This window comes from Neomonachus schauinslandi, chromosome 1, assembly GCF_002201575.2.
Source record: "Neomonachus schauinslandi chromosome 1, ASM220157v2, whole genome shotgun sequence".
Lineage (NCBI taxonomy): Eukaryota > Metazoa > Chordata > Mammalia > Carnivora > Phocidae > Neomonachus > Neomonachus schauinslandi.
In genome coordinates this window covers 110,101,263-110,173,351 of record NC_058403.1, presented here as the reverse complement: position 1 = coordinate 110,173,351, position 72,089 = coordinate 110,101,263, and the positions used below count along the sequence as shown (strand labels likewise).

General features: G+C 44.4%; 1 protein-coding gene and 1 long non-coding RNA gene across 2 annotated transcripts; one reads left to right on the top strand and one right to left on the bottom strand.

The window, feature by feature from the left end:
• Nucleotides 1-34,417: 34,417 nt before the first annotated feature.
• Nucleotides 34,418-54,098, bottom strand: SIAH2 (siah E3 ubiquitin protein ligase 2). Its single transcript, XM_021685971.1, has 2 exons — nucleotides 53,595-54,098; nucleotides 34,418-35,974 (listed from the first exon to the last, which is right to left on the bottom strand). Exons 1-2 carry the CDS (start codon nucleotides 54,009-54,011, stop codon nucleotides 35,417-35,419), a joined length of 975 nt encoding a protein of 324 aa, XP_021541646.1. The 5' UTR covers nucleotides 54,012-54,098; the 3' UTR covers nucleotides 34,418-35,416.
• A 643-nt stretch (nucleotides 54,099-54,741) lies between these two features.
• Nucleotides 54,742-58,843, top strand: LOC110576770. The gene is made up of 3 exons (XR_002480077.1): nucleotides 54,742-54,797; nucleotides 58,032-58,207; nucleotides 58,517-58,843. It is a non-coding gene; the product is annotated as an uncharacterized LOC110576770 (long non-coding RNA).
• The last annotated feature ends 13,246 nt before the right edge of the window (nucleotides 58,844-72,089 follow it).

Genomic DNA, 72,089 nt, shown 5'->3' with positions numbered 1-72,089 from the left:
TGGGGGGAAGTGCCCAGGGGCTTGTTCCATCAACCCATTTGCTGACTCAGAAGCTCCTTCCACTGGATGACTCAGTGGGAAAGTTGTGGGAGTTTAGGTTTTGAATGCAGAACAGTGGAGAGCAGATGGGGTCTGGGATTTCCAGAAACAAAAAAACCAAAAATCAGGGGCCATGCAGGAAAAAAACCCTGGCTGAGCATAGAGGATAATGTAGGTCCCTAAAGTTCTTTACTAAGGATGGGTTTAATTTGGAAACTTTCTGAAAGTTGACATTCCCCTTGTTTAATTTTATTAGCTATCCACTCTCTGTCCCTGTCATTATAAATCCCTCTGGTGGGTAGTGATTGTTCTTGGTGGCCCAGCATTCCTTCTCTCTACTCACCTTTCTTGTGGAGAGCCCAGTTCATGGGATTTAAATGAGGATGATCTCAAAATCTCTCTCCATGAACAGGATTCAGCCCACAGTTTCCTAATTCTAGGAAATTCCTAATTCTATTTGGAAATTCTAGAATTCTAGAAATTCTAGAAAAAAATAGACTCTGTTCTGTCCTTTTTAATATTTTCAGATCCCCTGTTGAAATTCAGTCTTGTCTTTGGTCTCTTTTAACCTTGTGAGCATAGTCATTTTTAAGCCTATGTCCGGTAGCTCCAATATCCAGAACCCTCCAGGTATGTTTCTGTTGTTTCTTTTTCTGATCATTTTGTAGTTGTTATTATTATTCATGTAGTCTTGTCTCTAAATACATGGGTTTTTTTTTCTTTTGATTTTTTTTTTATATAGTTCACACATGTTACATTAGTTTCAGGTGTACAACATAGTGATTCAACATACTTTATGTTATGCTCTGTTCACCACAAGTGTATCTGTCACCATGACACCTGGTTATTTTTTTTTTTAATCTTGTGCCAGACATTGTTATTTGAAAAAATTGTAGAAGTGATTTGAGGTTTATAAAATATTATCTTTCTCTGGAGAGGAATTACATTTGCTTTAAGAAGGGACCTAGAAAGGCTCGTAATCCAGGATTACCTTAATCCAATTTCGGGTGATTACCATGATTCAAAGCTAGATTGCATCCTACGAGGATTATTCTACTTACACTTCATCCTATGCTGGAATGCAGTCTTCAGTGTCCCCGTCTCAAGTGTGGGGGTTAGCAGCACCTCTCTCCCATAGTTGGTGGACTCTGATTCTCTTTCTTTAAAAATTTCCTTAGCCCATTCAAGGCTGTCAGAAATCTTGCTCAGCTTCTCAGTCACCTCTTCCAGAATTGTCAAATGCCTGGGTAAAAAGCAAGCCCAAATGTACCATTTTGGATTTCCCTCTTCTCCATTATCTCAGCTTAGTTATCTAAACTGCCTTGTTACCTCTTCAGTGACTTTAAGTAGATGTGTCTGGCTTTTGTAGAGGTCCTCAGTGGGAAAGTTGGTCCAAATTACCAAACCCAGGTATGACTAGAAGTCCTTTATGTAAAGTGCCAACTGTCTTGGATGGGAATATATATAAAAGGTGGATTTATGGGAATGAAGCATGAAATCTCAGCCTTAGGAAAGGAAATAGGATTGAAGCTCTAGGAAGGAAGCTCTGCCCACTAAAGAAATAGGCTAGGTTGTAACAGAGAGAGAGATAGCAGTAAAATCACAGTGTATTTATTTCTCTCTCGCTTAACAGTCCAGAAGAATGTAGTTGAGGTTCTTGGGGCAGCTCTGATCTAGGAGCGTCCCAGGACCCAGGTGTCCTCTATCTTGGAGCTCTATTAGAGCAATGTGGTCCTCACCCTCAGGGCCAAATAACCATATTAGCATTCCGGTTGGGGAGAGGGGAGGGAGAGAAGGAGGGAGGCCAACCAGGTTGTTTGGGATTTTTAAAAAGATATAATCTGGAAGTTGAATGCATCACTTCCATTCATGTGTTCTTGATCTAATTATTTGCATAGTCATCTCTAGAGGTAAGAGAGGATTGGATATGTAATTTCTTGCTGGAAAGCCCTGTGACCTGTTAAAAGTTGTGGTGGAATGGGGTGGGTGATGATTGTAATAGTAAAAGGGATAAGGAATGAATGGATCCTGAGGATAGCAGTCTCTATCATGGCCCTGTTAAGAGAGGTAGAGAATGAAGTCTCATACCCAGGTGGGCTAATGGGACACGGAGGAGAGACACCAGTATGACTTCACACAAAAGTAGGGGCACCTGGTGTTTCTGTGTGCTAGGGGAAGATGAATTCGAGTCAAACTTGAGTATGCATCAGAATTACCTAGAAGGCTTGTCAAAATATAAATTGGTGGGCATCACTCCCTGGGGTTTTGATTCTGTGGGTCCGAGGTGGTTCTGAGAATTTTTTGTTTCTAACAATTTGCTGGATGATGCTGATATTACTGGTCTGGGGATCAAACATTGAGAGCACTCTGTGCCAACATGTTTGGATTGGTTTTGTAAGAATTAACAAAGATGGGTGTGTATACCAATAATAATATAATGGAGCCCTACATTTTCAGTTGTGAAGTTCTGGAATCCTTCACCATTATATTATTGAGGAGATGATTGCAGTTTAGACTAGATCAACTGCTCATCATAAAGGAGCACAACCACTCTTTTTTTGATTTCCTAATACTCTGTTTCTCTCTCCAGGCTAATTCCAATAGAATATCTTGCAAAGCCATTTAAACCTCTTCACTTGAAGCATCTCTGATAAGCAGATTTCACTGTGTGTTTACTTCACAAAGATATGTGCAGTGGGTTATTTTTATAGCTGTTTATTCATATTTTAATGAGAACTTTATGAATATAGACCTTGGTTCTTCAGGACAAAATGGAACCTGATTTATTTAGTTGCTTCCTCCCTTCTTGAATTGGCTAAGTGAGATAGTTGAAGTTCCAAATACTAATTTATGGAATGAAGTCAAAAACAAAGGCAGATCAATTTGAAAATAATTATGTTGGGGCGCCTGGGTGACTCAGTCAGTTAGGCATCCAACTGTTCATTTCGGCTCAGTTCATGATCTCAGGGTCATGAGACTGAGCCCTGCATGGGGCTCTTCTCTCTCTCCTTCGGTCCCTGCCCACATGCTCTCTCCCCATTTCTCTAAAAAAAAAAAAAAAAAAAAAAAAAAAAGAAAAAAGAGTTATGTTTCCTGAGGAAATTACCAAAAACTGGAAGGAATCTATTTATAGGCTTCATTTTTGATGATTGATATCTACAACTTAGCTGAGTCTGGATGGTTTTATTTCCAATTCCAAATTGGCACTAAGCAGGCAGGTGGGGGAAAGAGAAAGGGGAAGTTTTTAACCCTGTAGTATCACAGTTGGCCCCAAGCAGGACATTAGGGGTCACACCTGGGCAAATGGGAAGGAGCCCAAATATGAAGAGAACAAGAAATAAGGGACAAGTAGGAACAGAAGCAAGGCCTAGGGAAGAGGCCATCACTCAGGTCAAGTTCCAAGCAGCATGTGACTTATCCAGTGCAGTTCTTATTTTCTCAAATCATAGGGAATCCAATATGGTGGAAACGAGCTGAAGGTATAGTTTCAGAGAAAATTTGGTAAAGGTTTGATACTAATTTCAGAGCTAGGTCACTCCAATCATTCTGTCAGAAGTCCGGGCAAAAGCTCTGAATGAAGAGAAAAATAAGGTCAAGAGACTCAGGCAGGAGAAGGTCAGGGTAGGGCCACGGCTGCAACTCAGCTTTGTCTCAGAAACATACAGGGATTTCGATGTCGGATGAGAAGTAACTGTCAGTCAAAACTCCTAGTTTCTGGGCAAGCATGTCCTAGAGAGAACGTCAGCAGTTAGATGCTGGTTCAAACACATGGGTGAGACTGCCTGGCCGGACATACTGACTCTCCCTGAGGCTCAGTCAGGAAGGTGCTTCCTTTAAAGCTACCCATCTGGAATGTTCTGAGAAAAGAAAGACCTCAAATCCTAAGAAGACATGAGAGGTTTTTTGTTTTGTTTTGTTTTTGTTTTTCTCCCCTCTGTAAAGTGGTGCCTCTTAAACACCTTTTATAGAGTCTGGGGTCATTGCCTTTGTGGGAACAATGCAAAAACTTGTGTCGCTTTGCATTTCAGAATGGATGTATTTTTTTCACCAACCCGATAAAGAAACTTGAATTTGAAAGATGGCTATAGAGCATTATCAAGCAGTAAGTTTTCCAAATATGTCCTTTATTTAATGTTTTTTAAAAAGTATTATTATCATTAGCAACCCCCTAGGAAACTCCCTTTTGTCCAAACCTCCCCCACTTCTAGTCACTACCCACCCCCAAGGGAAATCCCTGTCCTGTTATCTAACAGTGACGATGAATTTTGTCTCTTTTTGTCCTTTATATAAATAGAACCATACAACATACACTTGTTTGCATCTGGCTTCTTTCATGTTTTGCTGTGTGTGGTTGTAAATTGTGTGTTCTTGTGGCCATACGGTATTCATTGTCTGAATATACCAGTGTATTGATTGATTATTCTGTTGATGGGTATTTGAATAGCTTCCAACTTGAGGCTATTGTGAATCATGCTGCTCTGAACTTTCTAGTCTATGACTTCTGGTGAGCCTACGTTCACATTTTGTTGGCGCTTTATTTTTAATTGTAGAAATAGTTTACCATCACCCCCTTTGAATCAGAAACTGATTTGTTGCTGTCAGAATTTAAAGGGGGAGCAATCTGAGATTGAGAGCAAAGCTCCAGAGACTGGTGAGGATGATCAGTGTGGTTCTGGAATTCTGCATTGGCAAAGTGATTCTATCCAAATCTCATCCCTTTCCATATGTTCTCTTATTTAACCCTTCCAACAGTAGTCCCATTTCCCCCCCTCCATTTTATTTTCTTTTTTAAAAAAGATTTATTTATTTATTTGAGAGAGAGAGCACACGCGTGAGCTGAGGGTGGGGGCAGAGGGAGAGAATCTCAATCAGACTCCCTACTGAGCGCGGAGTCCAATGCGGGGCTCGATCCCATGGTTTCATGACCTGAGCCAAAACTGAGAGTCGGATGCTCAACCAACTGAGCCACGCAGGTGCCCCTTTTTCCTCCATTTTAGAGATGAGAAAACTGAGGCACAGAAAGGCCAAACATCCCACTGAAAGCCACACAGGCAGCAGATAGAGGAGCCAGAATTGAACCCAAGTGGTCTAGCTCCAGAAGCTGAGATCTTTGTCACTCAGCTTTGTCACCTCTGTACCTCATCCTCTTGTCTCTATCAATAGGGTGAGTCCTTCTCCTCCATATTTAAATATGCCTCAGCTTGCCATCTTAAATGCAACCCTCCCATGACTGCACATCTCCTTCTAGCTGTTCCTCCTCTTCTGCCCTTTACCACCTTAGTTCTTAAAGGAGTTGCCTACTCGCCTCCCCTCGATTTCCTCACCTCACTCCAGCCTGACTTCAGCCCCTCCCACTCAACACATGAGATCCTGCTGAGGTCACCAGTGATCTCTCTGTCGCTAAATCCAGTGGTTGTCGTGTTGTTTCTAATATTGTTGATTACTGTCTCCTTGAAACTCTTATCTCTTGACTCAAGTAACTTTCCCGATTTTCATCTTACCTCTTTCAACTCTCCTTAGCCTCTTCTGCTGGTGAATTCTTTTCTATGTGACTTTAAATATTGCAGTGACTCAAGCTTCATCAATAGGCTCCTTCTCTTCTAATTCCACACCTTTTCCCTAAATCAGCTTATCTCCACCCAAGGCTCCACATTTACCATCTGCACCCTGAGCATCCCCTGAGTTCTAAACTTGTATATCAGACTGTCCCCTCCACCTCTCTGCTCGGTGTTCCTAGGCACCTAAATTTAGCTTCTCTGGAATGAACTCATGAGCTCCCTTATCCCCAACCTGCTCCTTCCACATTATCAAGTCTGTGGCACCATTATCTATCCAACTGCAGAGTCATCCTTGACATTTTCCACTTCCTAGCCCCTGAATCCAATCATTCACGAAGTTTCTTCAAAATTTCTCCTAGTTCCTTCTCAAATCTCTCTAGTGTCCCTAATTCTAGACTTAAGTTACCTTTGTCTCTGGTCTGGATTAGTTAACATCCCTTTCTGAAAGATCTGCTTACATTCCTTCTTATTTTTGCATTCTTCAAATTGCAGCCAGAGTGATCATTTAAAAGTGCAAAAATGAAATCTTGCCATTTGCAATGACATGGATGGAACTAGAGGGTATTATGCTAAGCAAAATAAGTCAATCAGAGAAACACAATTATCATATGATCTAACTGATATGAGGAATTTGAGAAACAAGACAGGGGACCATAGGGGAAGGGAGGGAAAAATGAAACAAGATGAAACCAGAGAGGGAGACAAACCATAAGAGACTCTTAATCTCAGGAAACAAACTGAGGATTGCTGGAGGGGAGCGGGCTGGGGTAACTGGATGATGGACATTGGGGAGGGTATGTGTTGTAATGAGCACTGGGTATTATATAAGACTGATGAATCACAGACCTGTACCCCTGAAATAAATAATATATGTTAATTAATTGAATTTAAATTAAAAAAATGAAAATGAAATAATTCATGTTTCTAAAAATAAAATAAAATAAAAGTGCAAATCCAATCCTATCATCCAGCTCCCCAACTTAAAACCCTCAAACAGTGGCTTCTTACTGCTTTTGGGAGAAAGGTCAAACCCTGAACACAAGTTGTAATACCTCCTGTGATCTGGCTTGTGACTCCAGCCTCCTTTCCTTGATGTCTGTACTGCGGCCACAGGCCACAGCGACCACCTTTTTGTCCCTCCCGCTTGCTCAGCTTCCCCCCCCCGCATGGCCCCCTCCACTTCAGCCTGTACCACCACCCCCTCTTCTGACCCTGAACTCATCCTGTAGATGTCCACTCAGATGTCACTTCCCTGAGCCCTTAGACGAGGTCAGGACCCTCTGCTATATCTCAGAGTCTCTGCTACTGCTCCTTCACAGAGCTGTTCATGAGTGTAATCACTTCCTTATGTACATAGTTGCTTGGTCAGTGTCCCCTGATGGAATGTGAAGCTCTACAAGGGCAGAAACTATTTCTGTGTGGCTGTCTGCCCTGTTTCCAGCACCCCACACAGTCTCTTCTCTCTAACAGGGGCTCAAATCAATGAATGAATTCATGACTTGCCATCTTTAGAATTTTCAACTCCATCTCTTCTGATTGTTCCTTACTCCTATTTTACCAATATGTTGAGACCCTTCATAAAAATCAGACTAGACTATGTGAATTTGGCCTGTGCGGCTACCATATTACTGGTATCAAAAGGAAATGGTTTGATACATTCAACATCATTAGCCATCATACAAAACAAAACCACCACGAGCCACTACCTCACACGCATTAAGATGGCTGTAGTCAAAAAGACACGTGTTGGGAGGAACGTGGAGAAATTGGAACTCGTATATACTGCTGGTGGGAATGCAAAATGGTGCTGTCACCTTGGAAAACAGTCTGGCGGGTCCTTGATGTGATGAACATGGAGTCACCATATGACCCAACAATTCCACTCCCAGAAATATGCCTAAGAGAACTGAGAACATGTCCACACAAAAGCTTGTACATGAATGTTCATATGAGCCTTATTCATGGAAGTAATCCAAATGTTTATAAACCGGTAAATTGATCATTAAAATGTATATCCGGGGCGCCTGGGTGGCTCGGTTAAGCGTCTGCCTTTGGCTCAGGTCATGATCCCAGGGTCCTGGGATGAAGTTCCACATCAGGTTTTCTGCTCAGCAGGGAGCCTGCTTCTCACCCTCTCTCTGCCTGCCGCTCCCCCTGCTTGTGTGCTCACTCTCTCTGTCTCTCCCTCTGTCAAATAAATAAATAAAATCTTAAAAAAAATAAAATGTGGTATATCTATACAACGGAATATTATTTGGCAGTAAAAGGAAATGAAGTACTTACCCATCTGTGACATGGCTAAACCTTGAAAATATGCTGAGTGAAAGAAGCCAGTCACAAAGGACCCTGTATTATGTGATTCTGTTGTTATAGAATATAGAATAGGCAAAATAGGCAAATTCATAGAGACAAAAAGTAGATTAGTGGTTGTCTAGGATCAGTGAGGTTTAGGGAAATGAGTGACTGCTAATGGATATGTGGGGTTTTTTTAGGGGTGATAAAAATGATCTATAATTGACTGTGGTGTCGCATATCTCTATGAACATACTAGAAGCCATTGAGTTGTCCCCTTTAAGTGGGTGAATTGTATGATAAGTGAATTATATCTCAGTAAAGCTGTTAAGAAAAGATGGTTTACTTTATTTAAATAAAGATTTTATTTATTTGAGAGAGAGCGAGCGAGCATGGTGGGGTGGGAATCAGAGGGAGAAGCAGAGAGGGGAGCCTGATACTGGGCTCGATCCCGGGACTCCGGGATCATGACCTGAGCCGAAGGCAGACGCTTAACCGACTGAGCCACGCAGGTGCCTCAAGATGGTTTACTTTTGAGGGTAGACTGAAAGCACATCATCCAGGCATCATCCACGACAGTGAATGTAACAAGATTATGGAACACAGCCCCTGCCATCTGCTTCTGGCTCTTCACTCCAGTACTCTCTCTGCAGATCATAGGCCCTTTGGCTTTGTTTGCTTTGTTTTGATGTGACATTTTATGTCTATCTCCTCCCTTGAATTGTGAGCTCCGAGCAACCAATAGGTCTCCCCTCTCAGGATTGTTGTGAGCATTAAGTGAGGTAACAAATGCAATGCACTTAATTTCGTGCCTGGCACCCGGTAAGTGTACACTAAATATTACCTCTTATTATTCCGACCAAAAACTAGAACATTTTATATTGTTACAGAAAAAATAGAGCCATGGCTTATATTTTACAGTTTAAGTGGCTATTATCTGTGTACTTTTGCAAGCCCTATCACATATCCACTACATTTATTTTTCCCCTTCTGGGAAGTCAAGGGCCCAGACCTCCCTCCACTTCTTCCACACACCTTACAACAGGGTGCAATAATACAGATGAACACGAGGGGGCAACATGCAACTGCAATTAAAAAAAAAAAGGCACACTTGAAACTCAGATCAGATCTAAAACATCTAGTATAAAGGAAAGTGGAATATCTTTCTTTAATATAGTGTCTTGTAGTATTGTTCTATAGGAGGGAATCTTAGGAGGGAAATATTACTATATCAGAAGGGTATTGCTGCTAGAAGGCTGACCACAGCATTACTCAAATTCTACCTACATATGGCTGCCAAAAAGAGGCTTATAACCATTTCCTCACATGGGGTACACTCTATATACTATATCTCATGAGAACACTTAGCTTTTCCTGCGAGCTGGTCCCTCTGATGGGAGGCTCTGATGGGAGGAGGAGTCTGGGAGCCTACGTTAGTACAGTGCTGCCTTTCAAAGCACTTTACTGTAGTATCTGATCTTGGGGGTTGGGGGGCGCAGTTGCGCTTCAAATCCTAGGCTCCCCTTAGGTGGCTGATGAGTTTCTGTTGAGGTATATGTGCTCCTACTTGACTGGAGTCCTTCAAGGCCAGGAACCATACCTCACCTTCACCATTGTGTCCCCCAAAATTTGCAGGGCTTGGCATGACCTAGTGAAGCTGGTTAAATATCTATTAGACTAAACTAGTCCATGAGCTGAGCCTGGAAAAAGAGGGAAATTCTGACCACCTTGTCCACGAGCAATGGGACTCCCCTGAGTAGGACTATTCTTTAATTATTCTTTCTATAGTACAAAAGCAGTTCATGCTCAGAATGGAAAAAATCAAGCAAAGAGAACATTTAACATGCTCCTAATCCCATCTACCCAAATCTGGGGAATACCACAGATTCTTTTCACTCTATGTCAGAGCATAATTTATAAACATGTCTGAGTGTGTATGTACACACACACACACAGTGTTTACATTGATGGCAGCAGGGAACACAATTCCACTGTGTGATGGTACTATCTTTAGCTAATCCCCCTCTTTGGGGGACTTACGTTGTTTCTAAATTTTCTTCTCAAGAGCAGTCTAGTGAATATCCTTGTGGCTAAATCTTACCCCACATTCTTTATTAGTTCCTTAGGATAAATTCCCAGAAGCAAAATTTCTGGGTGATGGGTAATTTACATTGTCACCACCAGTGACGGTGCCCTTGATCAGATGAAAAGTTTTAATTAAACATCACACCAGAACTCTGTAATCTTGTCTGCATAGTGTCATCACCACTCAAAACATTTGGTGAACTCTGTGGTTGGTGATCCAGGCGATGTCTCACACAAGAAAATACATCTTAATCTCTCCTCTTGCCTTTGATCTTGGACTGTTCAGGAAAATCCAGTTTATCTAGAAAGGACAAAGAAAGCTACTGTGGAGGAGATTCAGATGAATGTGCCACCAGAGTCCGGAGCTAAGATAGGGGAATGCATAGTGTTAGGTGCACCAAAGGCCAGCTCTCATTGTATAGGTCCTAACAGAGTTGTTTAAGAAGTTGAAAAATTAATGTCATGGCGTTTTCCAGGTGCATTCCTCTTGATTCTTCACCAATTTGAAGGGTTTTTTTTTTTCCTTCCCCCTTTCACCTATCATTTCTCTAAACCTTTTTGGAAATTAGTATGGAACTATTTCTTCAGCAGGTAACAATGCTGGTGGGTTGCAACCAGGAATCTCTCGTGACTGGCTTTTTTCTTAAAGGTTCCCAAGCTCCTCTTTCTTTAGATCTTTTTTTTTTTTTATAGATTTTTATTTATTTATTCATGAGAGAGAGAGAGAGAGAGGCAGAGGGAGAAGCAGGCTCCCAAGGAGCAGAGAGCCCGATGAGGGACTCGATCCCAGGACCCTGGGATCATGACCTGAGCCGAAGGCAGACGCTTAACCATCTGAGCCACCCAGGCGCCCTCTTTCTTTAGATCTTAAAGATGTACACAGAGAACTCAGTATTTAAAAATATAGGGATTTCCTCATGGGAGGGGGGAGGCAGCAGCTCCAACTGGGGCTTAGTATTTCTGTCTCCTGGAGGGGCTCAGGCAGGGCCATTAATTGATGGGAGTCAGGGTACAGCACTTGTACTGGTTTTCACTAAATTCTAGGTTTATTTGGAGAGGTCTGGGGAGAGGCCAGATTGGCCTAGGAGGGAGGGGACCACAACTGAGTCAAGCCACCCCTTGGTGCTGCCATTTATATTCTGCACTGCACAGAAATTCACAGCGGTTCTGGGAAGCCTACCCAGTTAAGCCTTAAGGACTGATTTTCAAGGCCCTCTGCAGTATAACCTTCACCAGGCCTTTCCAGCCTTAATATCTATGCCTTCCAGAGACCCGCATGGATGCTTTGCCTCCTTTTGGCCCAGCTGCTGCTCTAGCCACTGCTGTGGCAGACCGCTCTCTGCACCCGCGGCCCAACAGCTCTCACTTTAGCGGCGCCGAGAATCACTCACTTGCTGCCTGGTGTCTCCCCGACCCTGCAGTGTGGACACACTTGCTTCCTGGTTGCCTTCTGGATGTGTGAGGGACCCGCCATGCTGTGGGGCAAACTTCAATCAATGGGGGATGGGACTGAAGGGTGAAGATCCCCCCCCCATTCTGTCCATTAGGTGGGCAATTGTGAGGTCCTTCTGTGTGGCTCCTCAGAAGCTTCCAGCAAGATGAGGCCCCCGAGGCCCACATGGTGACCAGCTGATCTCGCACCCCTGCGCTGGCTTTCCCTCCTTGCCTGTTCCCCTCCTCCCCATCCCTCACCACTATTCCCTGCAGGGAAATAACAGTCACCCTCCTATTTGCTACTTTCTGGTTATGTTCCTGGCTCTTCATCTATTCATTTCTTTAATATCACTTACCTATCTTTCTTTATCACTTATTTATCTATATCACTTGGGGGCCATCTAGTATGTTCATGTTCTGGGGAGGGGCCCTAAAATATAGAAATGAATCAGACACTAGCCTTGTTCTTGAGGAGCTCGTGGTTTAAGAGAGGAGACAGGCAGCTAAAACCTGGCAGTGGGACATGGTGAGTGCTATCCCAAAGAACGAGGACGTGGGGGCACAGGCGATAGGACAATTGATCCAGTTTGGGGTATCTGGGGAGCTTTCTTGAAGAGAAAGTAATTTGGAGGAAGTAAAGTGGAGGAAGACCTTCGGGGCTGAGGGAATGGTTTGGGCAGACAGGAAATCATGAATGCTTTTTTTTAAAAATAAAGATTTCATTTATTTATTAGAGCGTGCGCACAAGTGGGGGAGGGGAACAGGGAGGGGCAGTGGGAGAGGGAGAAGCAGACACCCCGCTGAGCATGGGGCTTGATCCCAGGACCCGGAGATCATGACCTGAGCCAAAGGCAGACGCTTAACCGACTGAGCCACCCAGGCGCCCTGAGTCATGAATGCTTTATGTCTAGAACCTGTGGAAAGTTTGGGGAGACTGGAGTGGAGGGCGCATGAGGAATGTACCCAGAGGAATCTATCAGGATCTGGGTGCTTGCTACACCTGGAGAGGTCTGAGAAGGGGCCCGGAGTGGCTTCTTATGTGCGACCAGCCTGGTTTTGTCATTCGGTACTAGGTGACCCTCCCACTCTGGCCATACCCATCGACCAGGGTAGATGTCTACAGGGATGGACTTGGGACAGGCCTGAGGCCTAAATCTGCTGGGGTGCTCTGAGAAGCTGAGTCTTGCCTCACCTAGCTCGTGGTAATGTGCGAGGGTTATTTGGCATCAGTTTCTTGCTCTCAAGGAGAGCCAGCATGAAGCCAGGGCCTCCCGAGGAGTGGTGAGAAGGTCTATTCTTCCTCCCCCCTGAGAAGCCCGGATCTCTGCCCCGGCGCCAGCTGTGCAGACTCTAGCTTCTGTATGTTCCTGTGTTCTCTGCGTGCAGCAATCCCGCAGTGGGGGCTGTTGGTGGCTTTCCACAGGACCCCCATCCCCTTGTGGTAACCACGCAGCTTCTGACCCAGGGCCAGGCCAGTGACTTTCGGAGCGGAAAAGACTGACTGGTGACTGGCCCAATCAAGCAGACCCTCCCCTGAAGGTGTCAGCAGCAGTTGGTGGAGGGTAGAAATTAAAGGACACACAGAGACGGCCCTGGGCAGAAGCAGTGAGGACAAGAGATGGAAAGCAGAGGTGTGCCTGGGGGGCTCAGTGGATTGAGCACTGCCTCTTGGTTTCGGCTCAAGTAGTGATCTCAGGGTCCTGAGTTCGGGCCCTGCATCGGGCTCCACACAGTGGGGGCGGGGGTGGGGGGCCAGATTGAGATCCTCTCCCTCTGCCCCCCCCCCACGCACTTTCTCTCTCTCAGATAAATAAGTAAATAAAATCTTAAAAAAAGCAGAGAGCGGAGAGGAGCAGGGTGCTGGTGACAGGGTGGGCAGAGGCAATGTGGCTGAGTCACAGTGATGCGGCAGTCCTGGGGGCTGTGAGATAGGGAGGGCTCCGCAGAGTGGCCTGGAGGATCTTTCCGTTTCTGCACTCCGCCCCAGACTCCGGCGGCCTATGTGTCTGGCCGGCCCTGTGCTCTCAGGGCCAAAGACAGACACCTACGCTGCTATTCCCTTACACGTCCTGACCCCGAATGGCGTCAGGAGCTGCACTGCCTGGGTTTGGGTGCCAGCCCTGCCGCCTACTGCTGTGTGAACTCGGGCAGTTAATTGCCCTCTCTGTGCCTCAGTTTCCTCCTTTGTGAACCGGGCTAATATGGGTGTCCACCTCGTGGAATTGTTGTGACGACTGCATGAGTTAAAGGATAGAGGATGCAGAGAGAAGCCAGGTGCCCAGGGAGCAGTCTGGGTCTGGGCAGGATCCTCCGTTGGGTAACTGAGGAGAGTGGAATGGACCATTGACAAATGGTGTGGGTGAGGTGCAGGGACAGCAGCAAGGGATGGCGGAGCCCCCTGGGGCTAGCCCCTGCAGGAGCCCTTACCGTTCCTGGCTTGAGGGCGCGAGGAAGGGGCAGTTACCAGACACCCAGTCTCTAGAGAGGGAGGCGGGACAGGAACCATGGGCTCTGGACAAGCGTGCAGCTGGGCCAGTCGGCCGTCCAGGGAAGAAGTGGAGGGGGTACAGACCCCCAAGCCCTCTCCTCCCTCCCTCTCATCTCCTGCCCATGCCACCCAAAGACCAATCCAATTGGAGGCGAGAGCGCAAGGCAGGGAGGTGGGTGCACAATACAGAAGTCCGCCTGCCACGGCCCAGAGGGGGGGCGGGTAGGGTGAAGGGTGGGGAGACAATGGGGTCTACCTGGCACAAATGCCCACTAACGCGGCTGCTGCCGCCGTCGTGATGATGACAGTAAATGCCTGTCACCTCAGAACTCGACTGATGTCCCTTCCTTGCAAGCCAAACTGCCCAGCACAGAGAAGAGCCAGCAGAGAGCAAAAGGGGGAGACCGGGTCTGGCGGCAGTCAGACGGCACTGTGCTATCGACAGCTGGTCCCCTCCCTAGCTGGCCAAAACTCCGCGGGCGGGGATGGAGGCCATTGGGCACGCGTCCCCCAGGGCTCTGATGGGCCATCGCTGAAGGAACCCGGGAGAAGCATCAGGCCTTTTTATTTAAACCACGAGCAATGTCTCCCACCCTTAGAGCCCAGACAGAGGGATGAAATCTCTTACAACCAATGTTTAACTGTATTTATCTATTAAAGTTTACTTTACCTACTTGAAGAGTACCTAATCCCCCACCTAGGGAAGTTAAAAAAAAAAAAGATGAAAAAGCGGAACTCATAGAGTGCACTGGGGGGTAGTGGGAGTTTTCTTTTGTCCCGTGGGGGCAGCCGGCTGCCCGAGCAGCCCCGAACAGCCCCGAGCAGCAAGGCGGCTTTGGTCTGGGCATGCTGAGTCACGGCCAGAGGGCGCCGGCCGCTGTGTCCAGGCCATCACAGAATTACGGAGCAAAACTGCTGTGTGTGTGTGAATATGGACCTTACACAGCAGCTCGGGGAGCGGAGGTGGAAGGCGGTGCCTGGTGTGGGTCAGTGAGGAGGCCCCACCCAGCCCAGGCTCCTCCCCGGGGCCCCTCTGTAGTCCGCTGCACCGGTGCCAGGCCCTGGGCTTCCTGCCTCTCACCGACTCAGGTCCCTGTGGTCCAGGCCAGGACATGAAGGCTGTAAGTTCAAAAAGCCAGGGGTCATTAGGAATGCCTGAATAGGAGTCCCGGTGTAGCTCTTCACAGCCTCTGTTCTTCAGCACTGAGTGAGTGTTGCGCAAAGTGTGGTCAGCTGCAGGCCACCATATGAATTTTTGTCCCTTCTGTGTTTTACCTTTATCATTGACTGAATGTTTTCCTTTTGGAAATTGACCTTTTTTTCCCCTGGTACTTTAAACAGTTTTCATTTGAAAAGGAAACTGTATCACTACCATAAATGGAGAGCGAGACTCACCTACCGTAAATAAGGTAACCATCCCTAGAAATGCAAAGGAGTTTCTGGCCTCCAGCCTGGCAGACTGAATATCAGAGCAGAAGGATTTCAAAATAACTCCATCCCTTTCAGTTGATTGGTTGTCCTGAGAAGCCTCTCTTCCCTCTATCTGTTGGGCCCCTAAGATCTGTAATCACTGATCTGACATTGGATTGGAGCCAGAGCAGTGCTGGTAGCTGGTAAATGCTTAACAACCAGCTCTCCAAAAATAAATGTAAGCACACACACACACACACACACACACACTTAGTACACATCTTACTGATAGCAATGACCTGTAGCACACACGTTACAAAGAAAAATGTATAGTACTCTACTGTGAATTCGATATAGCCAATTGATTCCCTGGGAATTTTTTTTCTTCCCTTTTTTTTAAAGGATTTATTTATTTATTTATTTACTTACTTACTTACTTTACTTACTTACTTACTTACTTACAGAGAGACAGAGAGCAAGCACAAGCAGGGGGAGTGGGAGACAGAGGAAGAAGCAGGCTCCCTGCTGAGCAAGGAGCCCCATGTGGCACTCGATCCCAGGACCCTGGACTCATGAGCCGAGCTGAAGGTGGATGCTTAACCGACTGAGCCACCCAGGCATCCCAATATACAGTATTCTTTACTGTAAATTCTACATAGTCCGTTGATTCCCTCAGAATGTTTTCATTGCTATTTGCTGAGCTCACCTATCTGTACCAACCTGAGGTTGAAATTGACGAGCAAGTGTAGTTACAGCTTACGTATAGGTTGACACTAGTGAGGTCAGAGTGAAGAAACAAAGACACATGTCAGAATTTCACTAGTTTATCAGTGTCATCAATGATGTGAGTGACTTCTTTGCTAAATTATGTAATAGTTTTCAAAATACTGGGAAAGTATTTCCTCCCTATTTTGTTCTGTTTGCTATGTAATGATTCCTAATATGACATACTTTCTTGTTAAAGCTGTACTACTAGCATTTTTTCCCTCACTTTTTATTTTTATTTATTTTTTAAAAAAAATTTATTTATTTACTTATTTGAGACAGAGAGAATGAGAGACAGAGAGCATGAGAGGGAGGAGGGTCAGAGGGAGAAGCAGACTCCCTGCCGAGCAGGGAGCCCGATGCGGGACTCGATCCCGGGACTCCAGGATCATGACCTGAGCCGAAGGCAGTCGCTTAACCAACTGAGCCACCCAGGCGCCCTCCCTCACTTTTTAAAGTCTAGACAAAACAAAACAATAAATAAAACCACAATGTGGAGCGTTTGCTGATTTCTGTGGTATAAATACTCCTACCATGACCCATTTCAAGCGAGCTAATGCGCCATCACTGAGCGTGATGCAGAGTTGAGAGGGGAAGCACTACATAGCTCACCCTTTCTAGTATCTCCGCCATACAGATACGATGGACATGAATAACCTCAGCAGCCTAGATAATAGTTAAATGTAGCAAAATAATTGGGAAAGTGGGAGTACTTAATGCTTCTGTTTTTAACATAATTTATTTAATTGTGAATTTATTATAAATTTGATTTTTAATAATAGCTGTGTTTATCAACTGAATCTCCGGATTCCTCAAAAATTCACTCAAAACGTGTGTCAGTACACCAGTGATTGTAACTTTAGTGATTGCATATGCACCCCTCATGGGACCGGTGTCCAGAATAATCTCTGCTCTTCTTAGATGGACGTACTCTACCCAGCTCTACCTCAAAAGAATAGTAGAGGTTGTCTCTCTCCTTATTTCTCTAACTTCATAGTCTACTTTCCTTCTTACTGACTCTGCTCCCCAGATATTTCTCGAACATACTAGGCACGTCCACCCCAGGACCTTGGCACTTGCTATTTTCCTTGCCTAGAATGTTCTTCCTCTAGAAGTCTGCCGTGATTCACTCCCTCACCTCCTTCAAATCATTGCTCAAATGTCTCATCTTCTCAGTGAAGCCCTTCCTGACCACCCTATTTATAACTGCAACCCTTCCCCTCTGCTATTTCCCCACTGACCTTGCTTTACTTTTATGCCTTCCCTGCTTTATTTTCCTCCATAGCATCAGTTATTTTCTATGTATTACACTATATAAAATCCTCCTGTATATTTTGTTTATTGCCTGTTATTATCCATGAAAAGGCTCAGTTTTTTTGTATGTTTTGCTGAATCCTCTGTGTCTGAAACAGTGCCTGGCCCAGTGTAGGTAGTCAATATACATTTGTTGAATAAATGAATGATTCAATAGTGGATGCCTAGTAAATATGTATTGAATAAACAGATGAATGAATGAATATAGCTTCAAGTCCTGGAGGCACAAAGTCACCAGGGGGAGATGTAAAAAATGTATATATATGTATACATAGGTACATATATGTATATGCATATATACATATACATGTATGTATATACATATATATCAGCTTTATTGAGATATAATTCATATGCCATACAATTCCCCATTTGAAATATACAGTTCAATGGTTTTTAGTGTGTTCAGAGTTGTGCAACCATCACTAAGATCAATTTTACAACATTCTCATCACTCTGAAAAGAACCCCATGCCCATTAGCAGTCACTCTTCACTGGCTCCCTATATCCCCAGCACTAGGCAACCATTCATTTACTTTTTGTTTCTGTAGATTTGCCTATCCTGTACAGTTCATATAAATGGAATCATATAATATGTGACCTTTTATATCTGGCTCTTTCACTTAGCGTAACATTTTCAAGGTCCATCTGTGTTATAGCATGTATTCATGCTTTATTTCTTTATACTGATGAATAATAATCCAGTATATGAATATACCATAGTTTATTCATTCGTCAGTTGATGTACATTTGAGTTTTTCTACTTTTTGCCTGTAATGAATAATGCTGCTATGAACCTTCATATACAAGTTTTTGTGTGGGCATATGTTTTCATTTCTCTTGGATATATACCTAGGAGTAGAACTGCTGTGTCATATGATACTCTATGTTTAACGTTTTGGAGAACTGCCCACCAGCAATGTATGAGATTTCTAATTTCTCCACAGTCTTACCAATGATCATCAGTATCTGTCTTTTTTATTATGCCCTTCTTAGGAGGTGTGAAATGATTCCTCTTGTGACTTTGATTTGCATTTCTTTGATGGCTGATGATGTTGAGCATCTTTTCATGTGCTTATTGGCCATTTGTATATCTTCTTTGGAGAAATGTCTACTTAGATTCTTTGCCAATTTTTAAATTTGGGTTGTCTTTTTGTTAAGTTATAAGAATTATTTATATATATTAAAAAGAATTTATATATTTTGAATACTAGATCATTATTAGATGTAAGATTGTAAAAAAAATTTGTGAGCTGCGTTTCACTCTCTTGATGGTATCCTGTGAAGCACATTTTAAACTTTGATGATGTCCAGTTTGATGATGTCCAGAGTTTTATAGTTTTAGCTCTTACATTTAGGTCTCTGATCCATTTTGAGTTAATTTTAACATGTGGTGTGAGGTAGGGATCAAAAGTCATTCTTTGGCATGTAAATATCCAATCATCCCAGCACCATTTGTTAAAAAAGCTATTATATCCATATTGAATTGTCTTGGCATCATTGTCTAAAAACAGGGGAAGATTTTAAAATCAGATTTGTGTGATCTAATTTGCTTCTTTGTCATTTATTTTGGTGGAAGCATTGAAAATTCTAGTCAAAGTGTATTTGGCATAAAATCCATACAAACTGGTTCAAGAATAAAGGGATTGCTCCTATTGCCTAGATTGTGATGTTTTAAAAAACATTTTAGTTTTAAAAAATTATTATTGAGGTGGGGCACCTGGGTGGCTCAGTTGGTTAAGTGTTTGCCTTCAGTTCAGGACATGATCCTGGAGTCCCAGGATTGAGCCCTGCATCAGGCTCCCTGCTCAGCAGGGAGTCTGCTTCTCCCTCTGTCCCTCACCCAGCTCGTGTTCTCACTCTCTCTGTCTCTTTCTCAAATAAATAAAATCTTTAAAAAAATTATTATTGAGGTATAATTGACATATAACACTATATTTTAACTGCAAAGTATAATAATTCAATATTTGTATATATTGCAAAATGATCACCACTATGTTTAGTTAACAACTGTCACCATACGTAGTTACATATAACTATTTTTTCTTATGATGAGAACTTTTAGGATTTACTCTCTTAGTAGCTTTCAAATATGCAATACAGTAGTGTTAACTATAGTCACCATGCTGTACATTATATTCCCATGACTTGTTTATTTTATAACTGGAAATGCATACCTTTGACCCTTTTCACCCACTTTACCCCCACCTCTGGCAACCACTGATCTTTCCTCTGTATAAATGAGCTTTTTTTTTTTTTTTTTTAAGATTCTACATATAAGTGAGATCATCTAGTACTTGTTTTTCTCTGTATGACTTATTTTATTTAGCGTAATGCCTTCAAGTTCCATCCATGGTGTTGCAAATGATAAGATTTTATTCCTTTTTATGGCTGTATAAATATTCCGTTGTATATATATATACACCCCATTTCCTTTATCCATTAATCCATCGATGGACATTTAGGTTGTTTCCACGTCTTAGCTATTGTAAATATAGGCATACCTCATTTTATTGGCTTCATTTTATTGTGTTTTGAAGATATTGCCTTTTTTACAAATTGAAGGTTTGTGGTAACCCTGCATTGAGGAACTCTTTTGGTGACATTTTTCCAACAGCATTTGCTCATTCATGTCCCTGTGTTATGTTTGGTAATTCTTGCAATATTTAAAACTTTTTCATTATTATTATATTTGTTATGGTGATCTGTGATCAGTGATTACAACTTGCTGAAAGATCAGATAATGGTTAGCATTTTTTTAGCAATAAACTATTTTTTAATTAAGTTATGTACATTGTCTTTTTTTAAACATAACGCTATTGCATATTTAATAGACTACAGTATAGTGTAAACATTTATATGCACTGGGAGACCAAAAAATTCATTCTTCTCGCTTTAATGTGATACTCACTTCATTGTGGTGGTCTGGAATGGAACCTGCAATATCTCCGAGGTATGCTTGTAATGCTGCAGTGAACGTTAGGCTGTGGTCTTGAATTATTATTTCCCGTTAAAAGAATTGAAGGTTCCTCAGAGACATAGTTGATTCTAGGTTGAAGGCAGGAAAAGAATGAGATGAGCCTGGAACATTAAAGGCTACTATTTAGGTCATATGAAAAGGACCCAGGAATCAGGCTGAATAAGCATTCACTAGGCCAAGATGAAATGGTATGAACATCAATAAGGATAATAACTGCAATAGATTGAAATACATAAAAAATGCTTAAATCCATGATACATAATGGTATTTTAAAAAATGTTACTTCATTGGTTACTTTGGAGGATGCCAAGAAATCATCTCACTGTTTTGTAAACTCATGAAGGAAAATAAGCATTTATCTTACCTTTCCCTTGTAAAATGTACCTTCAAATGGTTGAAAAGGGGAAGTTTCTTACTATAGAAGTTTTCCAGCCAATAAAGACTGAGTGATGAATTTGGAATATCATTCTGTAATCCCTAATAAGTGGATGTGGGCTATCAGCAGCTGATAACATAACCAATAGAGATTGATTGATTGATTGATTGATTTTGTCCTTCCTATTATGGAAGGACACAATACCCCCACCACTTATGAAGCAGCCTCATTTAAAAAAGAAAAAGTCAAATCTGACGTCGATCAAGCCTCTTGTCTTGACCACAGATTTAAAAGAAATACAAGGTGCAGAAGATTATATTAAGTGATCGTCTGGAGATGCAATGAAACTACAGGAAAGTGCTATAGGAAATCTGGGTTCTTGAATAAAGAATTTCAGAGAAAGAAAAGAGATGGAGAGAGAATCTATAGATTAAAAGAGATGTAACCATTTCATCAGTAACGATGTAGGATCTCACATGGATTCCCATTCAAACAGAATACATCAACCAGAGAAATAGGAGATCTGACTGGGTATTTGATTATATTAAGGAGTTATTGATTTTAATAGGTGTGATAACAGTATTGTCATATAAAAGTTACAATCTTTAGATACTCTATACTGAAGTACACAGAGAGATGAAATAATATCAATGAAATGATATAAATACCTGGGATTTGATTTTAAAAATCCACACGTGGAGGGTGCCTGGGTGGCTCAGTCGGTTGAACGTCTGACTTGATTTCAGCTCAGGTCATGATCTCAGGGTCCTGGGATTGAGTCCTGCATGGGGCTTGGCACTCAGCAGGGAGTGAGTCTGCTCGAAGATTCTCTCTCTCCCTCTGCCCTTCTCCCCACTCTCTCTCTAAAATAAATAAATCTTTAAAAAAATCCACATGTGGATATAGGAGAGGGTATAGATGAAGCAAGATTGGCCAAGGGTGGATAATTGTTGGAGTTGGTGAAGGTACATCAAATTCATGACATTGTTCTCCCTTCCTTCTTTTGAAAATTTACACAATAAAAGGTTTTAAAAAACATTATAAATCTTGACAATAATAATCATAGAATGAAAATCAGAGAGAGAAAGCATGTGTTACTCGCTGTAACGGTGTGGGTGGGAGTCAATAAATACAGTCTAAAACTGAGAAAGGGAAAAAAGTAACTAGGGGAGTTCATTGGGAAGGCATAAGGGGCTATCTCCCAGATAGCTCAGAACAGGAAAAGGAGTGTTGCTGGGCCTTGTGGGGTGAGGAGTGAGGACTGGGACCTGGAAGGGTGAGCCATGTGGCTGCTCCCTCCACCTCTTGGTGCCCCTTGCTCCCATGTCTCTGCTTCTCTTGCTGGGCTCATCTTGGCACAGCCCCAACTTCCCAGGACTGTGTGGGTGCCGTGCCCACCATGGACGGTCTTCCTCTCTCTCTCTCTCTCTCGAGAGAGAGAGAGAGAGAGAGAGAATCGGGTTGGTTGCTGCTCAGCCAACGAATGGGCTGGCCTTGGGTTAGGTCATATCAACTGAGGCCAGCTTTGTGAGCTTGTGGGTGTGTGAGTTATTGGGCGTTCCCATAGAGTTTTCCAGAAACTAGGCAAGTTCTCTAGAGGGAGTAGGTTTAATTGTGGGCAGGGTTAGCCACGACATTTGGCTGGTACAGGGATGGATTAGATAAAGGAGAGACTAGTTAGGAGATCAGACAGGACACTGTTGAACTCAACAAATATTCACTGGACATCTGTGTGCATGACCTTGGGTTAGGTGCTGGGGATGTAGGGATAAAGGAAATATGAGAGATGGAAAACCCTGTAAAGGGGATGGTGAGGTGGACAAGGCTGGACTTAGGCACTGACTGCAACTGGGGAGCCATGTGGCTGCTCCTTTCTCTTTGTACATCTTCCCAGCTTCCTCAGCCCTGCAAAATCCTACCCAGCTCTCAAGGCCCATTGCACACACTGCCTCTTCCAAGAAGCATTTCTGATCTCCCTTTGAACTCCATAGCAATTTGCATGTCCTCTGACTGTCATTTGCTTGTAATGACACAGTTTATGTAGTTGCACCTTTTGTGATTGTAATTTGCCTTTTTGTCTTCTGCTTTCAGCCTTGAGCTAAACTGTTAGAGTCCCTAACCTCGCCACATGTGCAGGCAGGCAGGTCAGTGGGAAGGGCCACAGTCCTGGCCTTGAATCCCATTTTCACCACTTGTAAGCTGTGTGATTTTAAGCAAGTTCCTTAGCCTCTCTGAGCTTGACTTTCTTCATTTGTTAATGAAAATGATAATATTCACCTCAGCGTGTCTATGAGAATTAAATTATATCAAGGATGTAAGGAGCATAGAAGGAAGCACAGAACAATTGATGGGGGTGTATTGAATGAGGAGGACCAAGTTAGGCCTTGAAAGGTGAGGAACATTAGCATAGCTGGACAGATACGGGAGTCCATACCCAGAGGTATGCCCTCCAGCCCGTCAGGGGTGGGAGAGGGAGGGGGGAAGGGTGGGTTGTCTAGGGAGAAGGGTAGCAAGTGTGCCACACTCTGGATGGGACATCTCTTCTTGTCAGCACAAGCCTCTGTAACTCTAGGACTCAGGTAGCCCCACGCGCTCGTCTGGTGTAATGGAAACTCTGCCTTTGAGCTGCATTGTGCGTCTTATTTGATATCACTGTCCCAGGGTCTGGAGGCAGTAACTGGAGCAGTACTTAGGGCTTGTCTCTCAGGGAACTGGAGATGGACAGTCTTCTCAGCAATGTTCAATAGCCGACCCCTCTGTTCTACTTGAATGTGATATTTTCCTGGGGGGTTTGTGACACCAAATCCTCGAGGCTTTCCCCCACCTTGGCAGCCACTCTTAGAAGTCCCATTTCTGGGCTCTGGTTCTTCATGTGGCAGTTGTGCGATGCAGGCCTGAGTCTCACTCTCCGCTATCCAGATCATCTCGCCCAGTCTTCTCATCCCCTCACACCCCTCACAACTTAAACACCGTCCATGTGATGGTGGCCCCCGAAATGATACCTCCAGCCTGGTCTCCCCTCAGAACTCCAGACCCGAGCAACCGTCTGGGTCTGCCTTCACCCATGAGACTCGCTGGATTCTCTCTTAAACCAGCTCTTTCCCTCGTCTCAGTCATCTCAGCAACTGGAACTCACCTTGTTTCTCAGGGGAGTAACCTAGGAGTGATCACCTTTGGTTCTTCCCTTTTTCTTATTCCTATTAACTACTATTTCACTCCATTTCCCCATCTCCCCCATCCAGTCCTTTAGCACTTTTGCCAACTCTAACTTTAAAACTCAGCCCAAATCTGGGGCGCCTGTGTGGCTCAGTCAGTCTGTCTGACTCTTGGTTTTGGCTCCAGTCATGATCTCAGGGCTGTGGGATTGAGCCCCACATCGGGCTCTGTGCTCAGTGGGGAGTCTGCTTGGAATTGTCTCTCTCCTTCTGCCCCTCCCCACCCCCGTACATGCTCTCTCTCTCTTAAATAAATAAATAAATAAATAAAATTTTTAAAAAATACTAAAACTCAGCCCAAATCTGTCCACTTCTATTTAGCATTCCTCTGCCCATCCTTGTCCAAGCCATAATTATTTCTCACGTGGACTAATGCAATAACATCCCAAATGTGTGCATTCTTGCCCATTGCAACCATTTGTCTTTGCTGAGCAGCTAGAGCCAGTTTTAAAAATCTAAATCACATCATTTATGCTCCTTCTTAAAATTTTCCAATGGCTTCCCTTTGTACCTGGAAAGAAATCTAAATCCCTAGCTTTGGCCTCACAGGGCAAGGATCTAGCTCCTTACTGACCTGCCTTCAAACCGTCTCCCCTGTGACTACCATCCTCTGGCCACACTGGCTGGTTCTACTGCAGGCCTTCTGTACTTGCTGTTCTCTTCTTGCCTCTGTGCTTCCCTCCAGGTGCTTTTTTCTTGGCCTTCTGTGGCCACTCAGTCTAGCGTAGGCACCTGGTCATCTCTAGCACATCACCCCATTTATGTTGTCTGCAGAACACTTCTTACTGTTTTTTTTATTTTGTTATCTATTGTTCGTCCCCCCCCACTTGAATGTTCATTCCTCGAGAACAGGCATGGGCCTGTTTTTGTACACTGCTTTATCCCCAAGACCCAGTATAGGGCCTAGCACATACTAGGTGCTGTAGGGTCTGGAATTTGGTTTTACCCAATTTACAAGCTAGTAAGTTAGCCTTTTACTAGTCCCTGGATGCTGGAGGAGACGTGAGACTCCAGGGTCAGAAACACAGGACTTTATTAGTCCCAGGACAGCAAGCAGCATAGCGTCCGCATGCTTGCCTCAGTTCCTTTGCCCCCAGTTCTCATGGGAGACATGATGTGGGTCAGATGGAGACTGTGCAGTGAGTTTGTGTTGCAGGTGTGGAACGCTGAACTTGGGGAATTCATGTCTTTTATAGTAAGCAGTAAGCAAGCCTGCTCTCCATCCCTGGGGAAGGCATTACTTCATCCCTCAAGGTTGCTTGCTGACAACACAACCCTGAGAAACGGCCCAGGTGAAGAGTAGTCAGGCCTTGTATCCCTGGTATACTGAACAAGGTATGCAGGAGCATGAGAGTCCCATAGAGGAGTGTCTCCTCAAGAGGTATGTCACAAATATTTGTTGAATGAATGAATGAATGAATGAATGAATGAATGAATGATGAATGAAAGAAAGAAACCCAGTCTTTGCCTAGGTACCAGGTATTGATGCCTGCAGGTGGACTCACCTGAGGTCAACACCTGCCTGGATCCCTGCCTATCATTTACTCTTCGATTCCCTTCTACCACTGCTCTTCTCAGCCCTCATGACACCTCAGTCCTACCTCTACTGCCTGAGGCTGAATGATTGTTGAAATTGGTAGTTACTTCTGTTAATGCCTGAGCCAGATACCATCTGTGCTTGCTGGATGGGGCTTTCCCCCAGTGTTTGTGGCTGGGATCTGTCTCTTCAGAACCTGCCCTGGCCTACTAGCACATTGTACTGCTGTTAAATGGCCTAAGATTGGCCCTGTCTAGCCACATGACTTGAGGAATGTTAGCAATGGTGCTCATAATGGTGTTTTCTGGCACATATTGGATGTGTCAGACCAGAGATGTCTGTTGCAATCCTCCTGCCCCTCAGCCTAGAAAGTACTCCAAGGAATGGCATTCAGTTGACCTTTCCCATAAACCAGAGTCCAGACTTACGGATTTGGAAAGTTCAAACCCAAATCCTGGGTTGACAGAATTTAGTGATGCCGACTGATGAACAGAGCTCTCAGAGAATGAAGAAATATTTGAAAACCAATTAATTTAATTGGCAGAAAGGTTTAATTGTCAAGTAGTTGGAAAATTTATAATAATCTACCCAGAACATTCTCACCCTGTAAGCAAATTACATGAGAAGTTAAATTGTATTTAGAAAGCTGTCTGGCAGGCACAGAATTAGACCAAAACTACTGCACTACTAGGTGATAGGGAGGTTTAATGACATCCTGCTTTGAAAGCCTGATGCGTCTGTCTTTATGTTAGAAACATACCTATCAGCTTGAGCCTTATTGTTTACCCTAAAGAGTTCTTGGTTCTGAGCCAATCTTTGCCTCTTGGGCTCTTCTTTTTCAATGTTTCTAGGTTGACAGGTCTCCCTTGTTGATCAATACATTCTTTTTTTTCCCCTCTGGATCTTACTTCCAGTTATTTTCTATTCATTTACTGCACAACTCATTTGCGAATACATCTATTGTAAAAGATTCAAGCAACATACACATCTACAGAGAAAAAAATACATGGAAGTTCCATCCCTCCCTGTCACATCCTTTTGCCATCCCCCTCTCCTGTCCCGCACTCAACGGGACATCAGGGAAGTAAATGTACTGGTGTACGCAAAGAATTGGACAGGAAGACCTCAATATGGATCAGTGATTAGTGGAGGAGTTTGTTAGTGATTTTTATTTTTTCTTTACATTTTTTGGTATCAAAAAGTATTTTTTTAAGATAATAACTCATAAAAAGATTACTTATTTGACAGAGAGAGAGAGAGAGCCCACAAGCAGGGGGAGCAACAGAGGGAGAGGGAGAAGCAGGTTCCCCGCAGAGCAGGGAGCCTGATGTGGGACTTGATCCCCGGACCCTGGGACATGACCTGAGCCGAAGGCAGATGCTTAACCAACTGAGCCACCCAGGTGTCCAATAAAAAAATATTTCTTTAAAAAAGAAGGAAAAAAGAGCATGGCCTTTGGAGTCCTGCAGGTACGAGTATGAATGCTGGCCACAGTCCTTTCTACGTGGCTGTGTACCTGCTGATCTGCCTCCTTGAGCCTCAGTTACCTAATCTGTAAAAAATGAGTGTAACACCCCCTCCCTCCCTTATAGGTTGTTATGAATAAAGTATGTGAAAGCACCTGGCACATGATTGTCACTCACCAAATAAATTTTCTTCCAATGAGAAGAAAAGGCATGTTGCCCTGGGACCCCTCTTCAGATCATTTCTAATTATATATGCGAAACGTTCCAAAGCCACAAAATCATGAAGATAGTGCGTATGCATATGTGTAGGTGTGTGCAAGAAGAAAACGAAGGAAGTATAAGAAGAAAACTGTTAGAAAGATGCACAGTTATGTGAATGTACTTAATACCACTGAACTGTACCCTTAAAAATGGTTAACGTGGTAATTTTACGGTAAGTATATTTTACCACAAAAAAAGTTTAAAAAAAAAAAACCACTCCTAACACAGGAATGAGAACACCTTTCCTTTCCCACACTCTTTGAACCCTGGACTTTCTCAGGTAGAGATGCAAAGCCACATTTTGTGTTTTCTTAGTTTTCGTCACGGTGAAGGCATTTCTCCAGAGGGGCTATTTCCACCTGTGTTAATTTCCTGTTCTAGTAAATATAGATCAACATGCGGTGTGGAAAGTGGTTTTTGTTTGTATGTTTGAAAAATGCTAACTAAACGATGAGACATCTTTGACCGCTAGCACCAGCTGGCTGGAACAGACGGGACGAGCGGTGCAGGCTGCGGGTGTGCGAGCACATGGAAGAGGAGGCCCCTTTTTACTTCCTTCCCTGTAGACTGCCTTTCAACTGCTTCTTCCCGCGTCTTTTTATCGGAGTCTTTTTTTTTTTTTAAGATTTTTTATTTATTTATTCGAGAGAGAGAGAGAGAGCACAAGCAGGGGGAGCGTCAGGCAGAGGGAGAGGGAGAAGCAGACTCACCCCCGAGCAGGGAGCCCGAGGCGGGGCTCGATCCCAGGACCCCGGGATCATGACCTGAGCCGAAGGCAGCCGCTTAACCGACGGAGCCCCCCAGGCGCCCCATTTTCAGCAGAGTCTTAACAAAAGTCGTATTAGCACATTGGCTGTACACTTGGAGAGGACTCCGGGGGCAGGAATTTCGAGGCTTCAGCACTTAGCTCCTCTGCCAGCCACCTGCTGCCCAAGTGATCTGATGGGCAGTCAGAGTAGTCCCCATTGGTCAGCGTCCTGCTGTGCACACACGTCCTTGCCTCTGTGCCTTGCACGGATGTTTCTCACGGTGACCCTCTAAGGTGGGTGTTAGCTCATTTTATAAATGTGGAATCTGAGGCCCAGGGAGGCTATTGATTTGCCAAAAGCCTCCCACTGCAAATTAGTGGCAGAATCAGGATCCAAATGTTGATCTGTGTGGTCTCTAAAGTTCACACTCTTTTCCTTATACTTGGTAGGTCACTTCGCTTATTTTAACTACAGTGTACAACAAGGGAAAAATAAAAATAAGGTGGGTGTTTGGACCAGATCAGTGGTTCTCAACTCTAACTGCATGGTGGACTCTCCTGGGAAGCTCTAAAAAAGCCCACAGAAGCTCAGCCCTACTGCCAGGGAATCTAACTCTGGTCCTCATATACTTTTGTCCTCAGAAGGGTAAGTGGGTTGAGAATCCCCGGTCTTCACCAGCGTGTCTCAAACTCGGAATTGTGTTAAAATGCAGATTCCGATTCAGTAGGTCAGGGGTGTGGCCAGAGATGCTCACATTTCTAACAAGCTCCCAGGTGATGCTGATGCTGCTGGTCCATGGACCACACTTTGAGTACCCAGGGTCTGAATGATCTTAGCTTACGGTCCCCGTCTAATGTGCTGTGACAGTAGAAAAGCGGTTCTAAAGCACACGTGTTCTGTATCCACCAGCCATTTGCATCCCTATATTCTGTTCATCCCTGTCTGTTACAAAGAAGCAGTATTTCTTTTGGTGGTCAAAGTGTGTGAAACCTAAACAGCAATAACGATGCATCGTGTAATATGGTGAAGGGTCACGGACTCCAGCACCTGGTCATATCCCAGTTCTGTTGCTTACCAGCTGTGAGCTTAGGCAAGTTTCTTCGTCTCCCTGAACTTTAATTTCCTCAACTTCAAATTGAGGCTAATAAACTCTTATCCCCATTGGGATATGGGGAGGATTTAATGGATTAATATAGACAAAGCACTTGGCACACACAGGTGCCCAATAAATGGCAATTGCTGTTATCTTGCTGAACTTTGCAAGCTGATCCAATCTTATAACACAGGTCCCCGTAGGGTCAAAGGAACCCTCCTCTGTGTCCCCTGCAAGGATCATCAAACGCAGAGCAGAGTCTGCCTTTGATATGAATATCAGGTGATACTCTGACATAAGAAATTTTAGGGCACGGACCCTTCAGGCCAGCATTTCTGCCGTTGCCTAGAGAATGACTGAGACAGAGAGACTATTTCCTCCCTTCTCTGGATTGTTTGATTATCTCTCCATATTCGTTCCCTGCCTACCTGAGGCAAATTCCCCAGTTATTTTTGATATAAAAACAGACAGTGTTAACTCTTGAGGTGTTTCCTGTAGTGCTGTTAGCAGATTAACGTTGGTAGTGATTGATTTCATCAGATATTCGTGGTGTGCCCAGGTACCCAGGGATACGGGGATGGGCAAAAAATTCAGTCTATATCACCCTGGAGTTTGTTGAGGGGAGGCAGACACTAAGCAAATAAAATATACAGTGTAACTGTGGAAAGTGCTGTGAAGGAGAAGAACAGGGCACCCTGAAAGAAACTATTAAAGAGCTTGTGACACCACCAACTTTCATCTAAAAAGAGCCTCTGATTGGAGCAGGGCAAGAGGGGGGACAAGCTGTGGGGAGTTCTTATAGCTGTCCAGGCCTGGGTGGTGGCAGGGGAGTTGGGGAGAAGTTGGAAGAATACCCTTCATTTGCATTAATTATTATAAAATGTTGGCTTGTAGTTTTAATAGTTTTATAATTTTTCCCTTTTGCTCAATATAGAAGATACCATGTTGTCATCATGACAAATTCTAACTCATGTGTGGCTTTCCCTCTGTAGTTCTCCTTCCTCCCTTCCCCTTCCCCTCCCCTCTCCCATCCTCTCCCCTCCCCTTCCCCTCCCTTTCCTTCTGTTTCCTTCCCTCTCTCTCTTCTTTCTTTCTTTCTTTTCTTTCTTTCTCTCTCTCTCTCTCTTTCTTCTGTAAAATAGTGGTGGTGATAGCAGGTGCTGGTATCAATAGGGTCTAACATTTTTCCTTGCCCTATCATTTGGGGACTCCAATACAAATTAAAAGAATTCACAAATACAAAATTCTGAGCCTCAAATTAGTAGCTGAAGCAGGTTTAACAATACAGAGAGTTAGATTTCCTATTCTTTAAGTACTCTTGACTTGCTTTCTTTTGGGCCAGTGAAATTATAATCATACTTCAAGCACAGGCTGCATGAGTCAGGAAAAGTCAAGGCCACAGGCGTCTCAAGACAGAACTACAAAGCAAAAATGGTTTCTGTGCCCAGCCACTGTGCCTACTCTAGACCGTGGGAATCTGAGAGGCAGCTGGAAGGTGAGTCACCAGCTAACGCCGACTGACACATGCTGCGTCACAATTATCCCAGAATCACCTCATATAAAACCTTGTTGGCATGATTTGCTCACCTCAACTTTAAATAGCTCAGTTGTCTCACAGAAATTAGTACTATAGTGTAAGCATTTGGAAAACAAACTTTCAAATGTTGCAAGTTAGGAAACGTGGCACCAGAGAGGTCAAGTGACCAACCTAAGGTCATGCTGCTGATACTTGGCAAGACCCCAAAACCTGAAGTTAGGTACAGGCAAAATTTCCTTGGATGGTATTGTAGGGAGGTTGCATGATTCTGCTGCTAAGACAGAGACACTCAGCTATTTGTCTGAATCTGCTGGTAGTTCCAGATCCTACTCGATGGTTAAACCCTCAGTGACTTCGCCTGTGAAATTCGCCATCATGTGCACTGGATAGTTGACTGTGGGCACATCACCCTCTTAGTCCCCTAAATGTTAAGGAATCAGGTAAACCAAGACATACTCTTGCTCACAGAAAGGCTGAGAATGCCTGATCTCAAGGTTTGTTGGTTTAAAAAATTTTTTGCAAGTATAGAATATAGAATAACGCAAATATGAATATAACATACACTCAGGTTCCTGCCACCCAGAATTAACAACTATGAACATTTTCTTCCAAAGAATTTTGAGCATCTTTTTTCTTTAGAATGGCTCAGGCATTGGAAGACACAGGTTGAATCTACCATCTTGCTTGCTCAGCCTGATTTCTATCAAATTAGAATATAGAACCAGGACAGAAAAGGGAAAGAAATAGTTTTTTAAAAACAATATAGTACATAAGTGGACCATGTGATGAGTTTTGACAAATGCCTATCACTGTGTTTTAAATTGCATGTGCAACTGGAACTATATAAAAAGATGTTTTAATTTACATGATCTTTTTTGCTGTTTTCACTTCCTCTTAAAACAGGGAATAACCTGGGGATTTTTGTTTGTTTTGGGGCAGAAAATGCTTAGTTTTTAAAAAAGCCAGACAGTAAAATTAAGCTTACAGATTTCCAGAGATTAAAGGGAGCTAAATAACTCTGGAAAGTAAAAGTTCAGAGTTTTGTTGCCTCAAACTTTACTTTCATTTGTTGAGTTCTGGAATCATGCATGTTTGAACTGGGAGTGTGAATTCTAGAATCACTGCTGCCATGAATGCACCATATGGCTGCTGGCCCATCACTTTACTTCCTGGGGCTGAAAAGCTAACACTTTATGCTTTAGGAATAACCTGATTCCACAATCTCCATTTTCATGGGCTTTTGATTATAGTTTTCTTTACCTTCAGTACCTTGTCGACCAGTCAGTCCTGATTTTCCCTATCACACAGAACAAGAAGGCTTAGATAGGGATGACAAGCTAGGCTGGTTTATGCCCAAAACACATTGCCTAGGTGCTGTATACATACTGGACAGCCGCATCTGGACCAGCTCTGGCTCTGAGGATCTAAGTCCACCTGCTCCTGGATCCTAGTTTCACCTCTGCAGATCCCCCCTTTGTACTGGCTTGAGTGTGATTTTTCTTGGTAACAAGAGCTATAGTTCTCATTCATTTACCAAACTTGTTATAAGCACCTTCTTTTGCTCAGGGCACAATTTTTCACCTTTATTTGAAGAACAGCCTGGAAGATAAGTTACTTTAGCAATTCCTTAACTGTGTCTGGTATCTTCGCTGCAAACATCTTTGCCACAGACAGCTTTGCCACAAGCAGTTTTGCTGTGTAACTAATTGTCCGTAAGGCAATTTTGCCATAAAAGATCAAATAACTGGTTTCATTTCTCCATTGATAAATCAACTGCTTTTGGCAGAGTTAATGTATTGAAACTAGTTGTCTATTTCGTTTCTCCATTAACAAAGTTCTCATTTCTGTATGCTGTAAATCTTAGCTAGCCCTCATAATGGTCTGTACAGGGACAAGTAGATGTGGTGGTCTTGAAATAGTGGATTGTAACAAGTAAATAGATCGACTTAACAGAAAGTACAGTGATTAAACTTATGGGAAGTGTGAAATGAGTGTAAAGCCAGATTACAATCTATACCAGAAAATGATAGCCCATCATGTACAATGATAACAAAGCTCAGTTACAGCGCATTATACCTTTGGCATGTCTTGCACATTGCCCATACAACTTTGGAAGGTCTAGCAATGAACATATGACAGGATGCCAAGAACAAACAACAGCGTAGACGCTTTCGCAACATGATACAAAGCTTACAAATATGTACCATAGTATTGGGAAGCTGCTACCTTTCTTTTTTTTTTTTTTTTTTTAAAGATTTTATTTATTTATTCATGAGAGACAGAGAGAGAGAGAGAGGCAGAGGGAGAAGCAGGCTCCCAAGGAGCAGAGAGCCCGATGCGGGACTCGATCCCAGGACCCTGGGATCATGACCTGAGCCGGAGGCAGATGCTTAACCATCTGAGCCACCCAGGCACCCACGCTGCTACCTTTCTTAATGAAGGAAGAAATTTTAGCAAAAAAGTAAAAAGTGTGATGCTGAACAAGGAGACTAATCAACAAGCAAAAAAAAGTGTAATACTATGAATGAAAGACTTGAAGACCAGTGATTAGGTATAATCCACCAAGTAAAATCAGTTATTTGTGCAGTATCACATTTTACACACGTTTTAAATGTATTCAAGTATTTTGTATTCTGGGGCACCTGGGTGGCTCAAGTCAGTTAAGCGTCTGACTCTTGATTTTGGCTCAGGTCATGATCTCAGGGTCGTGAGATAGAGCTCCGTGTTGGGCTCCATGCTGGGCATGGAGCCTGCTGAAGATTCTCTCTCCCTTTCCCTCTCCTTCGGCCTCTCCCTCCTCCCACCCCGCTCCCACACTCTCTCTCTAAAAAAATATTTTGTATTCCACAATAAAGCCTTTTTGTTTTGTTATTTTTCATGTTTCATTATGTCCTTTTTTTTTAAAGCTTTTATTTATTTGACAGAGGGAGACACAGCGAGAGAGGGAACACAAGCAGGGGAGTGGGAGAGGGAGAAGCAGACTCCCCATTGAGCAGGGAGCCCGACTATGACACCGGGGCATCATCCCAGGACCCTGGGACCATGACCTGAGCCGAAGGCAGACGCTTAACCATCTGAGCCACCCAGGCGCCCCTCATTATGTCCTTTTTAATGAATCTCCCACTTTTATTTTTTGTGGTTTTTGTCTTTCATGGCAAAATTGCCTTATGGCCAATTAGTTAGGCAGTGAAAATGTTTGTGGCAAAAACACTCGAGGCAGAAATGTCTGTGGCCGAGCTGTGTACAGTGAAACTTTCTAGAACCTTTTCTAGAACCTATCCTGGATAAAAACTCAACACTGCCTCTCACCTAAAAGACGAAAACAACTTTAAAGCCATCCCTTCCATTGGGTGCTACACTAATGTCTTTGGGCCACTCAGTTAAGCAGTCTTCCATCCGCACCAGGCACATGGGGCTAATATTCTGAATTCCTCTGACAGTTCAGGATTGGGACTGAGAGAGTGGGTCACCCTGGCTCAAACCTGGGACACTCTGGACGTCAGCTTTAGCCAAGGCTCTTCCTTCTGATTCTGTAACACAGGAGAAATACTTTTCTTCCACAAGTGCTGGCACTTGAAAGAACATCTCCAAGGAAGAGACCAGTAACACCGAGGACTGTGCATGGTGCAGGGAAGTGAGTTTGGACCCCAGTTCTAAGACAGACCCGTGTCAGGACCTGGGACAAATGACTGTTTCTTTATGTGGAAATAGTGATAGCTGCAAGCCCAAGGTAGTGGTGAGGTTTCATGTACCTGTACACAGTAAGCACCCAATACATAAACATTATACAACTGGGAAAAAGCAGCACGATATTCATTTTTGGAAAATATTTATTAAAAAACTAAAGTGAATGTGGCAAAAAACAACAACAATCCAACACATACCTTTAAATAGCAAGCATATGACACCGGTTATAAAGCTTTTCCAACTCTACTGATCTAGTCTTTCCCACCATCTACAGTCAAGGATGGCCTCTGAGGGAAGCCACATGTAAACAGGTCATCTGTACTAGTGATGAGCAAAAACTATGTGGTAACTATCAGTGGCCATATGATTTGCTTTCCTAGGCAATTCACCCCAAACACAAGAGAGTGACCAAATCTCAGGAGTGTGTTCATGGGGATCTGCAGTTCTGGTTTTAATTTGGGAATGGTAGGTGGTGGGGGCATGAAATAGTAGAAAGACAAACAGTATCAGTAGAGGGCAATCGTAAAGCACCTTTAAAATCTGGACCCTTTCCACAATTTAATCCAGCAATTCTCAAACTTTATTGTCGAACAGAATCACCTGACGAGATTGTTAAATTCAGAGCCTCCCCAGATCTGGATGTTTCAGATGAGTACTACAGGTGATTCTGTCTATGGGCTAGCCATCCAGTTTGAGAACACTGTTTAAAATGCATTAAAACAATTCCTACTCCCCTAAAAAGGTAAAAGTTAAGGAATCTATCGACAGTCACTGTGCTTTTGTCCACTTGGAGGAACCAAGAGAGGGAGTCAGGCAGGAAGGAGCCTCCAATTCCTAACGTACTGGTCTACAGGAGCCCTGAGCAACCTGTCAAGTGCTGTTCAGGAAGTAAATAAAATTTAATAACAAAGTTGATTTTAGATCACAGAACAGACTCCAAATGACTAGCAGGCCAACCGCATTCATCCCTGTTTAATGAACTCTGTTGGGCCAATGCCAGATGGGAAGCTGCTTGTTCAAACAGAACATGGGGTTAACTGTGGGTCTTGATCCGTGAAGACACAGCGAATAGAACATCTGTAAAAACCTTTATTCCCCATAGAGCCCTGGGCCCAAATAACTGCGGCGCCTCATGGACAACACGTAGAAATGGTCACATTGATTCCAAGGTTGCCATTATCCGCAAACAGATGCGCTATGGCTGTGTCAAACACAAGGCAGTCGCTGTTCATGATGGCTGCTGCCACGCCGTCGTGGATGGACCGGGGCGTGGCCTCCCAGGTCAGTCTCCGCCGGTTCCCGTTTAGCTCCAGTCTGTAGGCAAAGTTCTCGGCTTGCTTGCGGGTGCCGATGAGCAGCACGATAGCGAAGAACTGCTGGTGGCCCTCGTACTTCTCTTGCTTCTCCAGCACCAGCATGAAATGGTGGCCGAAGCACGACTGCATCATCACCCAGTCGACGGCCCCCGGCAGGTTAATGTCCGTGGCTAGGAAGACGATGTCTTCTCCCTGCAGGGTGGTGATGCTTTTGTGGGCGTGCATGAGATGGGACATCACGGCTTCCAAGGACCCCTGCCACTTGCAGGAGGCCCCGGGGCAAGGGCAGGAGTAGGGGCGGTATTCACAGATGTCTTCGTGCTCTGGCTTCTCCGTGTGGTGCAGGGTCAGGGAGCAGCCCGTGGTGGCGTACTGCAAGAGCGGAAAGAAACGCCGTGAGCCACCGGGCCTGCGCACAACTCCGCCGAGAGGGCTCACCCACGTGCGCTGCCCGGCCTTGAACTCTAGTCTCGTTCCAACTACGCTCGCTCCAGGGGAGCTAAAGAGTTATGACTAACAAGCCTCCGTTCCTACGGGTCATCGGTACCGCCGGCCAGAAAATCGGGGGAACTTCCTCGCCCAGGAACGGACGGCATGCCGTTCCAACATCGCCGAAAACGTACCAGTGAAGCGCTCTCAAACGGGATTGCTGAGCCAGCCCTAGAAAGCCTGGCCTGCCCCACGTTTTCTGTGAATTTAAAGAATTTTGTAAAATTTAAAATGGCTTAGGCATAGGGTTGGGCAAGGGATATGTGGCCTCCAGACTGGTTCTCCCCTAAAGACAATTTGGAAAGCGGTAGAGCCCCTCTTGGTTGTCCCCAGTGCCTTCTTCCTAGCTCAAATCAGTGACTGGCAGGAAGGCTGTGGGACGGTCCCCGCTCTTGCCGGCCGGAGTGACCAGCCAGGGCAGGAGAGGGCTGGACCCCCCTCACATCGCTAGAAATATTACCTCATTTTCTCCACCTTTTAACCCCCCTACCCCAAGGGGCTTTGGACATACTTTTTGGGTACTAACTCAGGACCCTGTTGGCTAGTTTGGTTCCAGCCAGTGGAGGTTAAAAATGAGAAGGGCCCAGACCGCTTCCTCAAGTCCCAGCGCCCATCTTCATGACCAGATAGGTCAGGCCCTCATGCCAGGCCCCGGAGGCAGGGGAACTAAAGTGGTCCCAGGGTAGGCTCCCAGGCGAGGATTGGGATATGGCCAGTCCCTCAATGCTGCCATAATAGGGTAGGGACAAAACCTTTTTCTCCCCTGCACTTGGGATGACATTTCTGATGAATAAATCACACCTATCTTGGGAAAAGACCACACCAAAAGGAATTAGACTCCTCCTCCCAACCTTCACAAGAATGACAGTGTTAATTCCTAGATACCAGATGGGGAATCAGCCCACAAGTAGACACTTGCCCAGAGAACTGCGCTGTTGTCTTGTAAAGAATAAGGAGAGCTGAATCACCTTTTTGGGTGAAACTAGGGAGTCGGAGCACTGGCAGGTAAACTGTCTGGGTTACCTCACTTGGATTCTCCCACCCCTTCCCGAGACAGGAAGACAGCAAATGAGGGCAGGGCCGGGTCCTATGCCTACGATGCGGTGTCCATCTGCTCACAAAACAAAGCCTCTATATCCTGCGGAAGGAATAAACCCCTTATAAACTTTAAGTCAGTCGAATTCTAACCTTTGTAGATGAATTTATCACTCGCAACAAGCAGGCACCGAGCACCTTCTCCATACAGGACCCTAAGCTACAGTCACTGAGAGGGCCAGCTCCCCTCTTAGGGAGATGAATCTCCCCTAGCAAGGAAGGAGGGGGTGGCTTCAAGAAAGAAATGCAGCTGGCTCCTCCCCTATACCTAAAGTGGATTATAACAACCTTCAGTGGAAACTGGTAGAAGTATTTCCCTGCTATTTACTTTGCCCATAGGGAGCGCTTATTCGCCTTTCTGAACCATGGACTAATTTTAAAAGCACGGGGTATAAAAAACTTTATCATCAGAAGGAGAAACAAACTTTAATTTATCCATATATATTTCTACTTGGTGTTTCTAACAGTAAAGCCTTCAAACACCCAAATCCCTATTAACTCTGTTTTAAATCTAGAGTGTGGTTAGGAATACAGAACCTTCTGATGTTCTTCTGTGAGTGAGGGGTGAGGCATTTATGCCCACTTTAAACGCACACATTACACACAATAAAAATAGCAAGAATTAGCCCAAAGCCTGGAACATTCTCTGGCCGAAACAAGCCCCTAATCTCTGGATCTGAAGAAGTTTCAGAATGGGCTGTTTACCACAGCTGCCCAGGAACAACTCCAGGAACGCGATGAACTTTGGCAAAGAGCGTCCAGAAAAGTACCACCTGCACCTCTTCCCTGACCCAAAGCCCCAAACGACTCCACGTTCACGGACTCAGATGTACAACAAATATTTATCGTCCAGCGATTATTTTAGAACTTTTTCTCGTGTAGCTCAGGTAGAATATTTATTTATATTCGGGATTATGTGGTTTGCCCTACAAGCCAGACACTCTTCCTTCGACCCAAATATAGAGAACAGGGAACCTCCCCCAAGCGACACAAATAGAAAAGGCATTACTGAGCATTTGTGTGGACAATGACCTTACAAAAAAAAGTCTTGCTACAGCCTCTATTAACTTAAATAAATATATATATTTTAAAGACTATTTATTTATTTGACAGAGACACAGCGGGAGAGGGAACACAAGCAGGGGGAATGGGAGAGGGAGAAGCAGGCCTCCCGTGGAGCAGGGAGCCTGACGTGGGGCTCAATCCCAGGACCCTGGGATCATGACCCGAGCCGAAGGCAGATGCTTAACAACTGAGCCACCCAGGCACCCCTTAAATAAATATATTTTTAAAGTATGAGGTGCTTACTCTGCTTTTTCTAAACAAGCTGAACTTTTTTTTTTTAAAGATTTTATTTGACAGAGAGAGACACAGCGAGAGAGGGAACACAAGCAGAGGGAGTGGGAGAGGGAGAAGCAAGCTCTCTCTGTGGAGCAGGGAGTCCGACGCAGGGCTCCATCCCAGGACCCTGGGATCATGACCTGAGCTGAAGGCAGACGCTTAACGACTGAGCCACCCAGGTGCCCCTAAACAAGCTGAACTTTAAAGCCAATCTATTCCTTCTCTTTTCCATCATGGGTGAGGGCATGTCTTCATGACCACTGGTGCTACTTTTATGATGACTATGTAAGAGATGATCTCTAAAAAGAAAAATCTACACTTTAAATAGGCGTGCACTGATGCACGCACAGACACACGCACTCTTACGCCACACTTCAGCCTTGTTACCGTCTCGGCATTGTTCTGGAATAGGGGCTTTCATCCAGGGATCGGAGGGAGGGTTCGGGGTCTATGGATTCCCTGACATTGCAGAACTATCTAGGTGCCTCTGAGCAGCACACCCAAATTACCCTGGCCCCTAGCTTGCGTTTTCCCGACAGGTGCCAAGGGTTCCTAAGAACTGCCAACCTCTGTCCTAGAGCACCCAGAGGGAATCCACTGCAGACCCTTGTGGTGGTTCCTGTCGAGAGGGGCCACACCAAGCAACAAACAACTCACAAATATCAAAAGTACAGAGAGCTACGCAAAGGATGACCAGAGGGGAGACAGGTGATTTCAAAGTGGGGATGGGATGAGGAGGAGAGACGGAAAGCTTCACTGTGGGCAAAGTAGACGATGGATGGAGCAGTTCCATCTGGTTCTAGCATGGGGTGAGTGGAGCAAACAGTGGGGGATACAACCTAAATGAGAACGCAGGTCCAGATTCCTTCGGGGACTTGACTGACAATTTAGTTTATTTTCCGGGATTCTCTACGGTAGCACTACAGGTTTTCCCTGATATCTGAAAGTACAGTGTTCCCATGAAACCCTTCGGAAGACAAATGGCAGAAGGCAAAGAAGCAATTACCATTAACTTATATGGAAAAATTTTCGAGCATTCCTAGTTCCAAAAAATAACCTCTCTTGGGCTTTTCTGATACCTTAGGACACATCTTGCTAACAGATGCACAAAATCAATTGAGATAAAGCACAGATGCTCACAGATGCAGTTCAAAGCTATGGAGTCTTGATGCTGAGATGCTGAGTGTAGGTCCCAGGAAAGGAGCTTGGGGAGGCCACTCCTGCTGCTCAGGATGCGCACTGCAAAAGAAATGCTGAATGCTATTTTCCCTTTCTGCCTTTTTTTTTTTTTTTTTTGTAATACTGAAAATCCTCTTCGGATTTCTTTTGGTTAGCACAAACAGGTCTTTTATAAAAGCAAAGTAACGTCAAGTGAACATTCAAAAAGTGGTGGAATAGCTGTACTGATGTTTTAGACCAGATAATCCTTTGTGGTGGGGGCTGTGCGGTGTATTGTAGGCTGGTTAGCAGCATCCTTGGCCTCTACCCACTGGATGCCAGTAGCAATCTTCCCCTCCCCCACTGTGACAACCAGAAATGTCACAGGCATGGCCAAATGTCTGGGGAAGGGCAAAACGGCCTGGGGTTGATTTTGACGGATGACAAAACCTGGCTGGGCAGCCACAATGACAGCTGTGAGGAGGGGCCCACACCAGTAAGCAGGTCAGGCTGGTCACTGCCCTGCCCAACAGGCGCTACCGAGGACACCAGCTGCCAGCTGAGACACACAACTAGAACTCGGTGGTTTGCAAACCATGGAGGTAGGCTAGGCTGCTAGTTCTACCCGTTTTACAGCCTGACTGACTCATCCGGGCTACTCGGGCTACTCGGCCATTTGAGGCCACACTGCAGGCAGAGCCCTGCACTCCCCTGCTCTTCATCGAGTGCTCTTTCATGGTACACAATCGCTTAGGAGTCAAAGAACATTTTGAAGTAAAAGAAAGAATTCACATCTGCCTGGACCTCCAGTCCCCAACCCTCCACACACAAGACCCAGGGTCCACGGATGGACTGCTTCTAGAAGCAGGTCCTAATACTGACTTCTTCCCTGGATTGCAGGGAGAAAGACAGCCCTGAAAGCGCCTCTCCCTAAGGAATGAGGAGCAGCGCCTTGCCAGTAAGTACCCAGTAATTAGGCCCTCCGAACTTCACTGGTACCTGGCAAGAAGGTTCTGAGGTTTCACTTTGCACACTCTGGTTAGGGCTTTGCCCCACCAAACAGGGAGGGTTCAGAGGATGACTGCTTCCCTTGAGATGCCTGGATCTTCCTGCACACACCTGGGCTGCCTGTGTGCCCCCCGGCACACGTCCACAGCTATAATGAGCTTTCTCCGCTGGGGAACAGCTGCGCATGTCCCCTGGGGGTGGGGTGAGGAGGGAATTCACTTTAAGTCAACTTCTTTCGGGGGAGGGGGACAGAGACACAACCACGCACAGAAGCCCAAAGCTCAAGAAGACATAGGGAGCGGGAGGTTGACCCAGCAGAATGAGAAACAAATGTTGAAATAACACTTCTGACTTCTCTTTAGCAACTTTTCAGGTTGCGGTGGCTCAAAAGTCTTGTGCAAACACGTTCTGCCATAAAGGGCAATGTGTGACCCCGTGCCTCCTTTTTAAGTCTTTGTAGAAAGCAGTAAATAGTGCCAATTCTTTTCCTGGGCATGGGGTATGAAGGTTGTATTTCAGCTGAATTTAGGGAGAGTTTCCTTTTTTGGCACAGAAACCCGTTTACTTACAAATATGATGAGGTACGTCAGAAAACAAACACTAGACACCTGTTATTTACCTAATAAACGCAGTCACATTGTATTTGTTTATGGAATGAGTATATCAACAGAATAACCCTGCTTCGCTGGGTGCTATTGAAGGTCACGGATCTTGTGACTGGTTTAGAACAAGTCACTTAATCTATTTAATTAAATGTGAGTCCGTGCAATTCAAGAACGATTTCCTGAGCTTCAACAATCAACAGTCTACTACAACGGAGGCGCCCTGAGCTCTGGGCAGGGGCACGTCCCTGCTCGGGGACTGTGGGGTAACCGCCCTGCCTCTGCCTGCTTACACCTCCTAGGAAACTGAAATTTATTAGCAAAGTATCTGCCGGCGCCTCAAAGGAGAGTGTCTCAGGAAAGACAAAACACACTCAATATTTTGTTGTTGATGCTCATCAACTTTTGAATTAAATCCAAGCAATGACCTTGTCTGAGAGTAACCACAAACAAACTGAGCTTCTCCGTCCATCTAATGAGCTGTAATGATCACGAAATGCACACATATGGCTGAATGTGATGCAGGACTCCAGACTGGGAAACCAAAACTGCCACAAAGGGCATTATTGGGGCAGCAGCTGAAGTTTGAATACGGACTGTGGAGTAGATACTAGTATCTATGCATGTCACATTTCCTGATTTTGATAACTGGACCATAATTATACAAGCAGACGTCCTTGTTTTTAGGAGAAACCCAGTGCAGTATTTAGCAGCAAAGGGGCAGGACACCTGCATTTTACATTGAAATGGCTAAATAAATGTATGTATGAATAGAGAGCACCCAAAATGATAAAGCAAATGGGGCTAAAAGGAAACAATTGGTGAATTTGGATAAAGGGTATCTAAGAATAGTTTTGTATTATTATGACTGTTGTGGACATTTGAAATCATATAAAAATAAAAATGTGGGGCGCCTGGGTGGCTCAGTTGATTAAGCAACTGCCTTCGGCTCAGGTCATGGTCCAGGAGTCCTGGGATCGAGTCCCGCATCGGGCTCCCTGCTCCGCGGGGGGTCTGCTTCTCCCTCTGACCCTCTTCCCTCTCGTGCTTTCATTCTCTCTCTCAAATAAATATATATATAAATAAATAAATTAAATAAATAAATAAATAAATAAAATAAAAATGTGTTAAAAAATTCAGAGACTAAGTTAGCATATTTATCCTTTATGGAATAGAGATTCTTTTGGCAGAGAAGGCTGAATGAATTGTTTTATTATACTAGGTTATTTTTTTTAAGAAAATACACTTTTTTTTTCTTTTCAAGATTTTATTTATTTATTTGAGACAGAGAGAATGAGAGAGAGAGAGCACATGAGAGGGGGGAGGGTCAGAGGGAGAAGCAGGCTCCCTGCCGAGCAGGGAGCCCGATGCGGGACTCGATCCAGGGACTCCAGGATCATGACCTGAGTGGAAAGCAGTCCTTAACCAACTGAGCCACCCAGGCGCCCAAGAAAATACACTTTTAAGTGCGTATCTACAGATAAACAGAAGTCAGTCAATAGTTTTTCTTTTACGAGAAGCTCTTGGAACTCATTGTAGTGAACCAGTCAAATTTTTCAATGAAGAAGACACCATTGTTATAATAAACAACACTTCTCTGAGTTCCCTGCAACCCCATGGAAGATAAAGCCTTCTCTAATACTCCTCTGATCCTTTAAAAGTTTGTGGGCACCTTACAAATCTGTGGGCCTGGACTATATGTAGTTTCTGGCTACTGCAGTTTCATTATCCACCATGCTTAGTGGTCCATGGGAAACTCCTCTATTTGACTCCAGACATGTTAGAAAGAGGCTCCAGGAATGAAGCTACCCACACCCCCTTTTGCTTACACAGGTAAACCCCTTTTACTACTGCAGGGGTGAACTCATAGATGGAATCAGAGTTGTATGAGTTTGGCTGGAAGGATGAGCTCCTGGTGGTATAACTTATTATGACTGATCAGCAGATAATTAGGGGACTACTGATAGAGGTTTCTATCTTCTCAACACTCTTGAGACTTATTCGAATGGGAGTTGTAGCTAAGCCTTGTACAGAATCAAATCATGGTGAAACTTATGTTTTAACCAGAGGTTAAACTTAGACTTTACCACTTTTAAAAAGGCCTTCTAGCAATTCAAACTAGCTCCTTCGTGACTAACGTGTTAATCTGGCCTCAAGATATCAGTGGATGATGATCCCAGGTTATTTTCTAGTTAACTTATGGGTCTATTAATTTTGTTTATTGACTTACTGATTTATTGCCTGCTTCCCACCCACCTGATATGTGTAGATAAATGAATACATATTAGATTTACCTGCAGAAGATGACTGTTCTCCACTGTGTGTTAATTTTACTTTAATTAGAAGTCTTACTAGGGAACTTAGAATTTTAAAAAATTCAATAGACCTTAAGATTATATGAGGAAAAATGTTTATTTCAGACTTCAGCCAGTGTGGGTTTGTTATTTTTGATAAATACTTTTCACATATTTTATTTACATAAACTATTTGGGATGGGCGTGTTTGAAGCCTTCCTGAAACCTCACATAGGTGGAGAAACGACGATACTGTTATCATTCAGACGGCTATATATTCCTCTTGCTTAAAGTGAGTTTACAACCACTGGTAGAATACAGTTAGAGCGGGGCGCCTGGGTGGCTCAGTCGCTTAAATGTCTGCCTTCGGCCCAGGGTCCTGGGATCGAGTCCTGCATTGGGCTCCCCGCTCAGCGGGGAGCCTGCCTCTCCCTCTGCCTCTGCCTGTCACTCCCCCTGCTTGTGAGCGCGCTTCTCTCTGTGTGTGTGTCAAATAAATAAAATCTTAAAGAAATAAAAAAATGTTCTATATCCTTCCTGATACATATAAAAAAAGCATATAGTTAGAGCTCAGGCGCCTTGTGTCTGTGGGCACTAATGCAGCCCACATCAGCTCCGAGTGCGTCCACGAAACCGTCAACTCATCCCTGGACTCTGATGAAGTGCAGACCCGGGCAACAGGAGAAAGTGAACTCTCTTCTTGTGCCTTAATTGTGATGCTCAACCTGCATCTGTCTAGCATCCTTCCTCTAAGAACCTTGGTGGATCTTCCCTAACCCAAACGGTAGATTCTTTACCTCCACGATGAGGTGGTGCAGAGAGAGAATCCTCTGCCAGTGATGCCATAAAGCTTTCACGGATACTAACACGAGAAGGTGGTATCACTGGGCTTCGGGACCCTCAAACAGTGGTGAGACTAACAAAATACTGACATCTAAACTTCATTACTTTTCTTCCCGAGAAGGCAATTCTAATTCAAATCTTGGGCTCAAAAATTCCTCCTCCTGCCTCAGAGAACCCTGACAAGCCCCCTGCTGCAGATAGCTTTTTTACTAAAGGTGTCTTGGTGGAAGACTTCGGCGTATTATTAGCGCAGTCATCAGAGAACATCCTGCTATTGGGGGGTTGGGGGGCAAGGTGCATCTGGCCTTACAAAGACTCCTTGGGCTGGCAGGGGCTGGTTTTTAATCGTAGGAGGTTTAAACAAAAGTTGACTTTTGACCAAATAACGCTTCTCACCTGACCACGGCCAGAGTTAGCCAGGGACCACACACTGTCTTGGAGAACCAGTTTGGTAAGGTCCCTTCGGAGTGTAGGTTCAAGCAAACAAAAGCACCTTAACATAAGAGCCGGAGTTGAAGGCTTTATGCCACACTCCTAGTACCTTGCCCCCTCTTTTTCAATATGCCTTTCCTCTCCTAGGCCAGCCTCCCCCTGCATAATCACATTAACTGTTCCGACATGCTTCAAACAGTGCTACAACCCTCCACAGTCTTTATTTCTCAATTAAAGCAATCGAATTCACCAGAAGACTTAAGTGTTAGGGTTGCTAGATTTAGCAACTAAAAATATGAGATGCTCGGTACGTCTCAGGTGATGTTTGGGTTATATTTACACTAAAAAAAAAAAAATCTGAAATTACCCCAAAAACTGTTTCTCTGCAATTCAATTTTAAGTGGGCATCCCGTGTTTTACCTGGCAATCCCAATAAGAGGGCCCTTCTGGTACCACTGTCATCCCTCCAAAAGCCATTATGTGATTTTGGAATGGGAAGGGGGAACCACTGTTCCTCAGTGGGGTGAAGTGGGGTGAAGCGGGTAGCGGAAGAGGCACGAGGTTGAGGTAGAGGAGACACTGTGTGGGTAATACAACGCCCATTCTGGAGTTTCTGTCCCCTGAACTTACAAACTGCATGACTTCAGGCAAATCGCTCTGAGAGGATAGTGTGTCCTGTTTCCTTTGCAAAGTAATTAGGAAAATAACGAGATCATGCACCTAGTTCAGACAAGGAAACAACCTTCTGTACAAGCAGCTCCACCAGCCTCCCGACATAACCCCCTCAGGATCTAACATCCCTTTCTTCTTCCTGGGCAAACTGCGGCTTGTCCTTCATAAGGTAGCTCTGACCCCACCACTGCTGGGAGGTCTCCAGACTCCTCTGCTCCTTCCTACTACTTCCAAAGGGCGCTGCTCACACGTCTGTGTCCACCGTTAGACTCAGAGTTTCAGAAGGGTGAGGTTTGGGATGGGGCAACGACTGGCTGGGCAGATGGTTTGTAGGAGGGAGAGGCTGCAGGAGATTCCCAGGCAAGGGTGGATGTGATGAAAAGTTGGTAGGTAATCAGAAGGAGCCAGCTCTGGCCTGAGGTTACACCACGGAGAAAAGGCAGGCAGTAGCATTAAGAAAACCAAAAGGATAACACCCATTGTAGGTGATGCTGGCTGGCGAGAAATGGACACTCATTTGTGAAGGATCTCAAGTGAGAACGCAATTTGGCTGCTATCAAAAGCTTTTTGATTTCTATACATACCCTTGGGCCCTACCACCCAACTTCTAGGAAGTTATCATTAGGTAATAATTACTTTCTTATGCACAAGGATTGTTATAGCAGTACTTTAAAAAATAATTTTTTCAACAGTAAGAAAACAGAATGATTAAATGACCACAAACGGGAGCTTGGTTAAATAATCCTGGTCCTATCGTAGTATTATGCAGCCATTAAACATGACCTTTAAGACTAGTTACCAATCTTGAAAAGCAGTCACGATGTGTTAGACGAAAAAATGTTATGAAATAGCTATCTTACCTGCTTTTCTTTGAGTGAAAAAACTCCACTGATGTAGAGGTAAGCTTGTAAGGACTTATGCAAAAATGGTGTAGTGGTTATTTCTAGGTGGGAGGATTGTTATGAGATTTTATATTTTATATATTCTACATTTAAAAATAATGATCATAACTTTTAAAAACATATTTTATAGGGGCTTCTGTGTGTCTGTTGGTTAAGCGTCCCAAGTTTGGATCTCAGCTCAGGTCTTGATCTCAGGGTCATGAATTCAAGCCCCACGTTGGGCACCATGCTGGGCATGCAGCCTACTTAAAAAAAACAAACAAACCAAACTCATGTTTTATAATGTATAAAATAAAATATACACATTAAAAAACGTTGCCTAATCTGACTAGGCTTTCTCTTCTAAAAGCAATAAAGAAATGAAAAAAGTAAGTCTTATCACTGGAAAACCAATGCCAGGGCCAATGTACCCAGCTGTATGAAAAACCTACATGATTAGGAGGAGGGAAGAGAAGCTCAGTGGGGGAATCTGTGGGAGAAAACATTCTTTTTTTCTTTTGCAAGTCTATGCTTGGACCTGACCTCAGACACTCGCCATTTGTTTTCTGCTAGCTTCTAACTGTGCACATTTATTTAGTGTTTCTCCTGTGCTGGGGCTGTGCTAGGCTCTTTGCATGAATTCTTACTATGTTTGATCCTCATGGCAACCCAATCTGTACCCCATTTTACCAAGGAGCCACTGAGGTTTGGAGAGGTCACCAAACCCCTCGTGTGGGGATGGAGCAGGGATCTAGACTAGGAGGTTCAAATAGGGCCTCCCTCCAAACTACTAGAGTAAGAGGTAGCTTCGGGAAGGAGTAACCCAAAAATACTACCTTTGTTGACTCAAAGTTTTAAAATAGGGCCCAGGGCCACACATTTAACACAGGTGTATCTTTCATCCATCTACAGTATCTGTGGCTGAAAACTGGGGGGGTGGGTAACCTTTTACTCACAGATACCATACCATCTAAAAATCACACAGAAACTGGAAATGAGAACCGTTTCTCAATTTTTAAAAAAACTAATGGAGCTAGATGGGCATCTGGGGTAAAGCTGATGAAATTCTGCTAGAGAATTTTCAGTATCTCTCCTAAGCCTTTGAAAGTACACTCAGGTTTAATATAAAGATACACTTAATCAGGAAAACGTTTTAGCTTTCTTATTTTCTTTTTCAGGATGTGCAGTGTTGTCACATTCTACTGCCCCATGTATAATCACGCCCTGCACAACCTGCTAGCAATACACAATGGCCCCGAAGGCTGGGCATTCACTTCAGCAAATGTGTACCTACTGTGTGCCCCTCTCAGGAGTGGGGACCTTATGAGTTTGAATGAGAGATGCCACTGTTTGCAAATTTTGTCAGATGCCCAGGTCTGGCTCTTAAGACATTTTATTTTTTATTTTTTTAAAAGATTTTATTTACTTATTTGACAGAGAGAGACACAGCGAGAGAGGGAACACAAGCAGGGGGAGTGGGAGAGGGAGAAGCAGGCTTCCCGCCGAGCAGGGAGCCTGATATGGGGCTTGATCCCAGGACCCTGGGATCGTGACCTGAGCTGAAGGCAGCCGCTTAACAACTGAGCCACCCAGGCGCCCCCTCTTAAGACATTTTATAGGGAGGTCTTACTGTAGTCAAACACATATGGCACTTTTTATGGAGCTTCAAAAAGGGATCTAACACAGAACAGCAGAATCTAATCTAATCTCAGGATGGGGATTTTATAGGCCAGACCTGCTGTACCTTTTGGTTCTCCCCCTTTCTGGTCGTACCAAAGGTCAACTTTAAGTAACAGTGATTGACTCCTGGCTGTAGGAGGTGATGACCTGTGAAAAGTGGCTGCCAACTATGTGAAGAATCAGCATTAAATGTTAGTGCTCCGACACAGCATTTCTAGTGCTTCTGTTTTTTTTGGTTTTTGTTTTTTTTAAGATTTTATTTATTTGTTTGAGAGAGAGAGAGGGAGAGCACAGAGGGAGAAGCAGACTCCCTGCTAAGCAGAGAGCCTGATGCAGGACTCGATCCCAGGACCCTGGGATCATGACCTGAGCCGAAGGCAGAAGCTTAACCAACTGAGCCACCCAGGCACCCCAGTGCTTCTGTTCTTAATTTTACACGGAAAAACTGTCAATTGTGTTCTTGAAAATCTTGAGCCTCCCCATCAGTGTATGTGGACTCCGGTGCTTGCTGGCGCATGCTTTCACGAGTAAGCCTGTCCAACTTCAGGGAGTAGTGAGGACCACAGGGATAATATCCCAAGTAAATGATCTTTGTCTTAGGGGAACTTTTTAGATGAAGAAAAGATCTTTGAAATGGTTCTGGAAAATTGACGTATCCTTTCAGACTTCTAGGTGACTGATCACCCATCACCTAGCAACCACCCTGATACCACCCACCTTCCATTTGAAATGATGAAGCAAAAGACTTAATAGCTCTAATCTGATCTCAGAGCACCCATCAGCTAGGTATTACCTCCATTCTTTTTGACAGATAGACAGGCTCAGGGAACTATGTGACTGGACCGAGGTCAAACAAAGCCAGGATGGGGACCCAGTTCTGTCTCTGGCCTAGTGCTCTCTTCCCTGGAACAGTTTACTAGATTCTGAAATTTCAGGGCACAAAAAGATTGTTGCTTTTTTTTTAGTTTTTAAAAAGATTTATCTGAGAAAGTGAGAGAGCGAGCAGAGAGAGAGCACATGGGTGGTGGGGAGGGGCAGAGGGAGAGGGAGAAGCAGACTCCCCACTGAGCAGGGAGCCCGACATGGGGCTTGATCTTAGGACCCCGAGATCATGACATGAGCCACAGGGAGACTGAACCGACTGAGCCACTTGGGCGCCCTACAGGATTCTTGATACAATGATTTAGTCCAACTCTTTCTCTTAAAGACAGTCAGGTCCAAAGAAATAAACTGACCTGTTCAAAGTCAAACATCTAGTCACTAGGACAACAGTTCAGGTTTTCCAGGGGGCCAGAATAGAATATTCTCTTGGCAAAACACAGATGAAAATAAGCTATAAAATCACTTACAGTTGGGACCTCTCAGAATTCCAAAGTTCATGTATGGTAAGAGTAAAATGAAAACTTCCAGGCTCAGTGAATGCTTTCTGAGAGGGAACCAGATCAGAGGTCGCACACTGGCAGGCAGAATCTGGTCTGCAGACATGTGGGTTTGGCCTGCAAGTTCTGGATTTAAATATGAATTCGGCCAATGTTAAGAAAATAGAGATATTTCGCATTTTAAAAATTCAGATTTCTGGCTTTTCTTGAAAAAACCCAAAGGTCTGGCCTGCTGCATCCATACTCCCACCCCTGCCAATCATCCAGAGTTGAGCACAAGTTGTCCTCTTCGGAGGTGTGTTCTCTGGCTCCCATCTCTACTGCTCCTTGAGGTCTCCTGAACTCTGGGGCCACGAGTCAGGTACCTCTCTCCTGCATCACCTGTCCCTGCTGGCATTTAGGTTTGTCCACACTGAAGAGGCTTGAACTTTCAATGGGGTTATCTGGCTTTTTATTTTAAGGAATAAAAACAACACTGTCACAACCCAAATGCAGGGAAGACTTGTCTCACTTAGGCTTTCAAGTTCAATAATTATTTGGAGATGTGCTACTGGAAACTTTTAGAGAAAAGAAACCAAAAAAAAAAAAAAAAAAAGGAGAGAAAATGTATCATAGTGTAAGTGGGCTGAAGTGGTTTAGCATTCCCTACAGTTGTGGAGAGAAATACTTGGCTGATATTAAAATAAAATACACTGTTGAGTGGGGGCACAGATGTGTCAACCTTCACTTCTCACCCTATACCCACGCTCCACTGAGAGACGGTGGGTTTGAGATATGGGAACAGGATGTCAAAACTTCTCAGGCGTAGAGCAAGCCATAGAATGGACTAAAAATATCACAAGTGGAAGAGAGCCCTACTCTGATAGAGATCCTTTTCTTAAAAGGAGACCTGAGCTAACAATGCACGTGATGCCCTCTATCAAAGACGCTGGCAACACTCTAGCCTTTAATTAAGTGGCCCCATACCTCTGTAAGGAAGCTATTTGGCAACAAATCTGTTTTTGGGCCAACAGAAGCATGGGCAGTCCAGAGCTGTGGACTGGTGACATGCCCCCCAATATTAGGTTTGCAGGCTATTTCCCCCTGGCCTTCCCATCCCACATGTCTTATAAAATTCCTGCCAGTGAATTTTATAGTGAACATGTATGTTGTCTCATTGGGATATTCCCGTCAGAGCTGGTAAATTCATCCGATCAGATGGTTTTGTTACTGGTGTCAACCTTAAGTTACAATGTGGAGCCCTGGAATAAAGGCTCAGATACATAATCACTATGTAGCACAAAGGATGCGTGCCTTTGGGACGCAGGCTGATGAACTGGCCTACTGATCTTGACAAGTCACTTAATCTCTCTACAGGCATTTTGTTTCTTCACCTGGAAAAAAAGAAAGGCAAACTAAAAAAACGATGGCCCTCACAAAGTAGCTGGCACACAGAGGGCACCCAATAACCATTCCAGACAGCCTCCCTTGTTTTCATGGTATTCTAGAAGCTACAGGTCCTTAGAAGTCAAGCAGTTCGTCCCTTTCTTTACAGGTGAGGAAATGAAGGCCCCCAAGAGGTGGTCTTTCAGGCAAACAATGGCAGCACCAGGCTACTCTTCAGACCTGGGTTCTGATACTTCAGTCTAACATTGTTTGTCTCACATGAGGCAGCCCACGTGAGAGAGATTCTGAGAGCAGGTAAGGGCAGTCACAGGGCAATCCCTATGATTACCAGGAGCAAGCACAAGCCAAGAGCTAGCTACACAGATCTATTTTGTTGAAGTCTGACCTAGGTCTTACTACTCCCTATTTCCCTCAGTCCTCCTCAACTGACATATCTTTGGTGCTTGCTGTATAAAGCCAACTTTGGTTTATCTAAACTAACTGGTTGAGTTGCCCTGTCAATAGTTCGGATTATTGGTCAACCAAAGTTGAGGCACGCATTCTCCTGTGTCATAAATCTCACACACACAAGTGACCCCAAGATCACTTTCTGAACTTGGCACCTGGGCTCTAAGGGAATGGTTGACTCTGTTTAATTTCAGCTTGCAAAGTGATGGTGTTCCCTAACTGCATTCATACAGAATAGGGACACAGAGAGTCACTGACATGGTCAGCAACACGGAGTACCCCTGATTCCCAAGAGAACTGTTTTTCGAGAAGGGCTTCACTAGCATATTACACATTAGGAGAAAACATGCTTCAGTAGGAACCAGAATCCTAGACCCTGAAAGTGAAACTTCACACTTTATATAGCACAACTGTTTCCTTCTCGTCCTCTTAGGACCAACAAAACGCTCGTATGAGATTGCTTTTTAAAAATAAATTACGGAATACTGACTGATACCAAATGCTCATTTGTGAACTGTAATTCACCTACAGCCATTTCTTCTATTAGCTGCTGAAGCTCTGGGAAAAAGTGAGCTGAAAAGATAGCTCCCCAGAAATCCTGTGGGGCACCCCCGGCAGCCCCCACAATATATCTCAAACATCAAATACCCCCCACTCTTCTGTCAACTATCGCCAAATCTTCTCTTGATCACTAGGCTGCCACCTTCTTCATGACCCTAAAAATTATAGAAATATTTTATCCAAATTTGATGAGAAACAACTACTAGGCTGGGTGAATTAGCATTCTATGAGAAGTGGTTGAAAGCAGAGTAATTTATTAAGGTTAACTGAAAACCCATAGCCCAAACACAGATTCAACCCTTTATTTGAATATGCTATTTTAAACTGGATTTGTGGCAGGGCACAGACCAAATTAAATCACTCATTTTACTGACTTGAGTCCCAAGCTTCAATTCTCTGGTGGACTATTTTTAATTTAAAAATAAGCTCTTGCCCTATAAAAATAAGCAGCACCAAGGAGAAATGCAAGACAGCTCAGATGGCCCAAGAGGCAGAACAGTTCCTATTACAAAGAAAAAAGAAAAACAACTCCAAAGTATTAATGACATTATTTCCATTTCTAAGTTTAGAAAATGAACGTTATGGTCTAGCCCTAGATTATAATGAGGCACTGTAGAGAGGTATGTCTCTGAAACTACTCCTGAAGATTTTCAAGTGGTAGATGTAAGTAAACAGATGCTATAATGTGACCACACAAAAACTATGCAGCCATTTAAAATACAGTGAGAAAGAGCTACGTTTCAGATGTAGGAAAATATGCGTGATAATATGACTTTAAAACAGCAATTTGCACAAGTTATTTCTGGAGAATTTGCGTCTACTGTGTGCTTATGAACCTTTGTGACACACACCAACATCCACGATTTTATATTCAGCTGTGAAAATGTATTAAAATATGGCTAGAAAAAAATCTATAAAGATACACAGTAATGGTGGAAAAGGGGGAGAGAGGTCTTGGTCTTTCCCTTGACTTTTCTTGACTCTGAGAGGTTTGCATTTTTTGCAAGAGCACTTACAACTTTTTAAACTAAGTAAAGTGGTAGGCTTGGAAGCACTGTTAACAGCTCTTGCGTGTCCTTCCAGTTAAATTCCTGATCAACTCTTGTTTTCACCCCCACTTAGTACAAATACAAATCTCCCCAGTCCTTGGAAGGCTAGGAGAGGGAAAGGCGTGGCTTGCAGGGTTTTCTTGTTGCTGGAGGAAAACAGGCTGTAGGCGCCCTTTTTTTAGCTACACTCCTGAGGGCTCCCACGTGTCAGGCGTGCGCAGAGGGCAGGCGCGGGGCGCAGGACGAATCGAGCACCAATCCTTCCAAGCCGAGCGCTGGTAAAGGGTGCGTTTAGCTGGCCCATTTCTTCCCTCCTCAATCCCCCCCAGTCAGCTTCCCGGTCCAAGTTTCACTGGTGCAGCCTAGCCCTACCGAGCACACCAAGCACACTTCTGCAGGGTACGCAGGCACCCGGCGGCGAGAGCTGTGATGTGTTCTACAACGATCGCGTGCCAATTAGTCCGGGGTCAGCGCTCGGGGCAACTGTCAGCTCAGAGTTACTCCCAAAGTGGACAGGTGGGCATGGGGGAGGGTGGACAAGTGTAAACATCTGTTTTTTTAAAAAAAATAAGAGATGCCACCTGCCTGCCTCTCAGCTCCTTGTGAGTGGGCTGGAAGACACAGGAGTTCCGGAAGATCGCCCGGCGAAGGTGCGCGGGTGGCACCTGGGCTTACCTTGCAGGGAAACAGGACTGCCGAGGCCACCTTCTCCATAGCCAAGTTCCTGATGCTGGGCGTCAGGGCGCCCCTGCACGTCGGGCAGCAGCTCAACTTCTGGCGGCATTGGTTACATACCAGGTGCCCGGCCTGGCACTGCAGGATGGGGGGCAGGACATAGTCAAAGCAGACCGGGCACTCGAAGAGCGAGGTCAGCTCGTGGTGCTGCGGGGACACCGGGCCAGCCTCGCCGCCGCCGCCGGGGCCCGAGATTACCGCCGCCGCGGCGGGCACCGCGGACGAGCCGGGGCCCGCAGCCGAGATGGTGGCGGCGGCCGGGGGCGCAGCCGGGGACGGAGCGTGCTGGGGCTGCGGCGGCGGCTGCTTGCTGCAGGGTTTGTTAGCGCTGGGGCCGGTGGAGGACGGGCGGCTCATCGCGCTCCGAACCAACCATGGAACTGCGGGCGCCTGCCTGCCGCGGGGCCGCCGGGGTCAAGGCGGTGCACGCCCCGCGGGCGGCAGGCTCCGAGGCAACGCCACCGCGCCCTGCCCGGAACCGAGCAGCGGAGACGGCAGGCGCCGGGCAGGCCGGGGACTGGGCTGCGCCAACGATCTCCGCGGCCCCCGACGTTCCCAACACCCCTCCGCGCCCCCAGACTCCTCCTCCCGGCGGCGTCGCGGGCCCCGAACCCGAGCGGTGCCAGAACCCCGGCCCACCAGCTTCTGAAGCGGCAGCTGACGCAAGCCCCGGGGGCGCGCGCGGACGTGACGCCTGGACACGTGTGCGGCCGCTCAGGCGCGCGGGGACTGGCAGAGGCACCCTGCGCTGGGGCGCCGACTCCGCCCGCGTCCAGCTGGCAGCGCAGGGGGCCGCCTAGCGCGGGTCTCTTCTGCCCAGGCTGCGGGCTCGGCCCGCGCCAGTGAGCATGCCCGGCTCGCCGCTGCCTCGCGGGCTCTGCCTTCCGGGTTGAGGAGGGGGCCGCCCTTTGGCAAGGCGTCGCCGAAGTCCTCAGGCCACACCCCGGGGAGTCACGCCGGCGTTTCCCCGGGCGCAAACCAGAAGGACGACTTCAGGCGGGCGGGGGCTAGGGTGGTGGGCGGGGCGCGGCGCCCCTGGACATGTCGGAAAAATCCGTGAGGTTTTTCTTTCCCCGGGTTGAGTCACCCTCGCGCGAGCGGAGGAGTGCGCCGCGGCCAGCCGGGCTGAGTCTGGAACGCTGGGTCAGGACGCGAAGCTTTGGGCGGGAGCAGGGCAAGGGGCTCGGGTTGGGTCGGCAGCTGGCACGGGACCTAGTGCTGGGCTGCCAAGGGTGGGTGTGGACCACTCCTTAGTCTTGGTCCCCCGGGGAGGGGGTGGTGGGTGGTGGGGAGGGAGCAGGTAAACTCTTTATTGATTTACCGGCGGACCTGGCGACGTTCAATGGAGCGCCTCTGACGTGATAGCAGGCCAGGGAGAGGGAGATCATGGAAGGCGTTGGTTAAAAGGAGAGTTCGAGATCGCTGAGGGAGTGCCAGAAATGTGGGTTGGGTCTTGAGGCCTCAGGAAGACTGGGAGACCCTCCAATACAACGCGGTGCGTCCTCGTCTTTGAAATCCCGTGGAAGTCGAAGGCAAGGTGTAGGTGCGGGCCCCGCACACCAGCCGAATCCCTAGAGAGGTGATGATACTCCGGAGTGAACCACGCACTAATTTAATGTATACTGAATGCGCCCAGTTGAATTGCTGTTCGGCATAAGATGAGCCACTGACGCTGGAATTGGGGAAAGGTGCTACCTAGATGGGAATCGGATGATTCTTTGTTGGACAGACAGTGGTGAGGAATAGCAGTCAGGACTGGGTGAAGAACCGCCCCCTGCGTTTGCCATCTGTGTGACTCTGGGCAAGGTCTTTTAAGTTCTCTGCGCTTCCGTTTCCTCATCTGTAAAAGTGGGATAAAAACAGTACCTACCTTATAAGTGGGACAGCGAGGATTAAATGAGTTTGGTAAATGCCAAGAACTTGGCAAGCACTTCTTCATTGTCAGGTATTTAAAAAAATACTATTAGTGAATATTTAATGAATAAAATCATGTAAGAAATATCCTGTTAGAGCCCAGAAGAAATAAACTTTCATCTTAGAAAGGCATCCAGAAAGAATACTTGTATAGAATTGGTGAAATTTGATCTAAGTCTTGAAAAAAATTAATAGACATGATGTCATTCAATCATTCAGTAAATGTTTCCTGAACACTTATGTGCCAGCCATTGTTTGGGCTCTGAGAATGGTTTTGCCTAGTTTTATGTGCCAGGCATGGATGGTTCTAAGGATTTTGTAACAACCGTACATGATGGGTACTGTTGTTTCCCCATTTTATAGTTGAGGAGTCTGAGACACAGGGGGATTAATTTGCTCAAGATGAAACAGCTGATAATGTTGGAAAATGCCCCAGAGCCCCCTTTTCATTACTAGTCTATATCCCTTTCATTTATACCCAACTCCTACTTACAGTCTTGTTAAGGAGTTGAGATTAGCATTCTCAACACGGTCAGAAAACAGTTATAGAGCCTGTAATAAAGCACCGAATTTGGTGGGCACACTTTACATAAATTCTTTCCTCAGCAGATCTTGCGAGGAAAAAAATTAATTGTATTTATTTCATTTTTACCTTTTTAGAGCATCCAGAACATAATAGTGACACCGATAGAAAAAAAATCACCCACGGTTTCACTTTTATTGGAGAAAATATATTTTCCACTTTTAATTTAAAACCCAAGTGAGTAGAATTTTTTACCAGAATTTATTTTCCTTCCCTCCACCTCTCGCCTCTCAGTGCAGGTACCCCACGCTCCCAGGGCTTATACTGGCTTTTACTGGACAAGCAGGGTTCCCACCCTGGCCATGTTGGCATGAGCTTCCAGTGTTCCAGCCAGCTAGGCCATGGTGGTTCAAAAAGCAATTTGGTTTTGGAGACGTTGAAACAAAGAACAAGAAAAACAGTTCTCCGCAGAGACAATTGGTTTATTTTTCTAAAAATACAACTAACCTATCCACTCTTACCCTGTCAGATGCCTCCCGTGGTATGAAGAAATTTCTTCTTGTTTCCTCCTTTACGTCATTGCCCTCTTGATTAGGTCGACCAGGGTGATTAAAGAAAAAAAAAAATCTCCTCTGGGCAGTTGCTGAAGGTACGTGGGACAAGAGTGGACAGGCCTGCTGGTTGACCCACATCAGTGACCTCTCCAGGCTGCCAGACTGGCCTTTCTGGTCCTGCTTCTTTCTTCTTCCTTCCTTGGGGCTTTGAATCAGAGGAAGGTGGACTTTGCACCGTGGACACTGTGAGCGAGAACACTCTCTATCCCAAGGGGATGTGTGCTCCATGGAGTTGTGTGTTTGTCTTTGGGAGTTGCTGCTATTGCCAGGCTTGTGTTTTATGCATGACTTTGTGGCCTGGGGAGGTGGGGGGGGGGTCCCCCAGTCTTTTTTGATCTCCTGATTGATGACTCATTTAGCACATCTGCTGGAGGACGGGTTGGCCTCCATCCCCCACCCACTGACTCCGGATTGCACAAAAGGGACATGTATGAAGCAGGACCCCTCTCCTTAACCCTTCTCCCCCTTTGTGTTACAGTTTAAAGACAAGGGGTATACTGAGTAACCTTTTCTTTAAAATACCAGGATGGGTCTTGTTTAAAAAAAAAAAACAACTCCCAGGTGAGCCCCTAATCTCTCTTAAACTGCTGAGCACAATGAAAAATGCTCCAGCTAGACGGACAAGCTCTTGCTCTTCTTTCTGTAGTTTACAAATTGTGTGGTTTTGCACATTGGGCAACTTCTGCACTCAGGCAAATGGTGTGCATTTTCAGAGCAAAGTGTGGTCGGCCTTTTCTGTTGAGATTTAAAGATGACTCAGGAGTGCATTGAAGCATGCTGCACGGAAATTTCTGATAAGGGGAAAGCTTGTGGGAAATTCTGGAGGTGACCGTGAGGCCTCCTGGCAATTATGGTAGGAACTGTTACTTTTATAAAGTACTTTTGTTTCTGGGGTAAATCCACATGCTCAAACTTGTGAGTAAGTTTGGGTATTTCTTGAACAACCATCATGGACTTAGTATTGTGTATTGCACGGTGTATGTTATGCATTTGCATTGGTTTTGTGTCCTGTGCCACTGTTCTAAGCACTTTGCATAGCTGAATTCTTTTAAACTTCACCATGACTTATAAGGTGTATGTTTACAGATGATAAAACAGGTACAGAGAGGCCAAGATATTGGTAGCAAGGAGCCTTTAAGATGGCTCCAGTGATCCCTCCTCTTGGTGTCTGCGCCCTGTGTAATCCCCCTTCCCCCTCTGAGGGAGAACTGGACCTCCTAACTCGCTTGAAATGACTAGACTGTGGCCAAAGTGATAGAAGGTCGCTTCTGAGACGAGGTCACAAGAAGACTAAGACTTCCACCTCACTCTCTATCTGTCTCTAAGTCTGCTCTGTGGGAAGCTAGCTGCCAAGCTGCAAATAGCCCTACGGAAAGCCTCACACCACAGGGAACTGAGGTCTCTGACCAACAGCCAGGGGGGACTCCAGGACTGGCTGACAGTTGGATTGAACTTGTAAGACCCTGTGCCAGAGGACCTAGCTAAGCTGATGCACAGAAATGGTGAGACAATAAATGTGTGTTGTTTTAAGCTACTAAGTTTGGGGGTAATTTTTTACATAGCATTATAGGACTAATACACTTGCCCAAAGTCCAAAAGCTTGTCTGTAAAAAGAAATGCAAAGTATAACCCCCTACTTTATCTTAAATTATTTTTATTATAATGCTGCTTAAGTATATAGAACCAAATCTAGGAATAAAAGTTTTATGATTATTGTTGTATACAACTATAAACAAAAAATTAGAATACCAAAAAAAATCAAGAATTCATGTTTCTTATTTTGATTTAAAGTCATACTTTTTAAATGATAGTTTCATATGATGGAAGATGTGCTAAAATGAAATCATCATTTAGTTTGGAAACAGCCTCAATGTCCATCAACAGGAAAATAGACTATGTAAAGCCATCCTACAAAATCCTCTGCAACTGGGGCAAGGTCTCGAAGACAAATTGCTCTGCAGAAAAAACAAGCTGCAACCAAGAAACCCGCCAAAAATCCCATTTATGTATAAAGAACCAAGCCAAGCAAAACTACTATTTCTTTGCATGCCCAAAAAGGGCATAGAGAGGCCTAGAAGGAGCCAGTGAACTGATGACAGTGATGGTTTCTAGGGAGGGGAGTATGAAGGGATGTGGGGAAGCTTTTAGTTTGTATTTTCTATATTTTTGTAGTTTCACCTTTTCTTTTGTCTTTGTTTTTCTTTACTTGTTTCCCTTTTTTGTAATGAGAATTTATTCATGCGTAATTAAAAAAAAAAAGATGTTCTTGTCTGTCTGTCCTTGCTTTAGCTGTAGGGTTGGTGCCAGAATGAGTGATGTGCAAAAGGCCAAACAGCCAAAGAAGGTGGTCCTTAACACTGCATGAAAGGGACCAGGAGCTTCAGTCAGTTCCTTGCGTCTGGGAGATGACTTGCTGAAATTGGTAATTCAATAAGAGTAACTCAAAGGCAGTGTGTGAGTACCACTTGTAGACCATGGAGAAAAGAAACTAGACAGGCTGGGGGGCGCCCAGTGCTCCAAGGGATGCTTCCTGGCACAAGCCAGAATTCAGTCCTGGGGCAAAGGTGAGGGTGGAGTTGTGAGCCAAGTAGTTGTGGCCATTGGTCAGCAGACTAAATGCAAAGATTTATTTAGTTTGGAGGCCAAGGCTAAAATCAGACGCAGGCTTGACTTCTCAGGGAGTCAGTAGCTCAGAGGGGGAATAATATTAATGGTAGCTCCCTCTTACACAGTGCTAACTATATATCAGACACCCTTTTAAGCACATAACATTTAATTCTTTTAAGAACCCTCTGATGCGTGGACTGTTACCCCATTGATTTAAATCGTGCCCCAGGTCACACAGCTGGTACATGGCAGAACTGGTATTTGGATCCAGGTGGTTTTAACTCCAGTATCTGTGCTGTTAATCACTTGGCCATCGTGCGGGAAATCTTTCTGAAACTCTAGAACAGTGTGATAAATACCATAATAGAGGTGGGAAAAGAGAGGAGGATGAAACTAGTGCTTCTTGGATAAGTATGAGGATGGTATTAAGAAAAAGGGACATTATTTCAGTTGAGTGGTTTTTTTCTTTATATATCTTTATGTAACATAACTAAAAATGTAACGATTGGGTAGTTTTGTTCATTTGGGTCTTGAAGCAGGAGTAGGAATATGACAAGCAAAGAAGGGTGTAAAGAAGGCAGTCCAGGGAGAGGGAGCCATGCACATGAAGGTATGGAGCTCTTAAAACTTTTATTTACCCTGGGGAGGCTTCTGTCCTATCCCTTTACGTACCGCCCCAAATCAGACCCCTGCTCTCCCCCTCTTTCTGAGCTAGCTATTGAGGTAGAGTTGCATGTTAGGCACTCTCCCTGGACTATTTATTCTTGGATCCCTCCCTTAGTGAGATAAACCAGGTTTAGTCCTTAGTGAGAAGTGAAGAAAGGCAGAGGGGAGAGAGAGTCCTGAATACCCTCCCCATTCTCCCTGCCTCCCCAGCCTCATTTAGATTCCCCAGAGAGCCTCATTCATGTAGGGGCCTGACATGGAATGTGGATCATTGAGAACCGGCAAAATTGACATAACTTTGAGGCCTCAAATAATACATTCCTCTCCTTCAACATCAATTTCATCAGATTAAAAATCCAATAACAGGCTGTCATTGAGTCTGAGAAAAGAGATGGTAATAAAAGGAAGAATCTGACTCCATAATGGAAAGCAGGTGATTTTTTAAAATTGGTTTCTCCAGCTGTCTGTGCTTTGGAGATTCAGAGAAGGTAGAAAAGCCTGTGCACCTATCTCCTCCCCAGTTCTCCTTGCTTCCCTGCAGACGAGCTCCTTCCCCTTCTACTTGGTCAGACTGGGTAAGTGGTCCTGTTATGCCCCTATTTACCTGGCTGGGACGTGGGGAGTCCTGCTCACCTCTCCCTAGTTCTGTATCCTCAGTCTTCCACAGCGTACCCCTCCATGCCATCCCTGCTTCCCTGCTGTTCCTGAGGCTCTGCCTGAGTCACCTGGGGACTCTGCCTCCTGCCACTAGCCTTCCACCTGCAGCACCTCTTTTGCCACCTCTGAAGTGCAAACATAAATAACCCTGGTAAATGAATGGCTGGATACCATGTAATGAGAGATAACATGCAAATCGTTTACCTTATTGTTGCATTCACCAAGTGTAAAATTAAGTGCTTCTGTGTGCCCTGCCTTAGGCCAGGTATGCCTAGGCTCTTTGAATGCAGAAGATGGAACTTACTTCAGACTAATCTGGGGGGTCTCACATGGGACAAAAGGGTAGGCAGTTGCTAGCAGGCCTTGACATTGGAATCAGGAACAGTGGGGCCTCCAGGACGTCAACTTGTGCTCTTTAATTCTTCCTCATAAAGAGGATATTTTTCTTCCTCTTTCTGTTTTCCAGAGCGTAGGGTCAGATGTAGCTAGCCTGTTCATTTTGAGTTTATGGTTCTCTCTATTCCAGCTCATTCCCCTAAGGACTGAAGCACTGCCAGATCTTGGCTTTAAGTCCAGGTCTCAGATGAAAATCTGATTGGCCTATCTTAGGTAGGCTGGAAATGTCCTGTCCAATCACTAAGACCAGGCTGGCAGCCTCCCTCAATGCAAACATGGCTGCTGGCTGCCCACTCTTGTTGGGGGCGGGGGGTTGGAGAGAAAGAATTCTAAGAAGTGGAGTTTGGGGCCAGTTAGATGTTCTAAAAGCTATCTGTGTTATAAGGAAAGCCATGACCTCTAGCTTCTTAGCATGTAAGCCCCATTGGGGAATTTGAGTGGTGAGTTGGGGTTACTTCAAACTAATGTAAAATCTTTGCTTTTGTGGAAAGAAGTTGGAGTTTGTGATGGAAGTTTTGACCTTGACTCTAAGGAAGCATAAGGCTTTGAGTTTTGGAGAGAATGGTTACTTCAAATGAGTAGAATAGAAGGATCATTGGTTCCTAGCAGGAATGCGTGAGAGCGGTAAATTCTCCTTCCTGGGGTAGGTTCAGTTTTGAATGGTGAGGGTTGAGATTAAATGAGTAAGGGGGGGGATATGCATTGGAGGAATTTGAACACCAAATAGGTTTAGACTTGTCGTATTAAGGACAGTGAATTGGGATGGTTAAATGGAAACTGAGTGTATTCTGGAATCAGACACACATCTCTGAGTCTGTCTCTTCTTATAGTTTTATGTGAGTTAGACAGATTCCTCTGTATCCTCATCTAGAAAATAGGGATATGAGTACTGGCTTCTAGTGAGCATCTGTTGTTTCTGTCTGCCCAGCATCCATTCCCACTACTGAGAAATGCTCCTCAGTGTCACTTTGGGTAAACATTCTAGATTGGGTAGGATTGACCTCACCTCCCAGTTTGGGATAGACACATGGCCCTGGCCAGGACTAACCATACAGTACCCTCCTCAGGGCATTTTACTTCCATCTGTCGTAAATTGTTGTAATTCGTATATAGATCAATGGATTCTGGTATGAATAGTGCCTCCTTACATGTGGTGTTCTGCATATTGCGTAACCGGCCCAGCTATACGGAGTTGCTCCGATCCTGGCCAACTAAAGCAGTCTACCCCTGGCCACAGATCAGGGAAAGGGGAGTGACCCATGTCTGGCCAATGAGAGGTAATTGTACCACATAAAAGAGTCAGTCTGAGAGTAGTAATGCCAACACAGCAGACAAAAGAGCTCAGAGATAGAGTCATAAATGCACCATGTGAGCTCCTTGATCCTGCAGCTATAGAATTACGTCTATAGAGGAATTTATCAGCTGCATTCCTTAATACTTGTGGAGAGAGTTAGTCCTCCATGGGTCCCTGTTGCTACTATACTTTATTATGGAGATATTAAAGCATACATAATAGTAGAGGAAATATTAGGAGGAGATATTAAAACATACTAATAGTAAAGAGTATAATAAATTCTCTCATACTTTATTATGGAGATATAAAACATACACAATAGTAGAGGAAAGAGTATAATAAACTCTCACGTACCATCACCCATCATGTCAACATTCTGTCATTGTTGTTTCATTTACCACCCTCCTACTTTTTTTTTTTTTTAACTCTTCTGGAATATCTTTATTTATTTATTTATTTATTTATTTATTTATTTAATAATCTCTACACCCAACATGGGGTTCAAACTTATGACCCTGAGATCAAGAGTTGGATGCTATACTGACTGAGCCGACCAGGCGCCCCTACTTTTCTGGATTATTTTAAAGCAAATTCTAGATACGATACAATTTTATACATAAATACTTTAGTATACATCTTTACAAGATAAGAACTTTTTTCTTTAATATAACCACAATAATATTATCACATCCAACAGAATTAATCATAATTTCATAACATGTAAAAGACAATCTTTTGGGACACTTGGGTGGCTCAGTCGGTTAAGTGTCTGCCATCAGCTCGAGTCGTGATCCTACGGTCCTGGGATCGAGTCCCACATCGGGCTCCCTGCTCAGCAGGGAGCCTGCTTCTCCCTGTGCCGCTTCCCCTGTTTGTGCTCTCTCTCTCTCTCTCTCTGGCAAATAAATAAATAAAATCTTAAAAAAAAAAAAAAAGAGAATCTCTTGTATTGACTTTCCCCAAATGACTACAAAAATATCTTTATACAGTTTTATTTTTCAACTCAAAATTCAAACAGGGTCCAAAGATTGCATTTGGTTAGTATGTCTCTCAGGAATCCTTTAATCTATATGAGTTTGTCCTGCCTTTTATTTTCCCTTAAACCATTTCTTTATTGAAGAAATTGAGTCCTCCATGTAGAATTTCACAAACTGCAGATTAGGCTAATTGTATTCTTTGATGGAGAGAGGCCTTCCTCTCTTTCTCATATTTCCATGAAACTGGAAGTTAGGTCTAGAGCTAAACTGCCCATATGGCAACTACTAGCTACATGTGGTGATTGGACATTTTAAATGTGGGTTGAATTGATATGTGCTGTAAGTGTAAAATACATACCAGATTTCAAAGACTTACTATTAAGAAATAGAATATTTTATTAATGTTTTTATATTGATTACATACTAAAATGATAATATTTTGGATATATTAGCTATTTTAAAATTAATTTCACCTCTTGGGGTGCCTGGGTGGCTCAGTTGGTTAGGCATCCGACTTTTGATTTCAGCTCAGGTCCTGATCTCAGGGTGGGATCGAGCCCTGCATCAGGCTCTCTGCTGAGCATGGAGCTTGCTTAAGATTCTCTCTCTCCCTGTCTCTGTGTGTCTCCCCACAACCCCCGCTCTCTTGCTCTCTCTCTCTCTCAAAATAATAGTAATAGTAATAATAATTTTACTTCTTTATTGTTGCCTTTTTAAATGTAGCTTTTAGAAAATTTAAAATCACATACGTAGCTTGTATTCTATTTCCACTGGACAGTGCTGGTTTAGAGCTTAATTAGATTTAGATTCAGTTTTTTTTCTTTTTTGACAAGATAATGTGGTATACTGAGATATTGTATTGTACCTCTTCTTGCATCTGACAACACATATTATCCCACTGCCCTAACTTTTAATGATGTTAAGACTGATCAGTGGTGAGAAAGAGAAAAGCAAATTCTGTTGGGAGTGGGACTGGTTGGTACACACAACTAAAACTTTGTGTTTTTCTGTGGAACATCAACAATTTTACAGAACATCAATATCATGGGAGACACTCAAGGCACTCAGTGACCATAAGGAGCAAGAGAAAAACATGACCACTCCATAATCACATCTGAGTAAAAAGAAGAACGTTGTTGGGGTGCCTGGGGTGGCTCAGTCGGTTAGGTGTCTGACTCTTGGTTTCAGCTCAGGTCATGATCTCAGGGTCCTGGGATTGAGCCCCACATGGGGCTTTCTGTGCTCAGCTTAGAGTCTGCTTGAGATTCTCTCTCTCCCTTTGCCTCTGCCCCTCCCCCTGCTCAGCTCTCTTCTCTCTCCCTCTCAAATAAATAAATAAATCTTAAAAAAAAAAAAAAACCATGGTCTAAACTACAAAACTCTCCCTTTATAGGCTAATATGAGTGGCTTTTGCTTCTTTACCAATTACATCTTTAGCTTCATTTTGTTCTTTCTGCCTTTTAGATGAGAATTGTTAAAATATCCAATAATAGAATCACCCTGCTTTCTGACAGCATCCAATTAAGAGCAAAGCTCTGTTTCCTTGAACTATTCCCCAAATAATTACCAAGCCCAAATCTTTTTTGTTTTTTAAAGATTTATTTATTTATTTGAGAGAAAGAGCGTGAGCACATGGGGGGAGGGGGAGGGGCAGAGGGAGAGAATCTCAAGCAGACTGCACTGAGTGTGGAGCCAGATGCGGTGCTCAGTCTCACGACCCAGAGATCATGACCTGAGCCTAAATCAAGAGTCGGACACTCAACCAACTGAGCCACCCAGGCGCCCCCCCGCCAAGCCCAAATCTCATAAATTCTTTCTAACACCCTCTTATTGAGACCTCCATGGCTCCCTTTGGTGTGCGTTCTCCTTCATTGCATTGAGACAATAGGCATAACTTTGACTGCAGGTGTGTTTCTGGCCGACTTGGGCTAGAGAGCATTGACCGTGGCTTCAGGTAGTGTCAACCTCCTCCTTCCCCAGTCAGGTTTGTTGGGTAGATTTTTAAGCAGGGGTACAACTTAATGCAATTAGATGTTTTGGGAATTCCACAGTTAGTCACTGTTTTCAACCCTTGTGAAACTGAACTTATCAGTCCAAACAATTATTGAAGTCTTTTTACAAACAGACCTATGCCTATTTGGTTATTGTATTAATTTGCTAGGGGCTACTATAAAAAAGTACCACACACTGGGTGGCTTAAACAACAGTTTCACAGTTGTCTCACAACTCTAGAGTCTTGAAGTCCAAGATCAAGGTATCGGCAGGGCTGCTTCTTTCTGAGGGCTGTGAGACAGAATCCGTTCCATGCCTTTCTCCTAGCTTCTGGTGGTTTGCTGGCAGTCTTTGTATTCCTTGGTTTATAAACACATCACCCTGATCTCTGCCTTCAGTTCACATGGGTTCTTTCTGTGCCTGTATCTGTTTCCAAATTTCCCCTTTTTGTAAGGACACCAGTCATATTGGATTAGAGCCCACCCTAATGACCTCATTGTACCTTGATTACCTCTGTAAAGATCCTGTCTCCAAATGAGGTCACACTGTGAGGTACTAGAAGTTGGGACTTCAACATGTGAATTTTTCAAGGATACAATTCAACTCATAATGGTCATTTGCAACTGTTAGATTCTTTCTGATGTCAGTAGCTGCCAATCATAGGGGTAAGTGACAGTGGATACTTCCTGACAATCTCACTATAACTAGTTTATATATAAAATGAGTATTCAGCCATATTCTACATACATATGGGCATTTATTTAATAAGCATGCATTAGTAAGTAGGCCCAGGAACAGTTCACACAATCTGTTCTGTAATCTTAGGGAGTCCCAGTTCCCTTCGCTTTAGGGGCTCTAACCATATCTTGCTTGAAGGATTCATCTGAGGCAGAGGCCCCAGCTAGAGGCAGGATTCAGTTATCCCTATGGTGGTATCAGCCAACCAGAATCTGAAATCAGGGCTGGACATAGGACCATTTCTGTTTCTAGCCCTGGATGGGCAAAGGTGAAGGGTTCACCTTGATTGTGAAAGGGTGAGGAATGTCTCTAAAACATTTTGTCTTGAACCTCAGCAATTTTACCAGTGGCAGTCCATTTATAGTATCCATTATGCTAATAAATGAGTCACTAATTTCACCAATGGAAGCCTATTAATAACATTTATTATAATTAGCAAACCTCTGGTGTTGGTTGAAGGTAGCCGAAGCCTTGTGAGACTCCTCTTTGGTGTGTGGCACTTTGATTAAGTGCTAGCTGTGGATCCTTGATTAGGGCCACCGACTGTCCCTAGGGTGTACATCGAGACTAACAGACACGCACATTTATATCACACTGTCTGAGCTAAAGTATTTAAAAGTAAATTACAGACATCATAACCAGGCCACACTATTTTCAGACTTGTGCTTGGGAGGGTGCATAATAAATGGATGCACATTGCAGTGTAAAGAACATGGAACTGGGTCAAGTGTGCCCTTGATCAGCTATCTTTGTGACCTTGAGCAAATCATTTAAGTGTTCTGGGTTTCAGTTTCTTCATCTATAAAATGAAAGGCCTGGATTAAATGATCCTTTAAGTTCCCTTTAGCACTTAAATTCTACAATTCAATTCCAAGAGCTAATAATTCAACAAGTATGAAATCATGCTTGACTGCTCAGAGGAAATGATATGAAGGTGGGATTGGATTAGTTAAGGAAGACTTTGGGGAGGTAAGGCAAAGCCAGTTACCAATGAGTTATTTCATTTGACAACGTGTGTGTGTGTGTGTGTGTGTGTATTTTAACCTGTAAGCCCATTGACCTACGTAGATCAAAATGATTCTTGGCACTCCAAGACTCTGACTTAGGATATTAGATATTATATGAGGTGATCTTGTTCGCTTTTAGAATTTGTAGTTGGTGGGGAGGTGGAGTGTTGGTTTTGCTTGCTTGAAGTTGATGGGCCCTTCAATGGCCGATAGTGTGCCAACTACAAACTCAAGAGTCATGTGTCCCACCAGTTAAGTTCTGTGCCTCCTCTAGGGACACTTGGAATAAAATGGCTATTTCCATGACACAAGTCTGAACAAAGATGCACATTCCTTTCTGGTCAGGATGCAAAGGGAAGAACATCCCGATTTCATATACCTTAATGAAAGTAGCATTCAAATTTTAAACATTGCCACAGGCATATGATTTAAATAAACCCCAGAGGCAAATTAGCTATACTTTGAGGGGGTGTAGTTCAAAGTACTTCCAGGACTTCCTGCCCAGGGATGGCAGAGGAGAATGTAACAGCTGCCCTTGGTCTGGGATGAAAACACATGCTGGACAGAAGGCGGAGGGGACAAACTGCAGGGTCCACAGGAGCCAGGCAAGGCAAGTCAGCAAATGAAGCCAGTTGATACGAGTTCATAGGATAAGATGGTGCAGGCCTGGCGCCATTGAAGAGGGGAAGCCACTAACCAGCCCCTGGGGACCGTGCCACTGGCAACTCTATGTCCAAGGTTTTACCAGCTATGGCAGCAGGTCCAGAGTGGCCAGAGAGTGCAATATTTGGTCTTCCCCTAAAGTTGGAAATCCAGATTTTTATGTGACAATTATTGATTGTGGAATGTTTGTAACGAATACAACCTTTTACAGCTTCATCATCCGAACAAAACATCTCTTTGTGCAATGTGGACATTTAGGTCATTGATTTGTCATGGAAAAAAAACAAGGGCTGTAGACATACCTGGGAACAAAGTTCAGCAAAACCGCCTACTGGCTATGTAACATTGGGTCGGTGTTTAAGATGTCTGAAGCTTATTTTTCTTATATGTGCAAATGAGGGTGTCTTTACGTGTTTGGTAGGGTTACTGTGAATGTTGAATGAGAGAAGGTATTTGACAAGGCGGGCATACCTTGCCACTGGGCATTTAGTTCAATAAATGCAATACTTGTGTTTGTTCTTTTCCAATATACCCTTTGGGCCAACAGTTAGAAATTGGATGCCCACCAGTCAAATCCAGCCACAAATCCCTTTTTTTTAAATTGAGATATAATTGACATATAACATTATATTAGTTTCAGGTGTATGACATAGTGATTCGATATGTGTATGTATTGTGAAAGGATCAACACAGTAAGTCTAATTCACATCCATCCATCCCCATATGTAGTTATAATTTTTTTTCTTCTGATGATCGCTTTTAAGACAAATCCTTTAAAAAAAACTTCTGTGTGGGGGGATTTTTTTCCCCCTGGGTTATTTATTTTTTTTTTTTAAGAATTTATTCACTTATTTGAGAGAAAGAGCAGAGTGAGAGAGAGAGAAAGCACGAGTGGGGGGAAGGGGCAGAGGGAGAGAGAGAAGCAGACGCCCCGCTGAGCAGGGAGCCTGATGCAGGGCCTGATTCCAGGACCGTGAGATCATGACCCAAGCCGAAGGCAGACGCTTAACCACTGAGACACCCAGGTGCCCCTCCCCTGGGTTTTGACATGCCCTTTACCAGTCTGCTTTTTGTTCAGACTAAGCATGAACAGGACAGCTTGTCACAGAGGAATTTCAGTCTTCTCTTCTTTGCTCACCATGATCTGGCTATGTTTTAGGATGTTAATTCATTGTAACTATAGCACTCATGTGATGTGTGAAGGAAATGTAACAATAATAATAGACTCCTTAGGACACGGCAAGCCAGCTACTACGATAGCTACTGTCATAGGCGTTGCCACTGGACCCTTTTAAACGTGATGTCAGCATATTAGAGACTTGGCCCTCTGTCTCCCTGCCTCCATGTAGATGTGCTAACACTTTTGACCTTCTAAATTTTTTGTTACCCATCAAAGTCTCTGAGGGTTTCTGTTGAAAGAGCAGAGTTCCATGGTAACTTTCATCATTTGAACTTCAAAGCAACTCTATTTCTGTCCCCCTTTGTGATGTTAAAAGTGATAGGCAGTGGGGAAATGAGACTTGCCTATGGTTGCGAAGTTCACAAATCCCTTTCGAGGGCGGCCTCCAATTGTCTGGAGGGGAATGCCAGGCTGCTCCCTTGATAGGAGACATGAGACAATGGTCATTGTCCCCATCAGTCTGCTCCTTTCAGTTTTGCCTGATTCCTTAGCCATCCAGATTTGTGACCCTAGCATATAGGATATTTGCCTGACCCTGAACACTGTGCAGTGTATTTGCAATCCCTGCTGTATCAGATTCTGTTCGGTGATACGAAGCTTCATGATGCTGACTCTGGAGAATCGGGAGAGACAGGATCACCCACGTAGAGGCTAGCCAGTGCCATCAGGATCATAGTAAATTCAACAGGAGGGTCATGTCTCAGACTCCTCTGGCTGCTGCTTTCCATGATATTTAAATAACCAAGTCGATTGATATGGTTTCAGTTGGCCATGCACCAAGGCATAAATGCTCATTTCACCCAGCATATTCTGTGCTAAAAGCATGATATAAAAATCCAGCAAGCAATGTTTCCTTATCAAATAATCATTAAAAGGTCATGTCTCAGGGGTTCTGGAACTATCATCACTTTGCCAGGAAAGAGCTGCAGAGAGGTTTCCCACGGTGGCTTGACGGTAGGTGGCGTGGAAATGAGTGCAACAGCCATGAAAATATGCACAAGTCCCAGATCCTGGACCTCAGTGAAATATAATGGGCAGCTGGTGGATCTTAACATTTTCAAGCCTGGAAAATCATGATTTGGGGAGTTGTAAGCAGTTTATGCTTCCTAAGGTAGAGTTTGCCAATTTGTCTTCAGGGCTCTATCAGTCAGAGTCATTTGGTGCAAGCAACAGAAACAGACTTTGGCTGATTTTAGCAAAAGGGGTTTTATTGGGAGGATATGGGTTACCTCAGAGAACAGGAATAAAAATGGATGAACTGTGGTTTTCGATAGAACTGCGGATCAGATGGCAAGAGCTACTAGACAGTCTCTTTGGGTCTGCTTTTAGGATGAATGATCATTCATTTTCAACCTCAGAGTCACTTAACTCAAGGTTCAGATTCTAGGGAAGAATGTTTAATTTGCTAACATGTCTCTTACTCATGCCTGGGAGCAAGCGCATCTTGATTGGCAGTCCCACCATTACTGCCTGCCATGCGGCTGGATAGTCAAAATCATATTCTCATGCTGATTCCAGAGATGGGGGCACAATGCCAAGAAGACCTCTGCCCAGAGTCAGACCTTCCTTTTGTTCCAGGAGGAACTGCTTTCCCAGACATATTGGTTAAGCACATTTAGGACAAATATCTATTGGTTAGGGCACAGGATTCAACCAGACATGTGTCAGGTTTCCAGGGAAGGGCATCCCAGTGTCTAAGATCAGGTCAGACGTCCCCTCTTGGTCCAGGGTCACTGCTGTAAGTGGCTTGTTACCTAGAGAGGTAAACGGAGTGATTAAAAAGCTATATACAAGGTAACCAGTAATAGACTGAGAGGATGTTCAATACTGGCAAAAACCCTGTTTCAGTCTCCTGGAGGGGAGGAAACATGGATTCTGATTGTTGAGACTGAGAGGGAGCTAGGCATACTGAGTTCAGCCTCCCCTTTCTCTCTGGAAGGAAGCCAGTGGTAGGCAGGAAGCCGAATGAACCTGGCAATGGATTCTAGTACAGAGGTTCTTAAGGTATAGTCTCCAGAACCCTGGGGGTCCCCAAGATCATCTCAGGGGGTCAGCAAGGTCAAAAGTAGTTTCAGGGGTACGTGGGTGGCTCAGTTGGTTAAGCATCTGCCTTCAGCTCAGGTCGTGATCCCAGGGTCCTAAGATGGAGCCCCATATCTGGCTCCTTGCTCAGCAGGGAGTCTGCTTCTCCCTCTCCCTCTGCCCCTTCCCTGGGCTTATACTCTCTCTCACTCACTCTCTCTCTCTCAAATAAATGAATAAAATCTTAAAAAAAAAAAAAGTATTTTCGTAACAACGCTAAGTTGCTATTTGACTTTTCCACTATGTCGACATTTGCATTGACGGGGTGAAAATGCTTATGTCTTCCCATGAATCAGGGTGGAAGCACAAAACTGCACTAGTAGTCACTGTTTTCTCCTGCCCCACACTCAGAAAAAAAAGCCCAAATCCAGAGTTTAAGAATATCTTTAATGAACATAGTTAATTTTATCACACCAACTGTTGCATACATTGCTGTGGCATTCTGGAACACAGGCCTTGTCCACAGGAAAAGCACTTGGGCTGTTGTTTGCCTTGTGAGCTGAAGTAGATTTTCCCTCCAGAACACCATTTTACTCACCAGCCACTGCTGACAAACAATTATGGTTATTCGGACCGGGACGTTTGGCAGACATTTTCTCTAAGGAAGTGTCTGTCATTTCAAGGTAACTGATAGTATTTGTTGCTAATAATACAATTTGTGCTTCTAAGCAAAAAATTAGAAGTTTAGAACACTTGTATACACCACCATAGGCTCGACAGCTTTCCAATACTTAAAGACTTTTCTGATGATATTGGTGGTGATGTTAATGAATGTGGTTTGGGGATACTCTATAATGAAGTGAGGCAACATTTGGAAGATCTGCTTAACTCAGTTAACCCAAACTTCCTAAATATTCCGTGTATGATGTTATCAACAGCCATTCAAACTGCAAGATTGGTCAGAGAATTATAATGTAACAGAGTTTGAAAAGTTCATTGATGGGGTTTTATATTTTACATTGCAATTAAACGACCACTTGTTGAGTTTTGGTATAGTATCAAAGCAGAATATCCACAATTATCTGAAAATATTAAAATATTCCTCCCTTTCCCAACTATATATCTCCGTGAGGCTGAGTTCTCTTGATATACTTCAACCAAAAAAACATAACTGTAGGGCGCCTG

Bases quoted from the DNA above. Each gene is read 5' to 3' on its own strand.
- SIAH2 (XM_021685971.1), bottom strand. From the start codon at position 54,011: ATGAGCCGCCCGTCCTCCACCGGCCCCAGCGCTAACAAACCCTGCAGC. The intron at 35,975-53,594 runs GTAAGCCCAGGT...CCGCTCTTGCAG, and splicing joins CAGTCCTGTTTCCCTGCAAG to TACGCCACCACGGGCTGCTC.